Here is a 71,215-nt window from a genome sequence, read left to right on the forward strand (position 1 = left end):
GGTAAAAGTTTTATTGATTTTAACAACAAACAAAAACACAAAAAACATAACATAAGACATAACATAAAAACATCATCATCCTTCATAAATTTACAGACAGTGTATCGGTTGGTTCACCACTCCTTTTTGTGCATCCATTCATAGTCATCATAATAATTATATCACATAATAACTCATATTATCAATCAACAATTATATATCCTAATATCATTATTAAACAATCATTTGACTATAATTTTACTAATTCATACTTAAGCGAGATAACTATAATTTAGTTAATTTATTTTATAACAATTCATAAAATCATACCAAATTTATCTTAATAAAATATTCTAAAAATATTATCAAAACCAAGAAAAAGTGTATATTCATTATTTCCTAAATTTCTAAACATTCTATTATTATATTGTATTATCTAACCATTGATAAAAAAGATCCCAAACTTCATAAAATTGTTTATCTTCTTGTTCTCTAATTTCAAATGTCAATCTACTCATTTCAGCACATTCCAATATTTTTTTAATGATTTCTTCCTCTGCTGGTATTTTCTCACTCTTCCAATTTTTAGCAAATACAATCCTAGCCGCTGTTAACACATTTACAATCAAATACTTCAAATCCATAACTTCTGAGTTAAGTCGTTCCACTGAATAATTGGACATGTTCTCAATGTCAGGAAATGCCTCCTTAGTTCTAGGTTGGGTTTCTCCTTGATTAGTTTCCACCCATTGCTTCTTGTCCTGCCTTCAGGTGTTTTGGAGAATAGCTTGACTTCCCTTTTCTTTAATAACAAATAACAGAATAACAGAGTTGGAAGGGACCTTGGAGGTCTTCTAGTCCAACCCCCTGTTCAAGCAGGAGACCCTATACCAATGCAGGCAAATGATGGATAATTATAAGTTTGTGGCAGCTATCATGTCACCCCAATAGTCCTTCTTTTCATTCAACCAGACACCCCCAATTCCAGCAACCGTTCTTCATCCGTTTTAGCTTCCAGTCCCTCCCCGCCTCACAATCAGGAGGCTGTGAGTTCAAGTAGAGGCTACTATTTGGAATAGACTTTCTTGCTCGAGCAGGGGGAGTTGGACTAGAGTTGGACTAAGGCCCTTCCAACTCTGTTATTCTATGGAATAATCTTAAAGGCTGGCTCGTTCACCGGCTGCAGAAGAGGAGGCGAAGGCACCAGCGTGGCAGAAAGGCAGCCGGGCGGGCAGGTCGGAGCCCCGGCTAAGAGCCCGCGGCTGCCCCGAGGTTTGTCCCCTTCCCACGCGTGGCATCCTCCGCTGTCGCCTGGCGCTGCTCCCCGGGCGGGAGAAGGCCCCACCCCGCTGGTCAAAGGCAAGGGGAACTTTCAACCCTGCCCGGGGAGGGGGCCGCGGCGCTTCCCGGCCAGCCGAAGGGCGAGGCTGCCCTTGGAGAAGGAGGCGAGTGCGCCGGTCGGTTCCTCCGCCTCCTCCTCCTCCTCCCAGAGAAGCTTCGCCGGACGGGCTCCAGCGCTTCGGGGAGGCAGGAAGGGAGGGAGAGAGGGAGGGAGGGAGGAGGAAGCGACCGCGGTTGGAGGCAGGCAAGCAGGCAGGCAGGCGCCGGCAACCGGCTCGGCTCGGGGAGTCATGGAGCGCTGGAAGAACCGGGTGGCGCTGGTCACGGGCGCCTCGGCGGGCATCGGAGCGGCCGTTGCTCGGGCGCTGGTGCAGCACGGGTTGAAAGTGGTGGGCTGCGCCCGGAGCGTGGACAAGATCGAGGTAGGTTGGAAGGGAGGGAGGGAAGGAGGGAAGGAAGGAGGATAAAGAAGAAAAAGGAGGAGGAGGAAGGAAGGAAGGAAGGAAGGAAGGAAGATAAAGAAGAAAAAAGGAGGAGGAAGGAAGGAAGGAAGAGGATAAAGAAGAAAAAGGAGGAGGAAGGAAGGAAGGAAGGAAGGAAGGAAGGAAGGAGGATAAAGAAGAAAAAAGGAGGAGGAAGGAAGGAAGGAAGGAGGATAAAGAAGAAAAAAGGAGGAAGGAAGGAGGATAAAGAAAAAAGGAGAAGGAAGGAAGGAAGGAAGGAAGAGGGGGAAGGAAGGAACACAGGGGTGGAGATAAGGAAGGAGGGAGGGAGAAAGGAAGGAAAGAGGAAAAGAACGGAAGGAGGGAGGAAGAGGGGGTAAGGAAGGAACACGGGGGAGAGAAGGGAGGAAGGCAGAAGGGAAGGAGAAAGGAAGGAAGAGGGGGAGGGAAGATAGTGTGGGGAGGAAGGAAGGAAGGAAGGAAGGAAAGAAGAAAGAAAGAAAGAAAGAAAGAAAGAAAGAAAGAAGAAAGAAAGAAAGAAAGAAAGAAAGGTGCGGGAAGGGAGCATTTACAAAGAAAGGATGTGTAGAGACCGAGTGAGCGAAGGAATGAATGAGCGGAGCCATGGAGGGAGGGAGGAAGCACCGCGGGTGAAACAGGCAGAGAGAGAAAGAACAACAACAACAAAAAAAAAAAACAGAAAAGAAGGTGGATCCTTCTTTTTGGGTGGAGTCGGGGGGTCTTCTTCCTCTTTTCCGGTAAGACAGGAAGGCTTCAAGGGAGACTTCTGCCTTCCCTCCCTCCTCTCCCCATTAACCACATACTCCCCCCGCGCCCCCGCCAGGAGACGGCACGTGGCCTGGTGCAAAATAATAATAATAATAATCGGGGAAATCGGAGCTATCTGGTGGAGCATGTTAATGGGGGGTGGATGGGTGGGTGAAATGGAAGGAAACAGCACCATTGTTCGCGAGGGGCCGCCCCTCTTTGTTGGAGGGAGGGTGAATTTAGAAATCTGGGAAACAATGCCCCCCCCCTTTTTTGTAGGGTACTTTTAAAGAAGCCATTGTCTTTGGAAATAATTCGAGACACGGGGGAAAAAAGAAGAGAAGACAGGGTGGGGTTGGTGTTTTTTTGTGGGGAGGGGGTTTCATCTGGCAAGTGCCAGAGATCCACCAAAGCCTTTATTTGCACCCCCATTGTGCTGTCAGATCGCTCGTGTGACACATGCATTGTGTGTGTGTGTGTGTGTGTGTGTAAACAATTGCAAATCAAATCAAATAAAAAATCAAAGTTCCCAGGAAGCCCTGCCATCTCTTAAAGATTTCTTGCTGATCAAAGCATGACACTCACTTTTTTAGACAGTGCAGATTGACACCGCTTTTCAAAAACAAAGTGACACCTTTAGGAAGTGTTTTCCCCACACACACACACACACACCTCCACCCCCCTTGTAGTTCTTCAAATATTTGAAAATATGCTTTTCTTGGAAATCAGGGCCAAGCGTTTTTCTTACCCTCCGGGATAATTAAAACACAACCAAAAGGGGGAAAAAAAATATTTGGAGCATATAATTTTCTTGCCAGAGAGACCCAGCTCTTTTATTTCTTGCTTTAACTGCATTATGGGCACTCCTGGCATCCTTCAGACGTTTTGCAGAGGCAGTTTGGTCTAGTGTGGTTTAAGGCGCCCGACTAGGAGGCGGTGAGTTCTAGTCTCACCTTAGGCATGTAAAGGCAGCTTTCCCTTTTTTTACCTAAGCCAGTATTTCTCAACCCTGGCTGCTTGGAAGATGGGTGGACTTCAACTCCCAGAATTCCCCAGCCAGCATGCTTTTAAGAGGTATGAACTTCAATTCCCTTACTGGCTGGAGAATTCTGGGAGCTGAAGTCTAATCAATTTAAAGCAGAGTCTCTGGTGAATACTGGGAGTTGAAACCCATATATCTTAAAGCAAGGGTCTTCAAACTTGGCAAGTTTAAGACTTGTGAACTTCAACTCCCAGAATTCCTGAGCTAACATGACTGGAGGAGGAATTCTGGGAATTGAAGTCCACAAGTCTTAAAGCTGTCAAGTTTGAAGACCTCTGTCTTAAAGCATACTGGCTAGGGAATTCTGGGAGTTGGTCCACATATCTTAAAGGATACTGGCTAGGGAATTCTGGGAGTTGAAGTCTACCCATCTCCAAGCAGCCAGGGTCTAAGTTATTTATTTTATTTATTTATTTGATTTGTCAATCACTTACAAGATAATAGGTATAAGTATAAACATAGTTATGAATACATGAAATGGATACATATAAGAAAAATAAAAAGAAACAATAAGACAGGGATGGTAGGCACATTGGTACGCTTATGCACGCCCCCTACAGACCTCTTAGGAAAGGGGTGAGGTCAATAGTAGACAGTCTAAGGTTAAAGTTTTTGGGGTTTGGGGAAGAAACCACAGAGTCAAGTAGAGTATTCCAGACATTGACCACTTTTTTGCTGAAGTTGTATTTCCTGCATCATATGAATCATCCTCTGTAATCTTGTGGCTTGTATGTTATTTGTCTTCTGGTGCCGTCTTGGGCATTGAACAAGATTAAATCTGGCACCTTTTCCAATTGCAACTTGTCATCTCATCTCATCCCAACCCTATTTTGATTTGCATCTATTTAATTATTTCCTGCAATGCCTGTGTTCCTGCAATCCAGCTGACTCTTAAGAGACCAAATTCCACAAGGAAAAAGAGAAGCTGCTTTGCTTTACATTTTGTGGTCTTCCCAGTTTAACTTTAGTGAAAATGAACCGATCGAGTTTGCAGCTCCAGGGTGTGAATATGGCCTGTTTCGGCCTATTGGGGTTAACATTAACCACCGTTTAGTGGCTAAAATTATTGTAGAGGTAGTCCTCGATCTACAACCACAATTGAGCCCAAAATTTCTGTTGTTAACCAGTGAGACATATCAGGGCTCCAACAAATCCACCCCCATTCAAATCATAAGTCTCTAGCCCCATCTCTCAGAGTAAAGACTTATTATAGATTTATTAGGAGTGACCTTGTCGGCGTTAACTGGGTGCAGCCGACTCTAAGACACACCATTCATTTTCCCCTTGACCCTGGTCTTCCCCCCACCCCCTGGATGTATGTTCTCCAATGGGACACATCTATAGCCAAGAGTCATCAATCATGCTCTCCAGTAATAATCTTGCGCGCCAACAGCTTCGGCTGCCAAGGTGAGGCATTTAAGGAATGCACTGCTTTCCCCCACTCTCTTTCTGCTGGCAACTAAAAAGGAGTATTTTTTAGTTGACAAGACTAGTTAAGTGAGTTTTGCCCCATTTTACGTCTTTTCCTGCCACGGTTGTTAAGTGAGTAACTAAGTTGGTAACCTAGTTGTTAAGTGAATCTGGTTTCCCCATTGACTTTGCTTGTTAGAAGGTCGCAAAAGGGCATCACGTGACCCCGGGACACGGCAATGGTCATAAATATGAACCAGTTGCCAATCCTCTGAATTTAGATCACGTGACCATGGGGATGCTGCCAAGGTCATAATTATTAAAAATGACCATGTCAATTTTTTTTGCAGTGCTGTTGTAACTTTGAATGGTCACTAAACAAACTGTTGTAAGGTGAGGACCAACTGTACCACTGTTTTCTTTTTTGCATTTCATCTTTTCTCAACCCGCCATCCGATACTTTGCAAAGAAAAGCAAGGCAAAATTAAAGCAACCAGGGATATCAACACAAGATCTTGGAGAAATTATGTGCTGGATTAGTGTGTGAGAGAGTTGAGAGCTGTTTGGAAACTGAAACAGTATTTGCTGTGTGAGCAAGAAGGAGACAACAAGGAGCCTGGGCGTGGCTTAGCACAACTGTTCTGTACTAAAGCTGCTTGGTGCTGTGAAATTAAAACTGAATCTCCTCTCCTCTGCTTGTGTTTTGCATTTGGAACAGATTTCTTTTCAGGTGGGGAGGGGGAGTAGAACTCCTTCGCATCAGAGCGTGTTAATAATAACAATATAGGAAATACTGATAGCTCTGGTGGTCATTTCGAAAAATCCTTTCTTAGTGAGCCCCTAGAAGCCAAGAGGAACATACGTGCCAAATTTCAAGTTTGTCACGTCATAGTAGTGGTGCTTTTAAAGTTGTAGCAACGTTTCAGCAGAATCTCATCTGCCATCATCAGGCTTCTGTATTGTGTCCGTCTGTGAGTCAGACTTTTAGTATATATATATATAAAGTTATTATGGTAGAACCTTACTTTTTGGGCGGGGGGGATTTCGAAGTGATGTATATAAATGTTCCCACAGCTTATTTTCCAAACCGAAACAATCTTGTCAGGCAGGTTGGGTTGAAAGAGAGGGACTGGTCTCAAGTCACCTAGCCAGCTTTCATGCCTTAGGGAGGCCTTAAAATTCACAGGGTCCCAGTTTTTAACCCAGCTCCTTAACTACTACATCCAAAAGGCTCTTCAGTGGATCCTGCTCCAAACAGGGGGTTGGACTCGATGACCTCCATGGTCCCTTCCAACTCTATGATATTATGATTCTATCTAGAGCATCCAGCTGGGGAAAGCTACAAAAAAGAGATCTGTAGCGTCATCATATTGTTTTTAATGTTTTATACTTTAATTGGTTCTGTTTTATAGTTTCTGATATGATTTTATATTACATAATCTTTGATTGGAAGAGTTGACTGAAAGATGGACAGCTATCCAGGAAGTCCTCAACTTGCTAACACAATGGAGCTCAAACTTTTTGTTGCTAAATGAGATATTTATTAAGTGAGCTTTCCTCTGTTTTACGTCCTTTCTTGCCACAGTTGTTGTGAATCACAGCAGTTGTTAATTAAGTAACATGGTTGTTAAGTGAATCTGGCTTTTGATCATGTGACCTTGGGGGATGTTTTAATGGTCATAAGCATGAAAAATGGTCATAGGTCACTTTTTTCAGTGCTGTTATAACTTTGGTCGCTAAGCAAATTGTTGTAAGTTGAGGACTACCTGTATAAGTGCTATTTTTGAATAAATAAGATGCCTATTTTCTACATAGATGTAATACATTAATTCGGTCCTCCAGTCTCTAAAATTGGAAGAGCTGAATTGGTCATAAATGTGACTTCAATAGGATGCACAGATTAAGAAGAATTCTCTACAGCTTCTTGTGGCATAGCAAAGATGGTGTTAAAACAGTATGGGGGCAATTATAGATTAAGTTTTTGTTAAAAAATATACTTGGAATATTAGGAGAATAAGAATAGGAATAGGATAGAATAGAAGAGTTGGGAGGGTCTTCTAGTCCAACCCCCTGCTCAGGCAGGAAATGTTATGGTGAACCTATGGCACACATGCCACAGGTGGCACGCAGAGCCATTTGTGCAGGACACGCGAGCCCCAGAGCAAACTTACCTCACTGCGCATGTGCGTGCCTCCCAGCTGATTTTCGGCCTCACAGAGGCTCGAGGGAAGCCTCTGCAGCCTTTGTAGGCCGAAAACCGGGCCCATTTCGTCACTTCCTGTATTTCCAGAAATACCACAAGTGATGAAACGGGCCTATTTTTCGGCCTACAAAGGTTGCAGAGGTTTCCCTCCAGCCCCCGGGAGGGCGAAAATCAGCTGGGAGGCGCACACGTGCGCAGTGAGGTAAGTTTGCCTGGGGCTCGCGTGCCCGCACAAATGGCTCCCCAGACTCCAGGACTGGCCCATGTTCCTCCCCACGGTCCGACTCTGCTGCCGTCTCCGCAGGCGATGACAGACCACAACAGGAAGGCCCTCTTCTGTTAGGCCTTAACGTAGTCCCCAGAAACCTTGGCTCCAGCCTCGGGGGGGTGGGGGGGGTGGTGTTGCTTGGATATTTGTTGTTTGCTTATTCAATTTATGTAGCCCTTCTCTCGATAACACCACTCAGAGCGATGTAGGCAATTAAAAAAACAAAAGCTGCGGAAAATGAAATCTACAATACAATCAAACACGCTGCCCCAGAGGCAGTTCAAAGAACCGAAGGCCATAACTCACAACCGGCTGCCAATGAATTCTCATTTTAATGCCAGAGAACTATTAGATAGATGGGTAATTAGCCGCCTTGTGTTCATTTCCTTTCTGTGTCAAATGCAAATTAAATCACGTTTTGTTTTCCTCCTGACTCCCTTTCTTTCTTTCTTCCTCCTTGACGGATCTCCTTTTGAGGGGAATGCAACTCTAGGACTAGAATTTCTCCAAGGAGATGGGTGCCCCTTGCCACCCAAAAGTTTTACAGGTAGTCCCCGACTTACAACCACAATGGAGTCCCAGATTTCAGTGGCTAAGCGGGTCATTTGTTAAGCGAATTTTGTCCCAACAGTTGTTAAGTGAGTTTTGCTTCATTTTACATCCTTTCTTGCCACGGTTGTTATTTGAATCACCGCAGTTGTTAAGCTGGTAACAGGGTCGTTAAGTGAATCTGGCTTCTCCATTGACTTTGCTTGTCGGAAGGTCGCGAAAGGGAATCGCGTGATCCCAGCATACTGCAACAGTCGTAAATAGGAACCAGTTGTTAAGTGATTGAATTTTGATCATGTGATCATGGGGGATCACTGCCGTGGTCATAAGTGTGAAAAACTGTCCCTTTTTTTCCAGTGCTGTTGTAAAACTTCAAACAGTAATTAAATGAATGGTTGTTAGTAGAATAGAAAGAAATGAGCTGGAAGGGACCTTGGAGGTCTTCTAGTCCAGCCCCTCCTCAAGCAGGAGATCCTATACCATTTCAGACAAGTGACTGTCCAATCTTTTCTTTAAAAACCTTCCAGTGATGAAGCCCCCACAACCTCTGGTGGCAAACTGTTCCACTGGTTAATTGTCCTCACTGTTAGGAAGTTTCTCTTTAATTCCAGGTTGCTCCTCTCCTTGATTAGTTTCCATCCATTCTTTCTTGTGTTGTATTCTAGTGTTTTGGAAGATAAATTGACCCCCTCTTCTTTGTGGCAGCCCCTCAAGTGCTGGAATACTGCTATCATGTCCCCCCTAGTCCTTCTTTTCTCTAGACTAGCCAAATCTAAATCCGTTCTACGTGTTTTTGTCTCCTGGTCTTTAATCGTCTTATTTGCTCTTTGTGATGACCAGGAGTGTAACACAAATGTAACAAAATCCAAAACATAAATAAATGTTCTTTAATGCCTCCAACTTGGCCCCACTGTTCAGTAATTCTCAGTTGGAGATAAAACTTACTCAAAAATAGTCTTCAAAAGAAAGCAATACAGTCCGAACTCAATGAGCAGATAGAGGTGAAATAAAAAAACTGAACAAACTACAGTGAAGAAATTTCCACAATGGACCAGGATAAGTAATTACCAAATTCAAGGCACAGTCTGTTGGAAGGACGCCAACCAAGATAACTTCAGCCCAAAATAAAACACACTTTGCTTCTGGCAATGCTGTGTTTTAACCGTCTCTCTTATATACTATTCTCCCCAGCTGCAACCAATGAGGGGGATCATGGCCGCTTCCTCTCTCGTAAGCCAAGTTGTTTCCTTCTCTCTTCCTCCCTGCGTGCCCTAGGATGGAGAGGGGATGGGCCTGGTTCTTCCTCTGACTGCCCAGCCGGCCTCTGCCCTTCCCCAGCCTCCTCCTCCGGAGCCACACCTCCGGTTGTTCCTCCTATCCCTTAGAGTCCGACTCTACCAAGGGCATGACACTCTTCTTTGCACTTTTTCCAAAGTCTTAACATCCTTTTTGTAATGTGGTGACCAAAACTGGATGCAGTACCCCAGGTGTGGCCTTACTGAAGCTTTATAAATTGGTACTAATATTTTACATTGCCCTCTCCCCTCTATGGAAGAGCTTTATAGCTCCCGCTGCCTTAAGGAATTTCAAAACATCCTTAAAGATCCATCTCATCCTGGGCACCCCCTTTTTTTTTTAACTATTACCATCTGGCAGATGGCACAGGAAAATAAAAACAAGGACAAATAGGCTGAAAAACAGCTTCTCTCCAAGGGAGTAACTCTGTTGAATTCTACTGTATAGTGCAGTGTTGGTGTGGTGTTGGGGTTTTTCCAATTCAATATGAGGAGTGTGAAGGGTGTTTGTTTTCATGGTCATAGTGTGCACTGAAGATGGTGTTTGATTTCATTGTACAAGGTGCAATGACAATAAAGTAAAGCAGAAACGTGAGTTTGATTCGACACTTATGTTTATACAACCAATTATATTAGCTTTTTTGGTGGCCACCGCACACTGCTGGCTCATGTTTAAGTGATTGTCCACTAGGACTCCAAGGTCCCTCCCACTGTTACCGTTTTTGAGCCAGGTTTTACCTATGGACCTTGTGCCTTTGATGTCTCCTGCCTAAATGTAAAACTTTGCTTTTCTCCACATTAAAATTCATTTTGTTGGATAGGGCCCAGTGGTGGGATTCAATTTCTTTTACTACCGGTTCTGTGGGCGTGGCTTGGTGGGCATGGCAGGGGATGTATATACTGCAAAATCCCCATTCCCTCCCCACCCCACTAACCTGCTTTCCAGCTCCGTTCTCCTGTGCAGGGCAACCAAAGGAGACCCAGCCAATCAGCTGGGACTTCGGTGGCAGAGAAGAGATGGGGGCGGGGCCAGTCAGAGGCGGGATTTGCTGGTTCTCCGAACTACTCAAAATTTCCGCTACTGGTTCTCCAGAACTGGTCAGAACCTGCTGAATGCCACCTCTGATAGGGCCCATTGTTCAAGTTTGTCAAGTTCTTTTTTGGATCCTGAGCCTGTCTATCTGTATATTGGACTATCTGTATATTCACGGTTTCGATTGAGCTGTTCTCAGAATCTCGTGCACCTTGTTTCCCATCTGGTTTTCCAGGACTTGAAGGCGGATTAGGAACTTTATATTTGTGGGGTCTCACTTCTCCGGACCAGTTACAGATAGTCCTCAACTTAACAACAGTTTGTTTAGTGACTGTTCGAAGTTACAAGGCGCTGAAAATAGTGACTTAAGACCGTTTTTCACATGCCGGTTGTAGCATCCTCATGACCACATGATCAAAATTCAGGTGGTTCACAGTTATGACGGTTGCAGTGTCCCGGGGCCATGTGAATCCCCTTTTGGGCTCTTCTAGCAAGCCAAGTCAATGGGGAAGCCAGATTCCCTTAACAACCGTGTCATTAGCTTAATAAAACGACCAGGGTTCAATTCACAGGTGTGGCAAAAAAGGTTGCACAATGGAGCAAACCTCACTTAACAACTGTCTTGCTTAGCAACATACATTTTGGGCTGGTGGTAAATCAAGGACTACCTGCTATGGAAGAGGTGGTGGAGGGTGTTTCAGTTCAGGTTGGCAAAGGGGAATTTTTTTGTTTGGTTGTTGAGAAGCAAAGGCTATTCGAAATCTTTGGGCTTTATTCAGGTGAGCTGTAGGAAGAACTGGATAAGGTGAGACGCCTCCCTTATTAGAAGATAGGTAAAATGCTGTCTTTCTGCTCTCTTGCCTATCCCCTTAGGTTTCTCCTTCTTTTCCTGTTTCTCTTTGTTTTCTTCTTTTGGCAACCTTCTTTTCCTTCTCCTCCCCCACTTTTTCTTCCTTCTCCATCACTTCTCCTTCCTCTTCCCTTTCTCTTTTTCTATTCCTTCTCTTTGTCATCTTCCTTCTACATTTGTTCCCCTTCCCCTTCTTCATCTGCTTTCCTTGTCTTCTTCCTTCTCCTTCCCCTTCCCCTTTTCTTCCTTTATTCCTTCTCTTCTTCCTTCTCTTCTTCTTTCTCCATTCCTTTCCCTTGTTCTTCCTTCTTGATCCCCTTTCCTTCCTCTTTTCCTTCCCCCTTTCTATCCCTTCTCCATTCTTTCCCATTCCTCTTCCAATTTTTCCTGCTCCTCCTCCTCCTCCTCCTCCTCCTCCTCCTCCTCCTGCCAGTGAGGGTTGCAGACCCAGGAGGACAATAATTTCCCTTCTGGATTTGGAAATGACAACGGGTACCATTTTGCTACTGGCATTGAAGTGTTAAGTGGTTATGTGTAGCTGTTAATTTAACCAGGCCGTTAAGGAGAAATTGTCAACATTAAGTCATTTATTAATAACTTCTCCTGCTGGGTGGTAAGATTCTTCATAGGTTGCCAAGGGGGCCTAGAGAATTCTTAGCAGAGAGTTTCTTTTTTCCGTGCTTTGCCTCCCAAGCCGGCAAGCCAAAGGTGCATTGATCAACAAGAACCATTTTCATTTTGGACCATGGGATACAGCAAATTTAATGAAATTTAAAAGGAGAAAAATCATGCAGAATCTGATTTATATATGCTATGTAGTTTTAAAGGGATTATTAAGCTTAATGTTTTAGGTAATAATGTTAAATGTTTTAACGAGATTTAAAAGGGGTGAAAATAAATGAATTTATAACTTAGAGGTGGCGCACTTATATTGAGATTTCAGGAGGGAAACCAATTTATAGAAGAAGTGTCTTTTTTGTAATTAGAATTTAAGATGAAATATTACAAACGTGACAGTTAAAAGTACTAAAGTATAATGATTATGAAGTTATCATAAGTGAATTAAATAATGAGATAAATATTTGGAATAATACAATAAAATAGAAAATGTATAAAAGCACTGTTAAGATAAGGAATTGGATATAAAAATTTGAATATGGTCATATTTGTATGTATATGTGAAACCTGTAATCATGCTGTTCACTAAAAAGAGACGTTAAAATATGGAAAACTGAATAAAAGTTTTTTTTTTTTTTTAAAAGAAACAAAGTTCACCCAAGTCAGAATTTATTGAAGAAGTCATACTGGCACATCTGGGAAAACCCAAATATGAGAGTTCTGAGTTTTCCCTTCCCAATGGAAATTCACAAACCAATCCCCTGCACCCATCAATACATTACATGGCCCCATCGATCATCGTCCCAACTGAAGGCATTCCTCCAGACACTCCTTCCCAGGTGCAGGGTATCTTGTCCTTGACTTTATGAGAAGAATGTTGTTGAGCCTAACTTTCTACCACTCTATGCCATTCCCCCCTCCCAAATTCCCACGCACTAAAATGTGGCAGCTTTGAGCTTCTAAGTAAAACATGGCTTCCAAAGCTGACTGTGATGACCCGGAGCACGACACAAAAAATAACAAAGTCACAAAAGTAGAATAAATTCCCTTTAATGCCTCCAACTTGGTCCCAATGTCCAATTATCCTCGGCTGGATAACAAACTCTTCAAAAAAAAAACAGCCTATGAGAATGCAGTCCGAACCCAAAGTAAAGATAATTAGAAATTAAAAAAAACCCAACACAAACCACGCTGAAGGCCAGGATGATAAATTGCAGACTTCCAAAGGATAACGCAGCACCCATAGTTGGGATGACGCCAAAACCCAGATAAGCCTCGACCAAGATAATGCACGCTTTGCTTCCATCAAGGAGCCGTGTGCAAACGCCCCACTTATATCCTGTTCTCCCAGCTGCAACTAATGAAAGGGATCAGGGCCGCCTTCTCTCTCGTAAGCCACTTTGCTCCCTTCTCCGTTCCTCCCTACGTGCCCTAGGATGAAGAGGGGATGGCCCTGGGTCTTCCTCTGAATGCCCAGCCGGACTGTGCCCTTCCCCTGTTTCTTCCACAGCCACCGGATCCACACTCCCACTCCGTGTCAGCTGCTCAATCGCCCCCTCAGAATCAGACTCCAACAAGGGCATGACACGGACACTAACCTTCTGCTTAAATCCCTTTCCTGAATCTGTCTGCTCTACCACTAGAAGAATTCCTCTCACAGGTGGTCCTCAACTTATTTGTTTCTTGACCATCCAAAGATACGATTAGCACTGAAAAAAGTGACAACCGATCCTTGCACTTACTCACTTATTTACTTACTTTATCTTGGTTTGGTTTGGTTTTGCAATTTTTGTATAACTTGCAATCATTCACACCATTCTTCCTGCAAAACACCAACTGCCTTGGACTTTGCTACGTTCCTTTTACAATCTTTCCCCTTCGTTGCATCATACTGTCTATCATTCATTGTAGATCCTTGGGCCAGCCAACAGCATGACATTGTCTGATAAAAAGCACATGCACATTTAAGTTTTCTGCTCACACATCTCTGCTATCACCATAAACAATCCTTTTATTTTTAGTCACACTGGGGTATCAAATAATTAAAGGGACACCATCTTTACATCTTTACCACTCTGCTCAATGCTGAACTACACGTAACCCTCAACTTAACGACTACCGATGAGCTCAAAATTTTGGTTGCTAAGTGAGACACTTGTTAAATGAGATTTGCCCCATTTTAAGACCTTTCTTGCCATGAATCCTTGCAGCGGTTGAATTAGTAACTATCTGGCTTCCCCACTGACTTCGCTTGTCGCTAAAGGGGATCCCATGACCTTGGGACAGTGCAACCGTCGTAAATATGAGTCCATTGCCAAGCACCTGAATTTTGATCACGTGACCATGGGGATGCTGCAATGGTCGTAAGTGTGGAAAATGGTCCTAAGTCACTTTTTAGTGCTGTTGTAACTTTGAATGGTCACTAAATGAACTGTAGTAAGTTGAGTGTTCATTAGGCATTCCACGGACTCTCATTCATGCCCTGTTTTCATTATAAAGATATTCCTCAATTTACGACTTCAATTGAACCTGGAATTATGGTTGTGTGTCATTGCAATTGTAAGAAGGGGCATTATGTGGTTGCACCTGATGTTTTGACATTTTTCGTGGCAGTTAACTCAACATAGCAGTTGTTAAGGAAATGCCATGGTAATTGGAATAGAATAGAATAACAGAATAGAATAACAGAGTTGGAAGGGACCTTGGAGGTCTTCTAGCCCAACCCCCTGCCCAGACAGGAAACCCTTTACCATTTCAGGCAAATAGTTGTCCAATCTCTTCTTTAAAAACTTCCAGTGTTGGAGCATTCGCAACTTCTGGAGGCAAGTAGTTCCACTGATTAATTGGTTCTCACTGTCAGGAAATTTCTCCATAGTTCTAAGGTTGCTTCTCTCCTTGATTAGTTTCCACCCATCGCTTCTTGCCCTGCCCTCAGGTGCTTTGGAGAATAGCTTGACTTCCTTCTTCCTGGTGGCAGCCCCTTAGATATTGGAACACTGTTTAATTGAATCCGTTACCTAGTGGGCATTTTTGGCCAGAAACCGGAAGTAATTGGAATTATGATCGGAAGTCATTATCGTCATAAGTTTAGGTATTATGTGGCCAGATCTGATGGTTTGACGTTTTTGGCAGAAGTTAAGCTAAAAGTTGTTAAGCAAATGCTGCGGTCGTTTAGGAAATCCATTTTACCCAATGGGTGTTTTTGGGCAGAAAACAGAAGTAAACATCAGAAACTTGCAAAAAAAACCCAACCCATTGCAAATCCTGGTCATGTGAGTGCAGGATGCTGCAAACGGCCGTAAAATTGAGCTGGTTGGCAAGTGTCCAAAATATGATCAAGGGACCAGGGATGTTTGGGTAATCATTGTAACTTCAGTATCAGGTTGTAAAGTAGCCTTTTTTTGGCGGGGGGGGGGGGTGCATCATAACTTGGAACAATCACTAAGCGACAGGTCGTAAGTTGAGGACAATCTGTATCCTGCACCTGTCCAAGGACAGGAAGCAACAGATGGAAACTAATCAAGGAGAGACCCAACCTAGAACTAATTTCCTGAGAACAATTTCCTGGTTTTATTGTATTGCGAACAGTTAACTGCTGGGGTGCATCCACAGTTTCGTTGTACTTGTACAATGACAATAAAGTTCTTCTAATTCTAATTCTAACAATTAATCAGTGGAATGACTTGTCTCCAGAAGTTGTGAATGCTCCAGCACTGGAGGCTTTTAAGAAGAGATTGGACAACCGTTTGTCTGAAATGATTGTAGGGCAGTGGTGGCTAATCTTTTTGGGCTCCTGTGCCAAAAATTGTGCACATGAGGAAAGCTTCTGCAGGCTTTGCAAGCCGAAAAATGGGCCCATTTAGTCACTTCCGGTATTTCTGGAAATACAGGAAGTGACGAAACGGGCCTATTTTTCGGCCTGCAAAGGCTTTTCTCAAGCCTCTGGGAGGCCGAAAAAGGCCTCAAACAGGCTGAAAATCAGCTGTGAGGCACGCGCATGCGCAGTGAAGTAAGTTTGCCTGTGGCTTGTGTGCCAGCACAAATGGCTCTGCGTGCCACTTGTGGCACACATGCCATAGGTTCGCCATCACGGTTGTAGGGTTTCTTACCTGAGCAGGGGGTTGGACTACATGACCTCCAAGGTCCCTTCCAACTCTTCTATTCTATTCTATTCTATTCTATTCTATTCCATTCCACATTATTCCACTCTATACAGCAACCAACTTTCCACTTCATATTTGTGAAAAATTCTGAACCCCCACAGTTCAAATTTTACTCACTTTATCATATAATTTCTGCAAATCAAGTATCTTTCTCCCCTTACACATTTTTCAGTGACCTGCAAAAGAGTAAAAACCTGATTTTCACATCCTAAGTCTCATTGTTCTTTCTATCTTCCCTTCCACACGTTGCCTGTCTCAATCTTTCTTCAAGCAAAATTCTGCCCAGTTCTTCAATTTAACATATGAATATCCCTGTAATTTTTACCTTCACTTTGTTTTTATCTTTTCCTTTTTGTATAAAGTGACAGTAATACCATTCTTTTCAAACGTTAAGCACCCATCCTTACTGGGATTTCAAAAGGCCATGAAAACGTTAAAAATTCCCTTTTCTTCTTTTCCTTGTTTCCATCTAGGTTTGTTTTCCCTGCCATCTTTGTTCCTTTTGTGTGGGTTTTATGTTGTTTCCTTGTTTTTAAATGCATTTTAACAATTGGTAAACTGCTCAGGGTCTCTGGGAGTCAGATGGTATTTACAGTTAATAAATTATTATGTTTAATATTGTATAGTGCTGTAGCCACCAAACAAGCCAACGCAGTCCTATACTGTCTAAATAGAGGGATAGAATCAGGATCATGGGAAGTGTTAATACCACTTTATAATGCCCGGGTAAGGTCAGACGTGGAATGCTGCATCCAGTTTTGGTCGCCACGATGTAAAAAAAGAGGTTGAGACTCTAGAAAGAGTGCAGAGAAGAGCAACAAAGGTGATTAGGGGACTGGAGGTAAAACATGAAGAATGGTGGCAGGAATTGGATAGGAAAGGAAGGAAAAGGGGTGACATGATAGCAGTTATTCCAGTATCTGAGAGGCTGCCCCAAAGAAGAGGGAATCAAGCTATTCTCCAAAGTACCTGAAGGCAGGACAAGAAGCAACAGACAAAAACTAATCAAGGAGAGAAGCAACCTAGAGAACTAAGGAGAAATTTCCTGACAGTGAGAACAATTAATCAGTGGAACAACTTGCCTCTGGAAGTTGTGAATGCTCCATCATTGGAGGTTTTTAAGAAAAGATTGCACAGCCATTTTCCTGAAATGATACAGCGTCCCTTGCTTGAGCAGGGATTGGACAAGACCTCACAGGTCCCTTCCAACTCTATTATTCTATGTTCTATATACAAACTGTACTTATATTTTAGTTACCTCATTCACATCTGCAGCCTCACTGTATTTTCAACAAACTCACAGCATTTATAATTTCCTTCCCTTGTTTGTTTTTCCTTGGACACGGTTTCTTTCAGTTCTATTTATTTTTTTGTAATACTACAGTATTAATAACTATACTGTTGTTGTGGGGAAATCCAGTATTACCTATAAAGTCTAAAATGCTCCTTTCGGCATTCCTTTGCCTCGATATTTCATCTCAAATCATTTCATCATTTTTATTTTTTGTTCCCTACAGTTCACTGGAGACAGGCCTCAGCCTTGAAATTTCCCTCAAAAATTTTAGGATGGATATAGTTGGGGCCTTAAAATCAGAAATCTGATAGCATTTGTTCTGGCTAACAACTTCTAGAAAAAGGCATAATATGCATAGAACTGGTGAGGTGTAATGGTGAAGGTGCTGGCTTAGAAACCAGGAGACTGTGAGTTCTATTCCTGCCTTAGCCATGAAAGCCAACTGGGTGACTTTGGGCCAATCACTAGGAGACTGTGAGTTCTAGTCCCTCCTTAGGGATGAAAACCAACTGGGTGACTTTGGGCCAATCACTAGGAGACTGTGAGTTCTAGTCCCGCCTTAGCCATGAAAGCCAACTGGGTGACTTTGGGCCAATCACTAGGAGACTGTGAGTTCTAGTCCCACCTTAGGGATGAAAGCCAACTGGGTGACTTTGGGCCAATCACTAGGAGACTGTGAGTTCTAGTCCTACCATAGGGATGAAAGCCAACTGGGTGACATTGGGCCAGTCACTCCCTCTCCCTCTCAGCCCAACCCACCTCATAGGGTTGTTATTGTGGGGAAAACAAAAAGAGTGTCAGGGTTCCGGCATCCACCCCCATTTAAATCATGAGTCTCTAGCTGGAGTTTAAAACTTGAAGAAGATTTATTAGGAGTAAACATGCCGGTACTACCTAGGTGTAGCCAACTCTGAGACATATCATTCACTGTCACCCTTGACCCTGGTTTTCCCCCATGCCCTGGGTGTATCATAATTCATATTCTCCAATGGGACACATCCATAGCCAAGAGTCATCAATCATGCTCTCCAGTTAGAATTTTGCGCGGCAGCCTAGAAACTATCTTTGAAAACATTTATGGAATGCAGTTTTGGTTTTGCAAGCTGCTGCACTGCTCCCCCCTCCCTTTCTGTTGGTAACGCTAAAAGACCAGAGAAATATCTTATGAGTTGACATGGAGGAGGAAGGTGTGTGGGCTATGTTTGCCAGCTTGAGCAATTTGTAAAAACAATAAAAAAAATTAAAAATAAACAACTATTAAATACATAGGCTCTCTTGATGGAAGGATAGCAATTGTGTTGGTTCCTGGAAGCTATACTTTTATGCTTTCTGTGGTTAGGTCTTCTTGACTTTATGTTAACCTCGGTGTTGAGTTGTCTAATGTTGGTGCTAAATCGTTTGTTGTTGAGTTGTGGCATAGATTTAATCCTGACGCACACAGACTCCCGTATGGATCCATCACCGGCTTCAAAATATCTATCCAAACAGATTTCCCCGTAACCACAGCTTCACCCCTATTATCCCCTTTGGAATTTTTCTTTTCATGGAATGTGAAAATGTGCATCTAAAAATACCAGCACATTCCAGTTTTTCCATCTTTTTGCCTTTTTCTGTTCCCCTTTCAGAAGTTGGCAGCCGAGTGCGAGAGCGCCGGGTATCCGGGCGTCCTCATCCCATATAAGTGTGATCTCTCGGTGGAAGAAGAGATTCTATCCATGTTCTCCGCCATCAAGACTCTCCATCAGGGCGTTGATGTCTGCATCAACAACGCTGGCTTGGCGCGGCCAGAACCTTTGCTGTCTGGCAAGACCGAAGGTTGGAGAACCATGATAGATGTGAGTAGGGGGGGGGGAGGAATCTCCAGGGAACCTTCTCGACCCATCCGCAGAGGGTCAACTGATGCCAAAATGTTCAGCAGGCCAAGAAACTTCACGTTCCTCCACATGGGCTGATGCATCCTTGACATCTTCCACAGTCACATTTGTATTTGTACGTGGCTCTGTAGTTTTGGGTTTCCCAGCTCATCCAAATGATTGACAGCACCAACATAACTGGTTGATTTCTTGCTCCTTCTGCTCTATCTCAACCACCATCCCCTTCTTCCTCTTTCATATCATTTTTCTTTTCTTTCTCTTCCTCCTCACTCCTCTGTCCCTCTTCCTTCTGTTCTACCTCAACCACCTCCTCCTCTTCTTCTTTCTCTTCCTCTCATTATTTTTCTTCTGCTGCTCTACCCCAACCACCTCTTTTTCCATATACTTTTCCTCTTTTTTCTCATTGTTCTTCTCCATCTTCACTTTCTCTTTGTCCTTCTTTTTCCTCTCCTTCTTCACCATTTCAACCTCAACCTCCTTCTTGTACTTTCTCCTCCTACTACTTTGCTTTCTCCTTTGCCTCCATTTCAACTTCAACCTTGTGCTTTCTCTTCCTCTTCCTCCTTTCTTCTCCATCTCCATCTCAACCTTCTTCTTGTGCTTTCTCCTCCTCCTCCTCCTCCTCCACCCCCCCCTCCTCCCCCTCCTCCTCCTTTCTCCTCCATCTCCATCTTAACCTTCTTCTTGTGCTTTCTGATCCACCTTGTTGTCCACCGCAACTCCTCCTTCTGCCTTCTTCTCCATCTCCATCTCCATCTCAACCTTCTTCTTGTGCTTTCTCCTCCTCCTGCTCCTCCTTTCTCCTCCATCTCCATCTCAACCTTCTTCTTGTGCTTTCTCCTCCTCCTTGTTGTCCACTTCAACCTCCTTCTTCTGCCTTCTCCTTCTCCTTCCCTTTTTCCTCCATCTCAACCTCAACTTCCTTCTTGTGCTTCCTCCTCCTCCTCCTCCTCCTCCTCCTCCTCCTCCTCCTCCTCCTCCTCCTCCTCCATTTCAACCTCAACCTTCTTTCTTCTCTTCCTTCTCTTTCTCCTCTTCCTCCTCCTCCTCCTCCTCCTCTGCCTCTATCTCAACCTCAACCTCCTTGTGCTTCCTCCTCCCCCTCTTCCCTGGAAGGAGGCATACTAAAGCATTGTTTGTTCATTTGACCTTTAGTGTTTTGTTCAAATTATTTACCTCAGGGGTCAGTGAACTGTTCAGGTATTTCCTCAATTAAACAATGGCAAAAGCTTTCAAATGCTCCCACACCCCCAACATCTCAGAGCTTCACCAGGCTGCATGACATTTTGACCTCCTTTTAAAATCTTGCACGATCTTTGGATTTATTATTATTTTTTGCACCCACCTCTTTTGAGCATCCAGAGAAATATATCAGAATCTTGTAAGATTAGTTCTTCTCGCATATTTTCACCCATTTATTTAAACTCCGCATTTATTGTTATCAAATACAACCCAACCTTTTATTACAGTCATTAACCAGCCGAGAGCAAATATAATTGCGGGCCTAAGAGGAAAAGAAAAGCGGTAAAACAATTGAAAGCGTCTAAGCATAAGACCTTCATCTTCATTAAAAAGAAAATTTGATAGGACTGCATATGCGGAAGATCTCCTAGAGGCCCACAGAGGCTGTTGCGGGCAGCATGGAAAGTTAGTTACAGGGATGGTAATTGCTAATTTATTTAAATTCAAAGTCCCTGATTGATTTTCTCAAGGCTTCTTCTCTTCCTTGTTCTTCTCCCAGGTCAATATCTTAGCGGTCAGCATTTGCACGCGAGAGACTTACCAATCCATGAAGGAAAGAAACATTAACGATGGACACATCATCAACATTAACAGGTGGGGAAGTTGCACAAATGAACATTTATCATCTATCTATCTATCTATCTATCTATCTATCTATCTATCTATGTATCTCTCTCTCTCTCTCTATCTATCTATCTATCTATCTATCTATCTATCTATCTATCTATCTATCTATCTATCTCTCTCTCTCTGTCTGTCTGTCTGTCTGTCTATCTATCTATCTATCTATCTATCTATCTATCTATCTATCTATCTATCTATATCTATCTCTATATCTCTATCTCCTGTCTGTCTGTCTGTCTGTCTATCTATCTATCTATCTATCTATCTATCTATCTATCTATCATCTATCTATCTCTATCTCTATCTCTATCTCTATCTCTATCTCTATCTCTATCTCTTATCTATCTCTATCTAGCTATCTTTATCTCTTATCTATCTATCTGTCTGTCTATCTATCTATCTATCTATCTATCTATCTATCTATCTATCTATCTATCTATCTATCTATCTATCTATCTATCTATCCATCCATCCATCCATCCATCCATCCATCCATCCATCCATCCATCCATCTGTCTACTCACTTGCTTATTTATTTAACTTATTTATTTATTTTCTGCCTTTATTGTTTTGATAAATAGCTCAAAGAGGCTAACTCCTCCTATTTTCCGCACAACAACCCTGCAAGGACGGTTGGGCTGAGAGAGAAACAGTAACAGGTCCAAAGTCACCCAGCTGGCTTTCATGCCTAAGGTGGGACTAGAACTCTCAGTCTGCTAGTGATTGGTGCAGAATCACCCAGCTGGCTTTCAGGCCTAAGATGAGAATAGAACTCACGGTGTCTGTCTGTTTGTCTGTCTGTCTGTCTGTCTGTGCATCTATCTATTTATCTGTGTATATACATGCAGTGTGAGTGAGTGTGTGTGTGTGTGTGTGTGTGTGTATTTCACTTAATAATTGCAGTGATTCGGCAAAAAAGGTCGTAAACTGGGGCACCACTTATCAACTGCCTCGCTTAGCAACATAAAAGGTCGGCTCAACTGTGGTTGAGGACTACCGACACTGAATATTTTCCCCTTCTTTTGCCTTTCATTCCTCCTCCTGTGTGTCGTGTCCAGCATGAGTGGTCACAGGGTGGTCCCAGAGTCAGTCGAACACTTTTACAGCGCCACAAAGTATGCTGTCACGGCTTTAACCGAAGGGCTTCGGCAGGAACTAAGAGAAGCAAAGACACATATACGAGCCACGGTGAGTAACTCTGATTGGACACTCTGGCTTGTCTGAAGCCCAGGGTTCAATTCCCTGCATCTTTGCCAAGCTCTGTGAGTCAGAAAAGATTTCTCTTTTCCAAAAGGGACCAGATCAGAATATCCTCATCATCGGACCAGGTTTATGGACATTTATGGTGCTAGTCCTCTTTGTTTGCACCCAATGCATACAGCATCGTTGGCATCTTTCTGGTCAGGCTGTGTTCAGAGACAGTCTATAGTAGTGTTTCTCAACCGTGGCCACTTTAAGGGGGGTGGACTTCAACTCCCAGAATTCCCCAGCCAGCATTCTGGGAGTTGAAGTCCACCCCTCTTAAAGTGGTCATGGTTGAGAAATGCTGGTCTAGAATTTCAATCACTCCCAGTCAGTGATTTTATTTATATTCACTCCCAGTCCCCTATTTTATTTATAACTCTATTTATTCCATTTATTTATACATGGTTCCATGAATGTTTGGACATCAGCTCCAAAATGGGCTAGAGATTAAAGGCATGGCCAGATGATTTATGTGAAAGTGATTAAGATGTAGAATAGAATAGAATAGAATAGAATAGAATAGAATTAGAATAGAATAGAAATTAGAATAGAATAGAATAGAAATTAGAATAGAATATAAATTAGAATAGAATATAAATTAGAATAGAAATTAAGAATAGAAATTAGAATAGAAATTAGAATAGAAATTAGAATAGAATAGAAATTAGAATAGAATAGAGATTAGAATAGAATAGAAATTAGAATAGAAATTAGAATAAAATAGAATAGAACAGAACAGAATAGAACAGAACAGAATAACTGAGTTGGAAGGGACCTTGGAGGTCTTCTAGTCCAACCCCATGCTAAGGCAGGAAACCCTGTATTTATTTTTAACATCTGATTGGAGTTAACTTAGATTTCTATGGCGATCCTCAGTCATCCAGGTCATTGGGTTTTTTTTTTCCTGTGAAAACGTTCAGCTTCTCATATAACAAACTTCTTGGATGAGAAGTGAAACGTTTTCAGGGAAAAACCCAAGGAAGTCCAGTTGCCTTTTGGAAAAGCATCTTTGGGATTTACTTTTGATCTTTTATACATTCTTATAAATGTACACATATATATGTACAATAAGATGCTGTTTTTCTTTTTTCCTGTTTGTTAGTGTTTTGGGGATAAACCCCTAGCAGAGTATGCAGCAGCAGTCAAGCCAGGCAGCCAAATGAGAGAGGAAGGGTTTTAGAGTATACACACACTGAACACAAACACTGTTTGTAGTTTAAATAGTTTTTAATCCAGTTAGAGTTTAAGCATTGTCAATCAGTCCGTATGTCATTCACAATATATCCATTCAGTAAGACTCACTAACTCAGTCCAGATAATAGTCCTTACTATATCTTTATCAGCCGATAAAGATATCTTCTCCTCCTCCGATGCCTTTCTCCAGAGGATAACGCTGGATATTCAGTAGAACGATCAAACAGTAGACAGTCGCAGTAAAACAGTAGTAAACAGTTGTATCCAGCAGTAAACAGCAGTAAACAGCAAACGGTAAACAGTAAAACAGTAGTCAGTAGGCAATAGGCAGTAAGCAGTAGCAAGCTTTCTCCTGCTTCCTCTTATTGCAGTTTCTAACCGCACCCTTAATTGGCTAATTACATGCAGTATGGTGCTTAAAGTTACAAACACTTAAACTATGATACCTTAGTTTATATATTTATCCACCTAAACCTTGTTGGGTATCAATGTTATACCTAACACTGTTTTATTCTGAGTTGTTTTTTTTCTTCCTTAGTGTATTTCACCAGGTTTGGTCGAGACCGGATTCGCTTTTAAACTGCACGATAATGATCCGGAAAGAGCTGCGGCCACATATGAGAGTATTAGGGTAAGAAAAAAAATCCCAAAGAGCTATAGAGGGGTAATTTTGGTTAACAGAAATGTAAGATTGTTTGTATTTTGGGTTTAAGGATAGGCACTTTCAACTTCTGGGCAGGGCACCCCAAAATTGGATGGGTACTGGCGATGGCAGGAAAAAAATACCCCTACAATTCAATCTAAACTTATACAAATTTCATTGGGTTGATATAATGATAGGTAGTCCTTTTTTTTAGTGACTGTAATGGCACTGATGTTATCAGTTATTATGGCTGGTCCTCACACTTACGATGGCCACTGTTGGGCTCCGAGTTCACCCAGAGCCCGTCAGCTCCGAATATGCCTCGCAGCCAGTCAGCTGGCCATGTCACCTTATCTCTGCGGCTGCCGGATCTGTATTTCTGCATTTCTGCGTGTGTGCTGGCTGATGGCTTTGGAATGACTCAGCAGAGCTGAGGATGGATTCTGCAACAACTCTGGGGCTGCTGGAACTGGCTCTTTTCATGGATTGATGTGGTGCATATTGTTAAAGGGGGTTGGGGCATATATAGGTGGTAATTAAGACTTAGGTTAAAACATGGTGAAGGTGGCACCAGGCGGGGATCAGTTAGTGAGGGTCGGAATAGGGTAGGGATGTAGCCATGTTATAGGGTTAATAGCATGTAGGGATAATGGGTTAGGCGTGGCCAGGATTAGAACTGCGTATCGGCCTCGGTGTGGTGGGGTTTGTCTCATGATAATGGTGATAAAAGGAAAGGGAGCAAATTCAAATCCAACTCTAACCTTGTCTGGCTTTTAGCTATTCTTCCCTGATTAGAGTATTTGTTGTTTGATGATATATTGAATAAACCATCATTGTCCCAAAGAGGATCTGGAGTTTGGATTCATTTAAAGACAAATTTTCAATACCATCTCTACGGCCATGCAATCAAAATTAGGACGCTTTTGGCAACTGGCATGTATTTATAAAGGGTGCAGCATTCCTGGGATCACTTGATCAACATTATAGATCCTCCCAGCCGGCTTCCGACAAGCAAAGTCAATGGAGGAAGCAGGATTTGCATAATGACTGCATGATTCACTTAAAAACTGCAGAGAATTGGCAAAAAAAAGGTTGTAAAACCGGACATGACTCAAATTAACAACTGCCTCGCATAGGAACAGAAATTCTGCTCCTAATTGCGGTCGTAAGTTGAAACTACCTGTCCTGCAAAGGTTGTTGATAATTTCCCCCTTGAGACGTTTTAAGTTTTCATTTGATAGTAATTTTTGACATTTGGGGCTGGCATCTGGTCTTAGGAGAAGCCTCTCTGTGAAATGGTAATGTATTTGTTCTAGCCAAAGGCAAGTTTCTCAGATACAGGTAGTCCTCAACTTATTTTAGTTTAGTTTAGTTTACTTTATTTTATTGACATTGCACCTCGTACAATGAAATTAAATACCATCTTCAGTGTATATTATGACTATGAAAATAAAGACACACATACTTCACATTCTATACATTGAATTGAAAACCCTTGATACTGCATTATAACCAGGGGTGGGCTGCTGGGGGCTTGCAGAGGCTCAGGAGAGCCTCTAGCTAAGACTTTGTGGGGCTCTGAGAGCCCCCAATAACTTCAGAAAGACAAGCAGCAAGGGAAAGCTCTTAATAGGCTTAATTGAACTTCTGGGCATTCAGCCAAGAGCATTTCACACCTCATAAAAGTGTTGCAAGCTAGATAAACAATCCACTCAGTGCTTACCAGGGAGAGCCTTTGAGAAAATTAGATAACATCGCCACTAGCCTCCAAGGGGATTAATTCCCAAATAATAAGAATCACGTTGTCAACTCATAAAATATTTCTATGGTCTTTTTAGAGTTGCCAACAGAAAGGAGAGGGAAGCAGAACCAAAACTACATTCCATAAATGCAAAACCAAAACTGCATTCCATAAATGTTTTCAAAGATAATAACTAGGTGACTGAAGTTTCTGCCTTGCAAAATTCTAACTGGAGAGCATGATTGATGACTCTGGGCTACGGATGTGTCCCATTGGAGAATATGAATTATGATACACCCAGGGGGTGGGGGAGAACCAGGGTCAAGGGTGACAATGAATGATGTGCCTCAGAGTCAGCTGCACCCAGGAAGTGCTGGACTGTTTAACTCCCAATAAATCCTTTTGAAGTTTTGGAAGTTTGGCTAGAGACTCATGATTTAAATGCGGGGTAACTGCCAGAATCCTGATACACATAACTCACCAGAAACTCCACTAAGACTCTAAGATCCCTCTCACAGTCATTGCTATTAAGCCTGGTTTCACCCAGTCTTTTATTTAAGTTTTAAATGCATGAAATAATAAACAACTTTTTGGTGTATATCTTTTTGTTTTTAGGTAATTAGGGCAAAGAAGCGATGTCGAGTTGGCCACACCCAGCCAGTCACATGACCACCCAGCCACACCCACCTAGCCAGTCATTAGGGCAGAGAGCCCCCTTGCTAAAAAAATTGGAGCCCACCCCTGCTTATAACCATTTGTTTAGTGACTGTTCAAAGTTAGATCAGTGCTGAAAAAAGTGACATCACCTTTTTTCACAGTTACAACTGTTGTAGCATCCCAATGGTCAGGTGATCCAAATTTGGACGTTTGGCAACTGGCTCATAGTTATGACCGTTGCAGTCACGTGATCACCTTTGCGACCTTTTGACAAACAAGTCAATGGGGAAGCCAGATTCACTTAACTGTGTTGCTGTTCCGACCCAAACCCTTTTCCAATAAAACAAACAATAACCAAACCTTTTAATGAGTCTTACGAATCCCTGGTTAAAAGGCTGCTGCAAACTAATTAACTTTGATAAGCACAAACCTCGCCAAAACTGTGCCAAGAATAACAGATAAGAAATGTTTCACAACACAAGAGTCTTCAAATACCAACTTAAGATACTGCAATGTCCACGAGGCTGGAGTTTCAAAATGTCTTTGCTTCCTGCAAAGAACGTCCGATTCACAGCTGGCTTTTATCTTCTTGAAGGAGGGCATTACCTTGCACCCTCACTCCTGAGTTGCCCATGCTGCTGTAGCTGCTCTTTCCTACGAGCAGCCCTGCGCACACACGCACTTGACACAGGCTCCTTGGGAACCTCCTCATCGCTGCTGCCAGCCTCCACAATCTCTGAAGGCAGCAGTCCACTCCCTAATGGTCCTGGCCCCTCATCTGAATCCTTGCTCTCCTCAGCCGTCCGCACCTGCTGCTGGCTAATCACAACAGTTGCTGACTTAACATCCACAGTGATTCACTTAACAACTAGGGCAAGAAAGGTTGCACAATGGGGCAAAATTAACTTAACAACTGTCTTGCTGAGCACAGGAAATTTGGGGTGGTTGCAAGTTGAGGACTACCTGTAATTACCTACAAATTAGCTGCCCTTGTAACTTCACCGATAAGAATGAAAGATGGAATTGAAGACAAGAGAATTAGCAAGAGATAGAAATGGCTGCAGAGAAGGCTGGCTTTTTGAACTTCTTTTTTTGTAAAGTCTAAGCATGCTGGCTGAGGAATTGTGGGATTTGAAGTCCACAAGTTTTAAAGTTGTCAAGGTTGAGAAACACAGTGCTCCATAGCCCAGGTTAGAGGATCGACCAGTTTGAAGACCTCAAGGGAAGGAGAAGACGCCATTTCATAAGGCATCCTGGTTGACCACTTGTAGACTCAGGACATTCTTCCAAAGATTTAGCTTGAATTGGCTTCTTTATTTTAACCTTTTGGATTCATTCCTGCCCTGGGGAGGGTAGGGGAGGAGGTAACAGTGCTTAAGACCCTTCCTTCTTTTGTTTGAAAGAAATGCTAGTATTTCTCCCTTACTTATTTTTTTTCTCTGGCTAATCATATCCAAATTGTTTAGCGGTCCTTTCCCACCATATTGGTAGACTTGAATTTGCCACTGTCCCTTTGGAATGATGATGCTTCAAACTGGATATAGGTTTCCAAGTGCAGCCCGTCTGTCTTCTTCCTTCCCTTTCCCTTTTCTTTCTTCTCTATTCCTGCTCTTCTTCCTTTTCCATTCCTTTCCCTTGTTCTTCCTTCGTGATCCCTTCTCCTTCCTCTTTCCCTTCCTTCTTTCCATCCCTTCTCACTTTTTCTCCTCCCTCTTCCTATTTTTCCCTTCCTTTTCCTCCTCTTTCTCCTCCTCTTTCTCCTCCTTTTCTTCTCCTTCTCCTTCTCCCTCCTCCTGTTCTTCTCCTTCTCCTCCTCCTCCTTCCGTCTCCTCTTTTTGTGCTTTCTTTTTGCTCTTTCTTTTTCTCTTTCTTTTTTCCTTCTTTCTATCTTCTTTCTTTCTTTTCCTTTTTTTCCTTCCTTCCTTCTTCTTTCTTTCTCCCCCTCCTCTTTTTGCTCTTTCATTTTGATTTCTATTTCTTCTTTCTTTCTTTCTTTCTTTCTTTCTTTCTTTCTTTCTTTCTTTCTTTCTCTTCTTTCTTTCTTTCTTTCTTTCTTTCTTTCTTTCTTTCTTTCTTTCTTTCTCTTTCTTTCTTTCTTTCTTTCTTCTCTCTCTCTCTCTCTCTTCTCTTCCTTCCTTCCTTCCTTCCTTCCTTCCTTCCCTTCCTTCCTTCCTTCCTTCTTTCCTTCCTTTCTCCTCCTCCTCCTTCCCCCCTCCTTCTTCCACTTTTTCCTACCTTCTTTTTCTCCTCCTTCAAATAAAGGAGAATATTGGTAGCTCAGGATTGAAACATGGGGTCTCCTTGGTGCTCTCTGAGCTTGGTTGTTTTCTTGCAGTCATTTCATAACCCGACTAGGTAATACCATCAATCAGTGGATCCTTTGTCTCTTTCTTTTCTACTCTCCCCCTCTCCCCTCCTCTTTCCCCTTCCCCATTCCTTCTCCTCCCTTCTCTTCCCCCTCCTCTTTGTTATCCTTTTGGCTGTTTCTGGTTAGAAGGAGGGCATCATTGCACATACTCATTTTGTTTCTGTGGGAGAGAACAGTTGTATTTGAGAGAGATTATTGGCATATGTAGTAGATACGAGATTGATTTTATAAATGGGTTAGCCAAGACTTAACTTCAAGGTAATCTGCCAAGAAATCCATAATCTGAGTAGACCTTTGCACTTCCTGCCTGTTCCTTCCTTTTCAGCAACTTAGCAAGAACACCCTCTTCACTCATCAGTAATTTCAGGGAAAAACCAAAACCCTTTAGTTTTACTGTCAGTAAATTGGATACATGCAAAAGGGGAAATCAATTAATTTTGCAACCAATTTTATAGTCCTTTAGTTAGAAGTCATTCATTCAATTAATATAAATTTAGGATTTTGTCTTATCCTTTTTTGGTAACTGGCTTCTGGCTGATATTGTATACGCAGATACATACATGTCTTTGTTTCACACGTGTAAGTGTACCACACACTTGGGGTTGTGTTTGTTTACTTCATTTCTGTTCTACCTAGGATAATACCTTGGCAGGATAGAGTCAAGTTATTACACAATAGATTTACAAATAAAATACACCCTCAATCCACTTTAAAATAACTAAATGCAGGAAACCATTAAAAGAAATCAGCAAATATTATTTTCAGAAAGTTAAAGAAAAACCTTTGGAAAAATATAGTTTTAATGCCTTTGATAACGTTGAGTGGATTGCAAAGCTATTCTGCCTTGGAATGAATCCTGAGCCTTATTACTAACTTGGAAGCTTTGGCTAAACTACAGAGATCTTTCAACTATTTTGGCAAACAGACATGAATCAGGAGTAGTGTGGGGTTAGAATTGGGGGTCTTTCTAGACTTCTTGACTCCACCTTACCTCTAGCCCTGGATAGAAAGCTGATTGTGCTTCCACATTTCCTCAACTCTGGGGCATAGTTAGGTAATTTTGGACTCTGAACTGTGAGGTCATGCTAGTAGAGTGAGAGGGAAGGTTGATGGCACAGTGCAATGTTCCAAAAGCTTGGTGATTTAAAACTATGTGGACTTTGACTCCCAGAATCCCCCAGCCAGTGTGCTTAAAGTTGAGTGAACTATTAACTCCCAGAATCCACCTGCCAGGGCGTTTGAAGATGTGTGGGCTTCAATTCCCAGAACCCCCCCAGCCAGTGTGGTTAAAGTTGCATTAACTTTCACTCCCAGAATCCCCCAGCCTTCAAGTTTATGGAGATCCTCAGTCCTCCAGGTCATGGTTATCCCATAGGTGCTTTTTTCAGGAGGCAACTGGACTTTTCTTTTCTTTTTTTTTCTTTGAAGACGTTTCACTTCTTATCCAAGAAGCTTCTTCAGTTCTGACTGGGTGGTGGGGAATGGAAGGATTTATACCTCTTGCAGACAGCTGGTCATTTGCATCCTTTTAGAGAGTCCTTGAGGCCACTTGGAAGTTTATCTGTGTCCTGGGGGGAGGGGGGGGCAACTGAGTAGGGCAAATAGTTCCTGTAGTCTGCATTTTTCCCCCTGGAAATCCATTTATTCCCACACCTTCCATTCCTCACCATCCAGTCAGAGCTGAAGAAGCTTCTTGGAAGAGAAGTGAAATGTCTTAAAAGAAAAAACAGGAAAAGTCCAGTTGCCTCCTGAAAAAGCACTCTGTGGGACTCCAGCCTTGTCTAGTGAAGAGAAGGACCAGGGGAGACATGAGAGCAGTCTTCCAATATTTGAGAGGCTGCCACAGAGAGGAAGGGGTCAAGCTATTTTCCAAAGCACCCAAAGGCCAGACAAGGAACAATGAATGGAAAGTGATCAAGGAGAGATCCAACCTGGAAATAAGGAGAAACTTTCTGACAGTGAGAACAATCAACCCATGGAAGAGAAGTTGCCCTCGGAAGTTGTGAGGGCGCCATCACTTGAGACCTTCAAGAAGCCTGCGTGCTTTAAAAGATATGGGTATCAATTCCCAGAATCCCCCAGTTGGTGTGCTTGAAGTTGTGTGAACTTCAACTCTCAGAACCTCCCCCCAGCCAGCATCCTTGAAGATGTGGACTTCAGTTCCCAGAATCTCCCAACCAGTGCACTTGAAGCCATGTGGACTTCAACTCCCAGAATCCTGCTGGCTGAGGAATTCTGAGTGTTGAAGTCCTCACATCTTAAAGTTGCTAGTCTTGGAAAAAGATGGTAGCTAATGACACCAGTGTTTGAATCCTCTGCGTATCAGAAAGAGGAAGTTTCTGGATTGATTTTTATCAATTTTCTAAGTAACATTGAGGCCAGGGAATTGCTCTAGCTCTGTAGGACTGCTTGGACCCATCCACAAGCAGGAGCGTTCGAGAAGTCCCTGATAGACAAGCTAGAAATTAGTGTCAAACTTTCAGAAATGCAATGACTTCTGAAATCTCAGCTTGGCCATAGAGAAGGGGAGGATGGTGGAGAAGGGCTGGCTGGGGCAGGGGTGTCAAACTGTGGGATGTGTCAACTCATAAAATATTTCTGTGGTCTTTTTAGAGTTGCCAACAGAAAGGGAGGGGGGGGGAAAGGGGTTTGGAAAGAGCAGTGCAGCAGCTTGGAAATCGAAAGTGCATTCCATAAATGTTTTCAAAGATAGTAACTAGGCGACTGAAGTTTCTGCTACACAAAATTCTAACTGGAGAGCATGACTTGATGATTCTTGGCTATGGATGTGTCCCATTGGAAAATATGAATTATGATACACCCAGGGGGTGGAGGGAAAACCAGGGTCAAGGGTGACAATGAATGATGTGTCTCAGAGTTGGCTACACCCAGGCAGTGCCGGACAGTATAACTTCCAATAAATCCTTTTGAAGTTTTGAAAGTTTGGCTCGAAACTCATTATTTAATTGGGGGTCACTCCCGGTATCCTAACAGCATGCTTAGATGTGGCGCGTGGGGCCGCTGAGGGAACAGCAAAGGACTGGTGCCTGTGCCAGCGGAAATGGAGCTTGTAAGAGCAGTGATGGCCTCCCGAAACCCTCTATCAGTGAATATGGAGCTCCATTTTTGCTGGCGGAGGGCTAGCAAAACAAACTGTAAACAAAAGAAAAAGAGAAATGTTCCCCTCACTTTGTATTTGAGCATGCAAGAAGGGACAGGAAAGGAGAAAGGGAAAGAAGAAAGAAAAAAAAAGAAGGGAAGATGGGAAGCGAGCGAGGAAGGAAAAAGAAGGAAATAGAATAGAGTAGAATAGAAATAGGAATAGAATAGAATAGAATAGAATAGCATGGAATGGAATGGAATGGAATGGAATGGAATGGAATGGAATAGAATAGAATAGAATAGAATAGAATAGAATAGAATAGAATAGAATAGAATAGAATAGAATAGAATAGAATTCTTTATTGGCCAAGTGTGATTGACACACAAGGAATTTGTCTTGGTGCAAATGCTCTCAGTGTACATAAAGAAAAAATAAAATACATTCATCAAGAATCATAAGATACAACACTTAGTGATAGTCATAGGTTACTAATAAGCAATCAAATCATACTAGGAAACAATAAAAACAATACAAGTTGTAAAGATACAAACAACATGGATATAGCCATAAGTGGGAAGAAAGAGATACTTGTAAGTAAGGAAAGAGAAGAAGGAAGAAGTAAGGAGAATGAAGAGGGAAGGAAAAAGAAGGGAAGGAAGGGAGAATGAAGAGGGAAGGAGAAAGAAGGGAAGGAAAAAGAAGGGAAGGAAGGAAGGGAGAAAGAGAGAAAGGAAGAAGGAAGGAAAGAAAGGAAGGAGAAGGAAGAAGGAAGAAGAAAGGAAAAAGAAGGAAGGGAGGGAGGGTCTGAAAGAAGCTCTGCCTTAGCACTTGGTCACCACAGGTACCCCTGACACAAGAGATGTTGAGCTGGCCACGCCCATCTCCCATCCCCCTCCCCATCAAGCACAACCCTGATGCAACCCTCAATGAAATCGAGTTTGACTCCTCTGGGCTGGGGCAACCTTTCCAAAATCATCTGGAAGTTGCTTCCTATTTCATGATCCATTACGCATAAATCCATACTCCCACCCTGAAGTTTTTAAGAAGAGGCTGGACAACCCTTTGTCTGAAGTGGTTACAGGGGGTCCTGCCTGAGCAAGGGGGTTGGACTAGAAGACCTCCTAGGTCCCTTCCAATTCTGATATTCCATTAATCTTTTCTGCATTCTGTTTCTGTCTCTTTCTTAGTGTCTAAAAGCTGAAGATATGGCCAACGCTGTAATATATGTTCTCAGCACTCCACCTCATGTACAGGTAGGACTTTCTGACTATTTTTTTTTTTTTGTAAATGGGTGGGGTGGGGGAAAATTATTTCTATGATGGTCCCTGGGGGAGGAAATGGCATCCCCCACACATCCCCACAAGTGCTGTGCTGCAAAAATTATTCTGACTTTATGGAACCGCTAACGCAAGGATGCTATGATGTCACTAGTGCAATGACATCATCCTGTGCATAATGTTGGCGTGCTTCTATCAGGTTCCTATCATTACAGGCAGTCCTTGACTTACAACCATTTGTGTTCTGACCAAGGCTTTCGAGAGCGTAATTACACACAAACAATCCCTCGAGATAAGCACCCCACCTTTCTTTCCTGTGAAGTGCTGCCAATAACAGAAGTATCCAAGGAACTAGAAACAAAACCAACGGAAGTACAAAGAGCTTCAAAAATGAATCTGAACCGAACGAACAACTTTGCTTCCTGCAAAGGTTTCTTCACCTTTGCCTGTCCTTTATACCTTACGGGAGGGGCAATCACCTCCCAGCCTTACTTCCGAGTCGCCCCTTTTGTTTCAGCTGCTCTCGCCTTCCAGCAGCTCTGCACACACGCGCACTGGGAACAGGCTCCCCTAGTTCCTCTGCCTCGCTGCTGCCAGACTCCAGAGGCTCCGGAGTCAGTACCCCACTCCCAGATGGTCCTGGCCCCATCTCCGCATCATCCAAGTCCTCTCCAAACTCCCAGACTGATCCCTGTTCTTCCCCACTGTCCGATTCCATTGCCGTCGGCACAGGCTGCCGGCAAATCACAACAATTTGTTTTGGGACCATTCGAAGTTAGAACACCAGTGAAAAAAAGGCGATGCGTGACTGTTTTTCACACTTACGACCATTGCAGCATCTGCATGATCAAAATTAGGACGCTGGGCCACTGACTCATATTTATGACGGTTGCACTGTCCTGGGGGGGGTCATATGATCCCCTTTTGTGACATTCTGACCCACAAAACCAATGGGGAAGCCAGATTCACTGAACAGCTGTGTTAGTAAATTAACAACTGCAGCGATTCACTTAACAAACGTGGCAAGAAAAGTTGTAAAATGGGGAAAAAACTTACTTAACTGCCTTGCCTAGCAACAGACATTTTGGGCTCAATTATAGTTGTGAGGCCATCCCGTATTTCCCCCGTTGCTGTTATCCTCCTTATTAATTTACATTTCTAAGCCACCGCTTTAAATTTGCCTTTTTTTAGATTCACTGACTTGCTAGAGCAGGGTGTCAGCGTTCCAGCAAACCTCCAATCCGCCCAATAACTCCAAGACAGGAATCTTCTCAAAAGGTCCTTTTATTTGGATAGTAACTGGCACAACTGGGGAATCCCGAATCTGAAAGTTCCTGTTCTGACCCATGTCCTCTCCCGACAAATCAAACCCACAAATTCAAAAGGAACAAAAACCTTGTTAATGCTTTTACAAAATAATTAGCTGTGATACGCACAAGCCTTGCCAAACTGTGCAAGACTTGCCAAAAGATAACAGAAAAAGAAATAATTTACAATACAAACTCAAGATACTGTAATGTCCACGAGGCTGCAGTTTCAAAAGGTTTGTTTCACAGCTGGCTTTTATCTTCTTGAGCCATTACCTTGCAGCCTTACTCCCGAGTCGCCCGTGCTGTTGTAACTGCTCAATTGTGGCAGCATGGGATCTCAATATGGCTTCCAAAGCTGACACAGAGGTCCCAAAACTGTGGGCCGCAGTCCACTAACAGGCGGCACCCTATTTGCAACTGGGCCGCGTGAGAGACCTGCTGGTGTGTGTGCACGTGCGTGCAATTTTCACACTTTCGATCATTGCAGCATTCCCCATGATCATGTGATTTACATCGGGATGCTTGACAATGGACTCATGTTTACGACGGTTGCTGTGTCTTGGAATCACCCGACCGCCCCCTTTGGCGATCTTCTGACAAAGTCGATGGGGAAACTGGATTCGCTGAACAACCATGGGGCTAATTTAAGAATTGCAGTGATTCGTTTAACGAAGGCAGCGGAAGAAGTCGTAAAAATGGGGTAGAACTCACTTGTAACAAATTTCCCACCCAGCCATGTCAATTTGGGGGTCCGTTGTGGTCGTAAGCAGGGGTGGGATTCAAAAATCCCAACAACCAGTTCTCTGCCCGGTTACTGGGTGGGTGTGGCCTATCGGAACTTCCTAGAGGACCGTTTTTTCCCTTCCCCAGAGTCTGGAGGCTTCCCTCGGGCTTCTGGGAGGGCGAAAATGGCCTCTCCCGGGCTCCAGAGGCCCTCTGGAAGTGGGAAACAGGCCCATTTCTGGACTTCTGGAACTTCTGGGAGGCCCGATTTCTCCCTTCCCAGAGCCTCCGTGTGGACCCTGCACTGCATCCAAAACGGGCCATGTGGAGACCCCTGAGAGGGGAGGGGAGGGCAAGGCCAGCCGGTCGGTTCAACTATCGGTTCGGCGAATCAGATGTAAATTTAACATCCGGTTCGGTTGAACCAGTCCAAACCGGCTGAATCCCACCCCTGGTCTTAAGTTGAGGACAACCCTCAACTTAATCCTAATCCTACGTAGCTTTTAACCTAATCCTACGTAGCTTTTTCTCTGGTAATATCACACTACTAACCAGAGCATACAAAACATTTGCTAGACCAATACTCGAATACAGTTCATCAGTCTGGAACCCACATTACATATCTGATATTAGCACAATTGAGAAAGTCCAGAAATATTTCACAAGAAGAGTTCTCCACTCCTCTACTCGTTGCAGAATACCTTAGGCCACCAGACTTGAAATTCTAGACCTAGAAAACCTTGAATTACGCCGTCTTCGGTCTGATTTAAGCATGGTATATAAAATCATACATTGCAATGTCCTACCTGTCAATGAATACTTCAGCTTCAACCATAACAACACAAGAGCACACAATAGATACAAACTCAAAGTTAACCGCACCAAACTTGATTGCAGGAAATACAACTTCAGCAACAGAGTGGTCAATGGCTGGAATACTCTACCCGACTCTGTAGTTTCTTCCCCAAACCCCAAAAACTTTAACCTTAGACTGTCTACTATTGACCTCACCCCTTTCCTAAGAGGTCTGTAGGGGGCGTGCATAAGCGCACCAACATGCCTACCGTCCCTGTCCTATTGTTTCTCTTATTCTTCTTTTATTTTTCTTATATGTACCCATTTCATGTATTCACAACTATGTATACACTTATACTTATTATCTTGTAAACAATTGGCAAATCAAATAAATAAATAAATAAATAAAATAAATAAACAACCCGCATTCTGCTCCATTTCACCTGGTGTCGGTGACCAAACTCTCTTTGTGTCTTCCAGATCGGCGATATTCAGATGAGACCCACCGAACAAATGTCATAGCTGAGGAAGGAGAGGATGGCACAGCCTTTCTCAAAACAGGGTTTTCTTCAGATGATCCAGTGACTTTCTAAGGGCCTCCTAGCGGAAGGCCCTGACCCACAGCCCCTTTGGCCATCTCGGTCTCCTCAGCTGAGCTGACCTCAGTGGAAACTGACAGGAACAAAAATCCAGTCCTCGCCATAATTCCTCCACTCATCCTTGGTTCTGTCCACCATGGTTAATTTGTAAGCCACCATTCCCAGTGCACCACGTCCATGTCACCGGATTCTGATTTTTTTGGGAGAAAGGGACCAACAGCGGATCCAGATGGCGAACGTTTCATGAGCCGATTCCTTCAGCTTCCCTTTGTGACTTGCAACCAATGTACGGTTTCCTGGAAATGCATTGAAACCGAAACGCTACCTGTTTTTTTTCTTCCTAGGTCTGTGATGGTGAACCAGATGGTGCACGCAGGGCCATCTCTCTCCGGGCACGCCAGCTGTTGTGACGTCGCCCAATGCTCTTCCAGGTTCCAGCACTCGCTGGTCAGCTGGTCTTTGCGCACGCATGCACGCTGGCCAGCTGGTCTTTGCGCGCGTGGGAGTGCCGGAAACTAGAAGAGCATCTCCCAGTGAGCAGCATGCACACCAGACACCTGGTCTTCCAGGTTTTTAAGGTGCATGTGTGTACGAAGACTAGCTGGCCAGCGCGCATGCGTGTTAAAAGCTGGCCGGCCAGCTGGTTTTCCGCCTTCTAACGTGCACACATACGCGTTAGAAGCCGGAAGACCAGGTGGCCGGTGCCAAAACGATGCCAAACCACTGTCCTAGGTGGTCGTACCGCAAAACAGAATATTTTCCCTCTTCTGGGCACTGAGGAGTGGCCTTCAGACCCATTAAAGGAGAATGAAACGAAATCCAGCTAGCTTAGAAGCGATTTCCATTCACTTAGAGCAGAGGTGGGCTGGGATCGCGGGTTCAAATCTTCACAGCTTTTTGGTTGATCGACAGGCAGTCCTCGACTCACAACAGTTCATTTAGTGACCAAAGTTACCACGGCACTGGAAAATGCGACTTGTGACCGTTTTTTAAACAGTTATGACCGTTGGAGTATCCTCCTGATCGTGGGATCGAAAGTCAGATGCTTGGCCATTGACTCACATTTGTGATGGTTGCTGTGTCCCAAGGTCATGTGATCTATCCCCTTTTGCGACCTGACAAGCGAAGTTAACGGGGGAAGCCCAATTCACTTAACAACCGGGTGACTCACTTTAACAACTGCGGTGATTCACTTTACAGCTGTGGCAAGAAGAATTGTAAAGTGGGGGCAAAACTCACTCGATACTTGTTTCACTTAGCAACAGAAGTTTTGGGCTTAATTGTGGTCGTAAGCCGAAGACTAGCTGTCTGTGTGTGTGTGTCGATATATATATATATATATATATATAGATAGATAGATAGAGAGAGAGAGACAGACACACACACACACACACACACACACACACACAAAATCTTGAGTTCTGGAGCTGCAGAGGAAGGCAATACAGGTGGTCCTTGACTTACAACCATTCCTTTAGTGACCGAAGTGACAACGGCACTGAAAAAAGGGACTTATGATTGGTCCTCACACTTACGACCATTGTAGCATTTCCCGTGGTCACGTGATCAGGGCACTTACTAACTGGCATGTATTTATGATGGCTGCACCGTCCCTGGGACCTTTGGCGACCTTCCCAGCTGCCTTTTGACAAGCAAAGTCCACGGGGAAAGTCAGATTCACTTAACGATGGGAGCGATTCGCTTAACTGTGGCAAAAACGGTTGTAAAATGGGGCATGACTCACTTAACAATGGCTTCACTCAGCAAATGTTGAGCTTGATTTTGGTGGTAAGCTGAGGACTAGATCTATAGATCTGCGTAGATCTACTAGTTGTAGATCTATAAATCTACTCGTTGGGTAGGGGTGCCTGTAAGGCAGGGGTGGGCAACTATGGCCCTTTTATGAATTATGGACTTCAACTCCCAGAATTCCTGAGCAAGCATGGCTTGCTCAGGAATTCTGGGAGTTGAAGTCCATAATTCATAAAAGGGCCATAGTTGCCCACCCCTGCTGTAAGGGAATCGGAAAAATTCATGGTGGCTGCAACTATACAATCCAAACCTTGGCCCTTTTATGCATGTAACAAGGGGGGGGGGGCTCTGATTGTACAGGTAGTCCTCAATCTATGACCATAATTGAGCCCAGAATTACAGGTAGTCCTCGACTTAATAACAGTTCATTTAGTTCAAAGTTACAACAGCACTTTAAAAAGTGACTCATGATCGTTCTTCGCAGTTACAACCTTTGCCATATCCCCATGATCATCTGATCAAAATTTGGATGCTTGACAATTGACTCATACTTATAACGGTTGCGGTGTCCCCGGATCACGTGATCTACTTTTGCGACCTCCTGACAAAATTCTGGGCTCAGTTGTGGTCATAAGTGGAAGGACAGCCTGTATGTACTGTCGTAAGTAGTTGCGGTCATCAGGCAAGACATCGCCCAATCAGATTCGAAGTTATGAACAGTATTTATGGTGCTCATTGAGCACAGCAGTTGTTAAGCGAATCCAGCGGCCGTTAAGTGAATATGGCAGTCATTAAGAGAAACCCTTTTTCCCAACGAGAAAAGTCTTGCCAGAAACGAGAAGTAAATCCAACACCAACAACTAGAATAGAACAGAACAGAACAGAACAGAATAGAATAGAATAGAACAGAATAGAATAGTTGGAAGGGACCTTGGAGGTCTTCTAGTCTAACCCCCTGCTTAGGCAGGAAATCCTATACCATTTCAGACAAAGGATTATCCAATCTCTTCTTAAAAACCTTCATACCTGGAGCATTTACAACTTCTGGAGGCAAGTACTGATTAATTGTTCTGTCAGGAAAATCCTCCTTAGTTCTAAGTTGCTTCTTTCCAGGGGTGGGATTCAAATTTTTTAACAACCGGTTCTGTGGGCGTGGCTTAGGTGGTGGGCGTGGCTTGGTGGTCATGTTATTGGCTGGGCGTGGCCAACTCAACATCACTCACATCGAGGCACGCATCTCCTCGCCTGGCCTCTCATGACTGTGGGGATGCTGCAACAGTCGTAAGTGTGAAAAAGGGTCATAAGTCACTTTTTTCAGTGCCATTGTAACTTTGAATGGTCACTCCACACAAGCAAAGTGCCAGCAAATGAGGGGGGAAACTCCAGAGAAGTTCCAGAGACAGGAAGTCTAGTCCTGCCAAGAATGTAATAAGGGTCAAAGGAGAGGCAGTTTCTGTAAGCAACTCCAGAATGTTTCCTTCCTGCCTTCCTTACAGGATTAGCCCAGTAATTTCTTCTAACAACTGGTTCTCCGAACTGCTTAGAATGTTAACAACCGGTTCTAGCGAATAGATGCGAATTGGTAGAATTCCACCCCTGCTTCTCTCCTTGATGAGTTTCCACCTGTTGCTTCTTGTCCTGCCTTTGGGTTCTTTGGAGAACAGCTTGACCCCCTCTTCTTAATTATAATAATAATAATACTCAAGCTGCAATAGCCATAAAAGTGAGCTGGTTGCCAAGCCCCCAAAATGCCATCCCATGATCATGTGTGTGGCTGGGGCCACCGTAATTTTGAAAATGAGTTGGCTGTAAGCTCTGGGAGATCTGTTGTAATTTCGAATGGTCTTTAAAGTTAAGCGACTGGTCATAAAGTCAAAGGCTACCTGTACAATTGTGACTGCCATCTTGTCCTTTTAAAGCAAGCCTTACTTTTCCTCGGCAGCCAATTCCCAACTTTGTGAAGGAGCAAGGACATCGTTCCAAGGGTCAATGACGTTGTGTGCCCTGGTCATTTTCACAAAAACATCACAAATGCATAACTTCTACCCCTCCTTCCAAACTTTGGGACACCTATGGGCAATAATTATTATTCTTTGTGTGTGTTGTGTTGGGAAGTGTGCAAGCATCTGCCCCTTTGTATTATTTTAAACAGAATAATAACTCTATCATAGGATTTTAATATGTTTTATTCTGATGTTTTATTTATTACTTTGTATTCCGCCTTTTATATGTATATTACAAATATATATATTATATTTTAATATATATATTTACAAATAGCTCCAGGCACTGAACATACTCATTACAGGTAGTCCTCAACTTATGACCACGATGGAACCCAAAATTTATGTCGCTAAGTGAGACATTTATCCCATTTTAGAATTCCTTGCCACAGTTGTTAAGTGAATCATTGCAGTTGTTAAATTAGTAATCTGGTTGTTAAATGAATCTGGCTTCCCCATTGACTTTGCTTGTCAGAAAGTCAGAAAAGTTGATCGTATGACCCCGGGACACTGCAGCCGTCATAAATAAGAACCAGTTGTCAAGCATCTGAATGTAAATCACGTGACCATGGGGATGCTGCAACGGTCATAAGTCTGAAAAATGGTCATCAGTAACTTTGGACGATCACTTGGTGAACCGTTGTAAGTCATGAACTATCTGTATACCTTCCTCCTCCTATTTTCCCCACAACAACCACTGTCTGAGGTGAGTTGGGCTGAGTGAGTGATTGGCCCCAAAGTCACCCAGTTGGCTTTCATGCCTAAAGTGGGATTAGAACTCAGCATCTCCTGGCAATTGGCCCAAAGTCAGCCAGTCAGTTTTCATGCCTAAAGTGGGATTAGAACTCAGCATCTCCTGGTGATTGGCCCAAAGTCAGCCAGCCAGTTTTCATGCCTAAGGCAGGATTAGAACTCAGTATCTCCTGGTGATTGGCCCAAAATCAGCCAATAGGTTTTCATGCCTAAAGTGGGATTAGAACTCAGCATCTCCTGGTGATTGGCCCAAAGTCAGCCAGTCGTTTTTCACCCCTAAAACGGGATTAGAACTCAGTATCTCCTGGTGATTGGCCCAGTCAGCCATGTCTAAGGCAGGATTAGAACATGTAAGATGTCGCCAAACAGCTGCTCTGTTTGGGTAGTTTTGAAGTACAAAGATGATGGTAGCTTCCCTTATCTCATTAGACAACCGGATGGCTTGCTGACTGGGGAATTCTGGGAGTTGAAGCCATATATATCTTTTAAGTTGCTAAGGTTGAAAAATACTGGCTTGTAAAGATCAAGTTGATGCTTGATGGCCAAAAATTCTTTTTAAAAAAATCATATGACACCTGCAAAACAGGGGCAGGATTTGGATTGCCCAATCAGGTTTGCTGTTTTGTCCTTTTTTGACACCTGCCCACTCCCATGGACATCCCTATAAACGGAAGCACACGTACACACAAACAAAGGCATACTTTAATACCCAGCTCCATCATTCCATACTTTTCCTCATTAGGAGTTGTGAAATACTAACATGGGAAGATTTTTTTTTTGTTTTTGTTTTTTTAAACTGGCATGAACTGAACAAACATTTTGACAAACGAACAGACATCGAGTTAATATTTCGTAAAAGACTTAATGTCCCATCCTGCCACATGTTTACCAAGAAATAAGGCTCACTTTCAGCCTGGCGCCTGTAAATTCAGCCAAAATGGGTCAGTTTTTTATTTTTTATTTATTTTCTGGTTGTATTCAGAGCAGAGCTGAAGCTGGGGGAAAAAACTTGGTGGGTTGCCTAAGGTGAATGGAGATTTTCTAGCCAAGGCCAGCCTCGGAACCAGCTTTCCTAATTTAATCTCGGCTGCCACGCTTGCCTGCTTCTGTTTTAGCGTCGAAAACATGTCCCTTTGGCAAATTCAGGGGACTGTTTCTAAAGCATCACACTGGACTTAGGACCGAGTAGGATGCAGTTAATGATTTAAAACTTCTGCTGCTAAAGATTTGTTAAAAATTAAACTCTGCAGGAAATAGGACAAAAACCCACCAAAAAAACTCCCCAAACAAATTCAGAAATATTTAATTTATGACCCGTGTTTTCTCCCAGCATATGTCTTCCCTCTCTACTTTTCCACACAACAACCCTGTGAGGTAAACTACACTGGGTGGGGCTGGAGCAAAGTGAGACCATGACAGTCCATGACTGAGGTGGGGAAGCTCCAAGCGGAGATGGCAGCAGAATCGGACAGTGGGGAAGAACATGGGCCAGTCCGGGAGTCTGGGGAGGATTTGGACGATGGTCCTGCGTCCGATACAGAGATTGGGGCCAGGGCCATCTGGGAGTTATGTGCTGACTCCGGAGCCTCCAGAATCTGACAGCAGCGAGGCAGAGGAACAAGGGGAGCCTGTTCCCAGTGCGTGTGTGCGCAGAGCTGCCAGAAGGCAAGAGCAGTTAACACAAAAGGGGCAACTCGGGAGTAAGGCTTGGAGGTGATTGCCCCTCCCATAAGATATAAAGGAAGTGCAAAGGGACAGGAACCTTTGCAGGAAGCAACGTTGTTCGCTCTGGTCAGTTTGGAACCTGAAAGTTCTGTGGTGAATTTGTGCTCCGTTTGGTTTTGAAAGACGAATTGGTACTTCAGTCGTTGGCAGCACTTCAAGTAAGATAAAGGTGTGTTCTTATCAGACTTCTCCCGAAGGACTTTGGCAGACTTCCATGGGACTATTACAAACTGTTTGAGAGTCATTGCGGACTCTGAATGACGATAATTCACAGCCGTTGAACTAAAATAAAAGGGTTTTGGATTTAACGTGTGTTTGTTGGTGTCTCAGGAAGCCTTGGTCAGAACAGGTGCTAGGGGAGAACTTTAATCCTGATACCACCCAAAGAGGGCAGTCCTCGACTTACGACCACAGTTAAGCCCAAAATTTTGGTTGCTAAGCAAGACAGTTAAGTGTGTTTTGCCTCCTTTTATAACCTTTCTTGCCACTGTTGTTAGGTGAATCACTGCAGTTAAGTTAGTCACCCGGTTGTTAAGTGAATCTGATTTCCCTGCTGGTTTTGCTCGTCAGAAGGTTGCAAAATGGAATCACGTGTCCCTGGGCACTGCAACTGTCATAAATATGAGTCGGTCGCCAAGCATCTGAATTTTGATCACGTGGTATACTGCAACTGTCTGGAAGTCTTGTTGGAAGAAAAAAACCCAGTCTGGTTTCAAGCCAGGAGTCAAGATGCAGGAGTCAAGATGCAGGAAAGGAGAATGAATTTGCAGGCAAGATGCAGGAAAGGAGGTCTCCATTTATTTAGGAAACAGAAGTGAAGTGACTCCGCATCAGTTGGGGGACAGCTGACAGCCTGGGTAGAGCGATTTTCATACCCTTTGTGGCTTTTGAGATTGTGATGTCTGGTGGGGTTATTTGAGTAGATTAGATTAAATGAGATGATTAGATTAGATTAGATTAGAAGAGAAGGACCAGGGAGACATGATAGCAGTGTTCCAATATTTGGGGGGCTGTAATACAGAGGAAGGGGGTCAACTTGTTTTCCAAAGCACCTGAAAATGGATGGAAAGTGATCAAGGAGAGATTCAACCTGGAAATAAGGAGACATTTTCTGGCAGAGAGAACCATCAACCCATGGAACAGGAGTTGCCTTTGGAAGTTGTGGGAGCTTCATCACTGGAGGCTTTCAAGAAGAGACTGGACGGCCATCTGTCACAAATTATGTAGGCACTGTAATGTCTCCCGCTTGGGTGGGGGGGTTGGACTAGATGACCTACAAGGTCCCTCCCAACTCTTGTCATTCTGTTATCTGATTCTGTATTGTAATGGTCCCTGGGTGGTGGTCAGGGGTCAAGGCTAACCTTGGAGAAAGGTGGAGAATGGAAATCCTGTGTGGCTTTGTGTTTTTTGACTTAATCCTTAATCCTGTCAATCCAGGCTCTCTCAATCTTGTAACTAGGGTTACTTGAGGCCAATCTGGCTGGCAGGCAGGGATTGCTTTAGTTTTCTATGTGTCTCAAAGGTGCCTTTTTTTCAAGAGATAGCTGGACTTTCTGGTTTTCTTTGAAGACATTTCGCTTCTCATCCAAGAAGCTTCTTCAACTTCTATGGATGGGTTTTTTTTGGCCTTCTCTGGGGGCATGAAAATAACGAGGGATGTGTGTGTGTCTTACAATACTTCCTATGATATGAAAAATGATCATCGTCTTCTCTTTCCTTCCATCTTTCTTACCAACATTACAGCCTTTTCCAGAAAGCTGAGCCTTTGGGACGAAGCGTCCAAAGTAGCATAATTCGAGCCTGCTCATTTGTACCTAGATTGAGGATTCTGGATTGATTTGTTCAATGATCCATTTCTTGGCTCTTCAATGACATTTTCATACATTTCCTCTGATCCCAAAATTAATTTCCTTGCTCTTCACCATCAACAGTCCTCAATTTACAACAATTCATTCAGGGATTGATGTTGCAACGGCAGCGAAAAAAGCGACTGTTGACCATTTTTCACTCTTACGACTGTTGCAGAATCTCCAAGGTCACGTGATCCAAAATTCGGCTGCTTGACAACTGACTCGCAGTTATGACGGTTGCAGTGTTCTGGAGTCATGTCCCTTTTGCAACCTTCTGACATGCAAAGTCAATGGGGAAGTTAGATTGACTTAACAACTGCGATAGAATAGAATAGAATGGAATAGAATGGATCTACTGAGAATTGAATAGAATAGAAATAGAATCGAACAGAAAATATGGAATGAAATAAAGTAGAATAGAATAGAAATAATAGAACAGAACAAAACAAAACAAAACAGAAGGATTGGAATGGAATAGAATAGAAATATGGAATGGAATAAAGAATATAATAGAAATAGAAATAATAAAATAGAACAGAATCTTTACTGAGAATAGAATAGAAATAGAACAGAACAGAGCTGGAAGGGACCTTGGAGGTCTTCTAGTCCAGCCCCCTGCTCAAGCTGGAGACCCTATACCATTTCAGATAAGTGACTGTCTATTCTCTTCTTTAAAACCTCCACTAACTTAACCACTGCAGTGATTCACTTTACAACTGTGGCAAGAACAATAATAAATAATAAAGTGAGACAAAACTCGCTTAAGAACTGTCTCGCTTATTAACAGAAATTTTGATCTCGATTGTGGTCGTAGGTCTAGGACTACTGTGACGACTTTTCCACAGTCATGTACACTCACCCACAAAATTCTCTTTATCGACCCAGCCTTCCCACCCAACCGACTACCCTCCCGCAGCTACCACTGTGATCCTTTAAAAAAAGCTCTATTCTGATTGATATTGATAATCAAGGAGAGAAGCAACCTAGAACTAAAGAGAAATTTCCTGACAGTTAGAACAATTAATCAGTGGAACGACCTCCCTACAGAAGTTGTGGATGCCTCCAACACTGGAAGTTTTAAAGAAGAGATTGGACAACCATTGGTCTCAAATGGTATAAGGTTTCCTGCCTAGCAGGGCGTTGGATTAGAAGATCTCTGAGGTCCCTTCCAACTATGTTTATTCTATTCTATTCTATTCTATTCTATTCTATTCTATTCTGTTCTATTCTATTCTATTCTATTCTATTCTATTCTATTCTATTCTATTCTATTCCATATCTCTATTCCATTCCATTCCATTCTACTCTATTCCTATTCTATTCCTATTCCTATTTATTCCTATTCTATTCTATTCGATATCTCTATTCTGTTCTATTCTGTTCTGTTCTATTCCTATTCCTATTCCTATTCCTATTCCTATCCTATCCTATCCTATCCTATCCTATCCTATTCCATTCCACTCCACTCCACTCCACTCCATTCCACTCCATTCCATTCCATTCCATTCTATTCTATTCTACTCTATTCCTATTCTATTCTATTCTATTCTATTCTATCATATCTCTATTCCATTCCATTCCATTCCATTCTACTCTATTCCTATTCTATTCCTATTCTATTCCTATTCCTATTCTATTCTATTCTATTCTATTCGATATCTCTATTCTGTTCTATTCTGTTCTATTCCTATCCTATCCTATCCTATCCTATCCTATCCCATTCCATTCCATTCCATTCTACTCTATTCCTATTCTATTCCCATCATCCCCAGCCACTCAATCAGTCGCAAGGTTTCTACAAAGACCGACCCAGCCCGTTGAGCATCCAGCCGCTTAATCCTCCACCAAACCAAACAACAAAGTCCTCCTTCCGGTCGCCGCTCTATGATTTCTGTGAGAACTCTGTGATCGGGAAGAGCGTTCCTTCCTGAACCCGGAAGTTAACCCAACCCACGTGGCGCCGAGGTCGGTAGAAGTTGCCGTAAAACCCTAAAATCTCTGGCTTGGCGAAAAGAGCAGGTAAATGGCGAACGCATATTGAGGACTTTGCAAAATGAATAAGACAAAAATGCCAGAAAAAGCGTTCATAGGATAAGTACCTGCGTTGCCGGTCGTAGAGTCCATGCTGGCTTGGGATTCTGGGAGTTGAAGTCCATGCATCTTAAAGGGGCCGAGCCTGAAAAAGGCTGATTATAAACCACATTTTATTTTTCCTTCCCCCAAACCCTTTTGGGTGCATCTTGAAATTTTCCCCCTGCTTATGACTGAGGCCCACGCAGCCTGATGCCCTCTATATGGCTCAGACTCCAGGATGCATCATTCCCCATATGTTGGCTGGGAAGCATAGGCTTTGGCACTCCTGGCTGTGTTTGTATGCACACAAGCTTACTCTAATGTCCTCATGTCACGGGGAAACAATAACAATTTAATAGGGAAAATATTTTGGCTGAAGGGCCAGGATGGAGGAGGTTTCAGTATGAGTGCATTGGTGGTTCAGTGGTAGAATTCTCGCCTGCCACGCGGGAGGCCCGGGTTCGATTCCCGGCCAATGCATATTTTTTTTTTTAAATTCATCTTTTCCATTCAGCCTATTCCTTTTCATCTGCTGTCCCAAAAGTGTTTTTTTTTCCAAAGAGCAAATGGACTTTCTATTTTTTTCCCCTTTGAAAACGTTCCTCTTTTCATCCCAGAAGTTTCTTTGCTTCTGAACTGAACTGTGGAAGAACTGAAAAAAGAAGCGAAGAAGCAGCTTTTTGGATGAGAAGCAAATTGTTTTCAATGGAAAAACAAACAAACAAACTCCAGTTGTCTTTTGTAAAAAGCACCTTTGAGGCAACCATGACGTGGATGTTTGGAAAGCAGAGAAGCACATTTTTAAAAATGATTTTTTTTAAAAAAATGTTTTTTTTTTAAAGAAAAACTTTATTAATTTTGCCATTAAAAACAACACATCTACAAATTATATACAGAAAAAAAAAGCAAACAGGCCTTGACAGAGGCCAAGAGGGAAAGAGAGGAGGGCAAGTGGGGGAAGAGAGGGAAGGGTAGGGGAAAGGGGGGGTAGCATGGGGAAAACAGTTAAAATAAAACCATATTTTTGTGACTGTCTGTAAGATCCTTTCTTCTTCAAGTATATCGTCAGTGGTACTTTTCAATATCTCTACTTAGGTAGCCCTTGGCTACAATTTTTCTCGAAATGGTCTATCTTTGATTTAGCCAATTATACCAAGGATTCCAATTGTTATAATAGGTTGAGGATTCTTTATTTTTTAATGATTGGGTTAGTTTGTCCATTTCGACGCATTCTAAAATTTTCTGGATGATCATTTGTTCAGTGGGGATAGAAGGTAATTTCCAGCACTGAGCGAACGTCAGTCTGGCCGCGGTTAGGATATGAATTGTAATATACATTGATTTTTTTGGATATTTGTTTATCAAAAATTCCTAGAAGGAAGGACTCTGGTTTGTACTCAGTTTGTTCCTTAGTTATCTCCTCTAGCCAATGCCTAATTTTTTGCCAATATTTCTGAGTTCCCTTGCATGACCACCACATATGGAAGAAGGTACCTTCTATGTTTTGACATTTCCAACATTTGGGACTCATGTTGGGGTGCATTTTCGCCAATCTCGAAGGGGACAGGTGCCATCTATAAAACATTTTGTATGAGTTTTCTTTATAGGCTGCTGATGTCGTGATGTTAATGTTCCTATTCCAGATTCTTTCCCATTCTACTAGGGTGATGCTCTGTCCCATGTTTCTGCTCCATGCAATCATATTTCCTTTGACAATCTCTTGTTCTAGTTCCATATGAGTGCATTGGTGGTTCAGTGGTAGAATTCTCGCCTGCCACGCGGGAGGCCCGGGTTCGATTCCCGGCCAATGCAAAGCAATTTTTTTTTAAATTCATCTTTTCCATTCAGCCTATTCCTTTTCATCTGCTGTCCCAAAAGTGTTTTTTTTCCAAAGAGCAAATGGACTTTCTATTTTTTTCCCCTTTGAAAACGTTCCTCTTTTCATCCCAGAAGCTTCTTCGCTTCTGAACTGAACTGTGGAAGAACCGAAAAAAGAAGCGAAGAAGCAGCTTTTTGGATGAGAAGCGAATTGTTTTCAATGGAAAAACAAACAAACAAACTCCAGTTGTCTTTTGTAAAAAGCACCTTTGAGGCAACCATGACGTGGATGATTGAGAATCTCCATAGATAACACCCCATCCTGTTTGGAAAGCAGAGAAGCACATTTTTAAAAATGATTTTTTTAAAAAAAAAAATTGTTCAATTTAGGGCATGGCATTTTTGTCTACTTTGTTGTCAATTTGAACTTTTAGTGCCTTGAGTTTTAATGCTTCTAACCTTTCAATTGTGTTATATTGTCATTTATGATATTTTAAAGCCACCCAGAATTGCATAATAGAGGGATATGGCCGACATGTAAATTAAAAAAATAAAATAAAATAACTAACTAACTAACTAACTAACTAACTAGCAGTCTTTCCTTCCACTTTGACTTGCAGAAATCCTATTGGCAACCCCTTGAATTCTTTTAATGATATTTTTTTTCTCGTGTCGCTTATTATGACATTAGAGACAGAGCAGCGACCATTATTTTTATTATTTCATTTTATTATTTTTGGGATACCTTTAAATCAGTTTTGACACATGGCAACTCCTGGATTGGTCCTCGCAATATTCTTGCCAATGTTTTTTTCACCCCCGAAGTGGTAGGCCTTGCCTCTTTCTTTGGGCTGAGGGAGAATGACTGGCTCCAGGTCCAGTCAAGGGCTGTGCTGGTTGAGGAATTCTGGCAACTGAAGTTTGGAAATGGTTGGGAAACATGGTAACTTTAGGACTTGTGGACTTTATTTTATTTTATTTATCTGATTTGTCAATCGCTTACAAGACAATAGGTATAAGGATAATCATGAGTATGAATACAGGAAATAGGTATGAATAAATGGGGACAATAGGACAGAGACGGTAGGCACGATTGTGCATTTATGCACGCTTCTTACAGACCTCTTAGGAATGGGGTGAGGTCAATAGTGGATAGTTTAAGATTAAAGGATTTGAGGCTGTAACGACAGAGTCAGGTAGTACATTCCAGGCATTGATCACTCTGTGCTGAGGTCGTACTTTCTGCAATCAAGTTTGGAGCAGTTTACATTGAGTTTGTATCTGTTGTGTGCTCTTGTATTGTTGTGGTTGAAGCTGAAGTAGTTGTTGACTGGTAGGACGTTGTAGCAGATAATTTTGTGTACTACGCTTAGGTCCAACCATAGGCGGCGTAGTTCTAGGTTGTGCAAGCCCGAAATTTCAAACCTGGTGCTGTAAGGCAGGGGTCCCCAACCGCCGGTCCGCGGACCGGTACCGGTCCGCATGAACAAGTCTTACCGGGCCGCTGGTTGCTGGGCGCCGCCATCTTTTTGGTAAAAGTGCTTCCGGTGAGCTTTTCCGGTAGAAAGCTCACCGGAAGCACTTTTTCATCAAAAAGAGAGGCGGTAGCGCTCCGGTGAGCTTTTCTGGGTAGAAAGCCATTTCTACCCGAAAAAGCTCACGGGCTACGCCGCCATTTTTTGACGAAAAGTGCTTCCGGTGAGGTCACCGGAAGCACTTTTTCGTCAAAAAAAGATGGCGGCGCCCAGTTGATGCCAGTACCGGGCCGCGGCGCCCAGCTGATGCCGGTACCGGGCCGCGGCGTCAAAAAGGTTGGGGATCACTGCTGTAAGGTATTCTGTTGCGAGCAGAGGAATGTAGTATTCTTCTCGTGAAATACTTCTGGACTCGCTCAATTGTATTAATGTCTGATATGCAGTGTGGATTCCAGACAGCTGAGCTGTATTCAAGTATTGGTCTAGCAAAGTTTTGGTATGCCCTAGTTAGCAATTCAATATTTCCAGAGGAGAAGCTTTGTAAGATTAGATTTACAACTCTTAATGCTTTTTTGACAATGTTGTTACAGTGAGCTCTGGCGCTTAGGTTGTTTGATATGAGTACTCCTAGGTCCTTGACAGAGTGAGGGTCGTCAGCGAGGTCATATCCGCCTAGCTTGTATTTGGTGTACTGATTTTTTTTTACCAATGTGTAGGACAAAGCATTTACTGGTTGAGATTTCAACCCAGTTGGCTGGGGAATTCTGGAAGTTGAAGTCTTAAAGTTGCCACATTTGGAGATCTCTGTGTCAACTCATAAAATATTTCTATGGTCTTTTTAGAGTTGAGAACAGAAAGGGAGAGGGGAGCAGTGCAGCAGCTTGCAAAACCGAAACTGCATTCCACAAATGTTTTCAAAGATAGTAACTAGGTGACTGAAGTTTCTGCCTTGCAAAATTCTAACTGGAGAGCATGATTGATGACTCTTGGCTATGGATGGGTCCCATTGGAGAATACGAATTAAGATACACCCAGGGGGTGGGGGGAAACCAGGGTCAAGGGTGACAAGGAATGATGTGTCTCAGAGTCGGCTATACCCAGACAGTGCTGGACATTTTAACTCTCAATAAATCCTTTTTAAGTTTTGGAAGTTTGGCTCAAGACTCATGATTTAAATCTGGGTAACTTCCAGAACCCTGACACCCTGATCTAGGAAATCATAGCATTGCATATAATATTCCGCTTCTTTTCTTAAGGTTACCCATGAAGAAGTAGACTTAGAATGGTCCCTCTCCGTCCCTTTAACGCTGCCTTCCGAAAAGCGGCAAAGTTGCCCTTTGTTAGTTGTCTTGCCGCTCCTTTTAAGAGCGTCCGCTACTTCTCCACGCAGAAAAAACCGCCATTGTTGGAAGATCAGCCTCTCAAGGAAGTCAGCAACGAAGAAACTGCAGCTTTGCAGCCTGGCCGTTCCCCAGAAACGTCGAAACGTCAGGAAACTCGCCGGTTGAACTCCACACCGCATCCCCGTGGGAAAAACAACCGCCAGGGGGATGTTCCTGAGAATAAACCCTTCCCAAAATTCCGCACCAAAGCTCTGCCATCCACCATTAAGGAAGAATTCCGGAACCTGAGAAATGACGATTTTGTCTCCAAGCAGAAAAAGCCGCAGAGACATCTTTGTCTCCCGGAAAGGAATCAAGGCTCGGAGATCTTGTTTGGGACAGCCCCCTGCTCCTTGGCCCTTGGAGGGTCCAAGAGGAGGTTTTTCCAGCTCTTCCTCAAAGCGAGTCGAGATGGAACATCTCCCGGGGCAGAAAAATTCTCCCAGTATGCCGAGGAACGTGGCATCCCGGTGAAAAGGGTGCAGAAGAAGGTCTTGGATGCTCTTTGTAAAGGGGGAGTCCATCAGGGGGTGTGTTTGGAAGCCTCCCCTCTCCGCCCCCTGGCATGGCAGGAAGGGCCACTCCACCGAGCCCCGGTTGGCAAGGGGTCGCAGCGCATCTGGCTGGTTTTGGAAGGGATACACGATCCCATGAATTTGGGGGCGGTCCTGCGGACGGCGCACTTCCTAGGGGTGGACGGGATGGTGATGAGTCAAAGGAACAGGTGAGCTGGTCTTTCTTGGTCAGAGAAAAGCAAAATTGGTTGAACAATAGTCAACAAAGTGTTGAATAATGGAGAGTCAGTTTGGTGAAGTGGTTAAGGTGCTGGCCTGGAAACCAGGAGACAGTGAGTTCTATTCCCATCTTAGCCATGAAAGCCAGCTGGGTGATTTTGGGCCAATCACCAGGAGACAGTGAGTTCTAGTCCCGTCTTAGGCATGAAAGCCAGCTGGCTGACTTTGCACCAATCACTAGAAGTGAGTTCTAGTCCCACCTGTAAATACCACTCCCCCTTTGCTCCTCTTTATTCCCTATGGGAGGGGCCATTCACCGTCCACCTGTGCCTATACTCCCGAGTCGACCCTTGTTCCTTAACTGTTCCCTTCTCCTGGCAGCTCTGCGCATGTGCACACTGGAAACAGGCTCCAGCTGTTCTTCTGCCCCACTGATCTCAGACTCCGAAGGCAGCCGATAACTGTCGGATGGCCCTGGCCCCACCTCTGCCTCTGATGCAGAGCCCTTGTGAGAGCCTTCCCCAGACTCCAGGACTGGCCCATGTTCCTCCCCAACCTCCTCACTGTCCAAATCTGCTGCAAGGGGCCGCTGGCCACTGGTGGGCCACCATACCTTGTCAACTCACTGCTACTTAAGGTGCATCTTTGAGTTGAGTCAGTTTGGGAGGGTAGCTAGCTCTGAGAGTCAGCAAAGGAGCCTCCATCTCCAGTAATAGTGTACCACTGGAAAGACAATTGCAATTTTGTGTGTGTGTATGTGTGTGTGTGTGTGTGAGAGAGAGAGAGAGAGAGAGAGAGAGAAAGAAAGAAACTGGATCGCATGCCTTGCAGCTGCTGTGAGGTCTCCCATTTCTCTGAACCTGTAACAACTGGATTAGGGTTGGGATTTTGTTCTGCTGAAGTATGTCTTTTTTTAAAAAAAACGTGTGGCTTTTGAGATAATTGTGAAGTTTTGCCATCCTTTTCGAGGGGTTCTTTTCTAAACCGTAGCTTTTCTATTTGCAGCTGCTCCCTGACGCCCGTGGTTAGCAAAGCCAGCTCTGGCGTCATGGAGGTTTTCGATGTATTTAGCACCGATGATGTTCAAGAACTTCTTAAGGTAAACGCCTCCTGTCTTTAATAATTTGCAACCGCACCCAGTTGGAGTTATTTATCTGCAGTGCCGAATGATGGCTAAAAAATAACGGAACAAAAAAAAAATCACTTAACACACCTTTCACTTAGCAACAGAAATGTTGGGCTTAATTTTGGTCATAATAAGTCAAGGACTGCTCGAGTACCAGGTGCTTTTAATACAACAAATGGCCATGAGATGGTAGCATTGGGCAACAATTGGAATCTCTCTCTCTCTCTCTCTCTCTCTCTCCCTTTTTCTTGCTCTCTCTCTCTCTTTCTCCATCCCTTTCTTTTCGTATCTCTCTTCACCCTCTCTCTTTTTCTCCTTTTCTCCCTTCCTCTCTCTTTCACTCCTGTCTTTCACTCCTATTCTCCCTCCCCCTTTTTCTTTCTTTCTCTTTTCCCTCTCTCTATTTTTCTCTCTTCCTCTCTTCCTCTCTTTCTCTTTTCCTCTCTTTTCCTCTCTCTCTTCCCTCTCTCTCTATTTCTCTCTCTCTCACACACACACAGACACAGACACACATTGGAAACCATAGTACAAATTCCTTTTGTTTTTTAACTGGTTCTCAAAATCTCAGTTTTTCCCTAGGCATAAATTCAACCGGGTGGGTTGGAAGACTTGTAGTTTCTGGGAAAGAATCAGGTAGAAAGCCAAATTCACAAATGGCTGGGGGTTTCTGGGAATAGAAACCCACCCAGCTTCAAGAATGCTGGCTGGAAGATTCTGGGAGTTTATGCATTCATTCATTTATTAAATCTTTGAGCCGCTCAACTCTGAGTGGTTGGGGAATCCTGGGAGTTGTAGTCCACCCACCTTTTAAGTTGCTATATTTAAGAAACATTGGATTAGTCAATTCAAACTATTTTTATTTATTTATTTATTTGTTTGTTTCCTAGATGAATAGCTTTTTTTTTATAGGGCAGCATGCCTAGCGACTTAACCAAAAACCAACCAGGATAATTTTTTCCCTATTCCTTCCAGGAAACAAAAGGATTGAGCTTTGTGTAAAAAAAGGAAAATGTTGCACAGATCTGAGTAGAATAGAATAGAATAGAATAGAATAGAATAGAATAGAATAGAATAGAATAGAATAGAATAGAATAGAATAGAATAGAATAGAATAGAATAGAATAGAATAGAATAGCAGAGTTGGAGGGGACCTTGGAAGTCTTCTAGTCCAACCCCCTGCTTAGGTAGGAAACCCTATGCCATTTCAGACAAATTTCAGACTAATCTCTTCTTAAAAACTTCCAGTGATGAAGCACCCACAAATTCTGAAGGCAAACTGTTCCACTGGTTAATTGTTCTCACTGTCAAGAAATTTCTTCTTAGTTCTAGGTTGGTTCTCTCCTTGATTAGTTTCCATCCATTGCTTCTTGTCCTGCCTTCAGGTGCTTTGGAGAATAGCTTGACTCCCTCTTCTTTGGGGCATCCCCTGAGATATTGGAACACTGCTATCCTGTCTCCCCTAGTCCTCCTTTTCATCAAACTAGACATACCCAGTTTCAGCAACCGACATGATATCTGTTTCAATCTCCAGTCCCCTTAATCGTCTTTGTTGCTTTTCTCTGCACTCTTTCTAGAGTCTCAAAATCTTTTTTTTACATTGTGGTGACCAAAATTGGATGCGGGATTCCAAGTGTGGCCTTACCAAGAAAAGGAGTATTAACACTTCACGTGAACTTGATTCTATGCCTTTGAAACTTGAGTGACTTTTCCCCCCCCTCCTTCTCTCTCCTCTCCCAAGACAAAATCCGAAGAAGGCTGGGAAATTCTCGGGACGGTTGGCCACGGAAAGATTCCGGAAGACATTCCGGTGGCTTCTTGCTCAGACTTTCGCTGGATTGAACCCACCGTACTGTTACTCGGTAGGTAAATTTTTCCATGGAGTAGAGTTGGGGGGGGGGGGATGGGACGGGACAAGGAGAGACCATCCTTCACACACACACACACACACACACACACACGCACACACACACACACACACACCGGTGTGGGAAATTCTTTTTTGGCCCGTTCAAATAGATTGAGAAAAGACTGCAGTAAGGAAAAAGAGATTGTTCCTGTTGAAGAACTTGAGAACAGCAGCTTAGGAGGGAGATTGTGAGACACATCAGGAATCTCTGACCGTGTTTTTATTGTAGTCAGTCTGTAAGGTGAAACTTAAAAAGAGCCGCCAATTAGATCCTGAATCCTGAATGAATGGGAAACAGCGTAGAGGAATATTTTTCAATTCTTCTCTCCTCTCCTCTATTCTTCTCTCTCCTCTCTTTCTCTTTCTCTTTCTCCTCCTCTCATCTTTCTTTTCATCTCTCTTTCCTTTCACCTCTCCTTTCTCTTCTCTCCTTCTTTCCCCCTTTTCTCCTCTTTCTCGTCTTTGTTTTTGTTTTTCTTCTTTGTTTCCCCTTCTCACCTCATTCCTTTCTCCTTTCCTTCACTTTCACTCCATTCTTTCATCCTCTCTCCTTTTCTTTCTTTCTTTCTTTCTTTCTTTCTTTCTTTCTTTCTTTCTTTCTTTCTTTCTTTCTTTCTTTCTTTCTTTCTTTCTTCTTCTTTCTTTCTTTCTTTCTTTCTTTCTTTCTTTCTTTCTCTTTCTTTCTTTCTTTCTTTCTTTCTTTCTTTCTTTCTTTCTTTCTTTCTTTCTTTTTCTCTCCCTCTTCTCCCTTTCTCTTCTTCTCCTTCCTTCCTTCTTCCCCATCTCCTTTTGAGCTTTTCCTTCTCTCTATCTCCTGTCCGTCTCTTCTCCTTTTTCTTCATATTATTATTATTATCTTACCTTTCTTATCTATACAGCTCAAAGCGGCAAACATACTAATTCTCCTGCCTCCTGTTTTCCCCGCAACAACATCCCTGTGAGGTGGTTTGGGCCAGGAAGTTGATCTTTCAGCACTACCATCAATGTTTCTAGAGCCATTTTCTTTGTAACAAAAAAAAATAAAATCCCAATCCCCTTTTCCCTTGCAATTAGGTTTGAAGTGATTGCTTCAGAAAGACGATTTTATGTATTTATACATATAATTTTGTTTTGGTGCATTTGCTTTTGCACATTCTTTTTAAATGTCCCTTCTACCTGCATCCTTGGGTCATCTAAATTCGTAAGAAATCCTTCCTCTGAGCTGAGAGTGAAGACAGAGGTCTGAACTGGAGCATCTGCTCTTGTTTCGCTGGGGTGGCAGTTTAATTGCTAATCAATCGAAAGCTCTAATTAAACTTTCACTTGTCATGTTGGCCTAGTAACTCTGCTGAAGCAGGGAAAGGAAGAGAGTTTCTGGTTTCAGTGTCTGCCGTGATGGCGAGCGTTCTTGGGACAGATGTATGGAAACTCTGTAATTCTTTCATATACTTTATAAAAATAACATCATTTAAATCGGGGGTCTCCAACCTTGGCCACTTTAAGCCTTGGAGGACTTCAACTCCCAGAATTCCCCAGCCAGCTTGGCTCCAATTCTGGGAGTTGAAGTCCGCAAGGCTTAAAGTGGCTTTGATGACCCAAAGGGGCGTGGCACAAAGGCAACACAGTCACATAAGTAAGAAGAGTCCCTTTATTATCTCCAACTTTGCCCCCAATGTCCAGGTTACCTGCGGCTGGAGAAAATAACTCTCCCAAGAACAGTCTTTAAGTGGAGGAAATTCAGTTCGAAAACAAAGTACATACAAACTGTAAATAAAAATACACACAAACCACGCTGCAGTAAATTAACTGGACAGGGCAGGAGAAGGAATTGCAGACTTGAAAGCACAGCAAAACACACACAGTTGGGAAGAAGCCAGGAACACAGATAAGCCTCGATAGTACCAGATAAATTCATGATTTGCTCCCAACAGCTTGCTGCGTTCAGCTTCCCTTTTTAAATACTGTGTTCCCAGCTGCAGTTAATGAAAGGAATCAGGGCCCTTTCCTCCCCTGTAAGCCATGCAACTCACGTTGCTCCCTTCTCCGTTCCTCCCTGCATGCCTTAGGATGAAGAGGGGGGTAGGCCTGGGTCTTCCTCTGAATTCCCTCTGCCTTGTTCTACCTCTTCCCTGCTCTGCCCAGCCGGACTTTGCCTTTCCCCAGTTTCTTCCACAGCCAACGGAGCCACACTCCCACTCCCTGTTAGCCTGTTCAGCCTCCCCCTCCAAATCAGATTCCGACAGGGGCATGACAGTGGCCAAGGTTGGACACCCCTGATTTAAATGATTCTCATAGCCATCTTCAAGCGGGAGCCATTTTGTGAGTAGATCATAAATACGAGTCAGTTGCCAAGCATCCCAATTTTGATCACGTGTCCACGGGGAAGGCTGCAACGGTCACGAGGAAAACAATTGTAAGCCCCTTGTTTCAGCACCAACCTAAGTTTGAATGGTCACTGAATGAATGTCGTAAGTCCGAGGACTGCTTGTCCCTGTAGACTTGGGCTGGAAGAAGCCTCAAGGCCCACAGCCTAGATTTCTCTGCCCCACATCTCCAGGACTCTCTCCCACTGGCTCTCAAGCAGAAAGAGATCAAAGTAAGATGTACGTGCTGGAAAAATAAATCAATCAATCCCTGTTTTGAAACTCTAGATTTAAACTGCAAGTCTTTCTCCTTTTGACACACGCCTACAGGAAATGAAGGTTACGGCCTACGTCCAGAGACACAAATGCTATGCCACAGGATGTTGACCATCACTCCAGGAAGGGATTTGGAATTTGGGGTGGAGTCCTTAAACGTGTCAGTGGCAGCTGGTAAGAGAGTTTGCCTTCTCTCTAGAGTGTTTTGCTTCTCAGAGAAAAGTAAAATAAAAGAGTTTGGAAACAGCTAATATATTTCCATATTTCCTTCCTTCCTTCCTCTCTCCCGTCCTCTTTATCCATCTTCTTTCCTTCTATCCACCTTTCTTCTTTCCTCCCTCCCTCTCCCTTCTTTCTCTCTGTCTACTTTCTTTCCTTCTCCTTCTTTCCTCTCTCCCTCCCTTCTTTATCTATCTTCTTTCCTTCTCCCTCTAATCTTTTTTTCTATCCACCTCCTTCCTTCCATCTTTTTCCTTCTCTCTTCCACCCATCTTTTTTCTATCCACTTCCTTCCTTCTTTCCTTCCTCCCTCCCTCCCTCCCTCCCTCCCTCTTCATCCACCTTCTTCTCTCTATTCACCTTCCTTCTTTCCTCCCTCCCTCTCTCCCTTCTTTCTCTTTGTCCACCTTCTTTCCTTCTCCCCTCCTCCTCCTCCCTACCATCTTTTATTCTATCCACCTCCATCCCTTTATCCACCACCTTCTTTCTTTCTCTCTCTCTTTTTCCTTCCATACCACCTCCCTCTTTCTTAAAAAAAAAAAAAAACCTTTTCAGGCATTCTTTTGCATGCCATATGCAACCAGAGAAATACATCTGAAATACACCCCAGAGTTACTGCATCTGAAGGCGAAGGAGCAGAGTCTACGGCTGCAACAGACTGCAACCAGAAGAACGAGCCAACAAACATCCTGGCCTAGAAGAATTCTGCGCCATAGAGAGGAACCCATAAAATGGAGGCAGCCAGCAAGGCGGCCAGGATCTATTTTCACTGCATGTTGTTTGTCCTTTATCTGCACTTTGGAATTTTAGGGGTACTTGGCATCCTCCTTTGCAAAATTTGAAGAGCATCTTGTCCTACCTGAAAACAATAAACACCTTCCTGGTATCCAAATGCCTAAAGTTTTATCAAAGTAATCCACCCGTTTATATCAAAGCCCCAGCTGCCAAGTCAGAACGAAGTCACCACTTCCTAGTTTTTATAACTCTGATCCTTTTGCACAGGGGTCCCCAAACTTGGCAACTTTAAGACTTGTGGACTTCAACTCCCAGAATTCTCCAGCCAGCATAGGAGTTGAAGTCAGGGGTGGGATTCTACCAGTTCGCACCTATTTGCTAGAACCGGTTGTTAGCATTCTAATCAGTTCGGAGAACCGGTTGTTAGAAGAAATTACTGGCCTAATCCTGTAAGGAAAGCAGGAAGGAAACGTTCTGGTGTTACTTACAGAAACTGCCTCTCCGTTAACCCTTATTACATTCTTGGCAGGACTAGACTTCCTCTCTCTGGAACCTCTCTGTGGTTTCCCCCCCCCCCTCCTTTGCTGGTACTTTGCTTGTGTGGAGTGTCCATTCAAAGTTACAATGGCACTGAAAAAAGTGACTGACCCTTTTTCACACTTACGACTGTTGCAGCATCCCCACAGTCATGAGAGGCCAGGCGAGGAGATACGTGCCTCCATGTAAGTGATATTGAGTTGGCCACACCCAGCCAATAACATGACCACCAAGCCATGTCCACCCAGTCACATGACCACCAAGCCACGCCCACAGAACCGGTTGTTAAACATTTTGAATCCCACCCCTGGTTAAAGTCCACAAGTCTTAGAAGTTGCCAGGTTTGGAGACCTCTGCTTTTGCAGGTCAGAAATTGAGGTTGAGAACCCCTGAACGGTGGTGGAAAGGAAGTTTGTTTTGGGGCACACCTCCCCTACACTAAAAAGGAATTCTTTAACCATCTGGTTGCTTTTAAATTTTTTATATTTTTCATCTGTAACCTCCAGGATCTGTTGGCATTTTAAAACCCGCATTATTAAAAAAATGCAGCCTCTTGGTTCCTTCCTCGATTTTTTTTGGCAGGATGAGTGGAAGGATCCATGATGTGTCCACTAGATGGTGGTGTGGTTGTGTGTTCATTAATTTCTCTTGGGGGGGGGGGAAGAGTAGACTAGGTTGTCGCAAAGCCTCAGAGCATTTATTCTCCTTGGCACGAAGAGATGAGAAGGAAGCTTCATTTCTTTCTCTGTGGCATCCTGATCTGACATATATACACTGCTCAAAAAAAATAAAGGGAACACAAAAATAAGACATCCTAGATCTGAACGAATGAAATATTCTTATTAAATACTTCGTTCATTACATAGTTGAACGTGCTGACAACAAAATCACACAAAAATTAACAATGGAAATCAAATTTAGCAACCCATGGAGGCCTGGATTTGGAGTTACACTCAAAAAAAACACTACAGGCTGATCCAACTTTGATGTAACGTCCTTAAAACAAGTCAAAATGAGGCTCAGTAGTGTGTGTGGGCTCCACATGCCTATATGACCCCCCTACAATGCCTGGGCATGCTCCTGATGAGGTGGCGGATGGTCTCCTGAGGGATCTCCTCCAACACCTGGACTAAAGCATCCCCCAACTCCTGGACAGTCTGTGGTGCAACGTGGCGTTGGTGGATGGAGCGAGACATGATGTCCCAGATGTGCTCAATTGGATTCAGGTCTGGAGAACAGGTGGGCCAGTCCATAGCATCAATGCCTTTGTCTTGCAGGAACTGCTGACACACTCCAGCCACATGAGGTCTAGCATTGTCGTGCATTAGGAGGAACCCAGGGCCAACCGCACCAGCATATGGTCTCACAAGGGGTCTGAGGATCTCATCTCGGTACCTAATGGCAGTCAGGCTACCTCTGGCGAGCACATGGAGGGCTGTGCGGCCCCCTAAAGAAATGCCACCCCACACCATTACTGACCCACTGCCAAACCGGTCATGCTGGAGGATGTTGCAGGCAGCAGAACATTCTCCACGGCGTCTCCAGACCCTGTCACGTCTGTCACATGTGCTCAGTGTGAACCTGCTTTTATCTGTGAAGAGCACAGGGTGCCAGTGGCGAATTTGCCAATCTTGGTGTTCTCTGGCAAATGCCAAACGTCCTGCACGGTGTTGGGCTGTAAGCACAACCCCCACCTGTGGACGTCGGGCCCTCATACCACCCTCATGGGGTCTGTTTCTGACCGTTTGAACAGCCACATGCACATTTGTGGCCCGCTGGAGGTCATTTTGCAGGGCTCTGGTAGTGCTCCTCCTGCCCTTCCTTGCACAAAGGTGGAGGTAGAGGTCCTGATGCTGGGTCGTTGCCCTCCTACGGCCTCCTCCACGTCTCCTGATGCACTGGCCTGTCTCCTGGTAGCGCCTCCATGCTCTGGACACGACACTGACAGACACAGCAAACCTTCTTGCCACAGCTCGCATTGATGTGCCATCCTGGATGATCTGCACTACCTGAGCCACTTGTGTGGGTTGTAGACTCTGTCTCATGCTACCACTAGAGTGAAAGCACCGCCAGCATTCAAAGGTGACCAAACCATCAGCCAGAAAACATAGGACCCGAGAAGTGGTCTGTGGTCACCACCTGCAGAACCACTCCTTTATTGGGATGTCTTGCTAACTGCCTATGCTTTTCACCTGTTGTCTATTCCATTTGCACAACAGCATGTGAAATTGATTGTCAATCAGTGTTGCTACAGAAGTGTGATTGACTTGGAGATTTTGATTTCACAGAAGTGTGATTGATTTGCTGAAACGTTGTGAACTTTAAAGCACAACTATAATGACATGGAAAATACCTGAACAAAGCGAATACCATACATGTAAGCACCCGCGAAAACTTAAGGAAACATATGCACCCCATTACAAGCCAATCCTATGGATAAAAAAAAAAACCAAGAGCAAACTATATCAAACTATATTTTGCAATTAAAAGTTGCATCTTGCAACTGGCTCTTTTTTTAAAAATTTTTTTTATTTATTTTGACAACAAACATAAACAAACACAGACATAAAACAGTAAATAAAACCATCTTTCAATTGTACAGTGTGTTGGTTGGTACATATCTCTTGTGCAGAATATCAGCAGTCATTCCATCGAAAACTTTGATTAAAATTCATATTGTAAAAAAACTCTCCGTATCATGCTATCTTACTGTTAAATCATCATTAAACTTTATTTACTTCATCCTTTTTGAGCGAATTATAATTCTTTCCATAGTAATCGGTTATAATACATAATTTCATTGTATTATTTTTACTATTACGTTATATTTATATTATGATATGCTTCATTTCTCTATTTTATCTTGCAACTGGCTCTTAACCGTGATTAAGAACCGGAGTGTTCAGGCAGGCCGTTTCCCACCTCCTCCCACCACCAGGGCTGGGACTCAAATTTTGCAACACCTGGTTCTACGATGGGCGTGGCTAGGTGGGCATGGCCATATGACTGGGTGGGCATGGCTTCTTTTTTCTTTTTCTTGAAGCACCCCCCCTCCATTTTGGGGCCTTCTGGGCCTCAGGGAAGCCTCCTGCGGGTGGCGTTTTCCTCTCAGAAGACTTTCCTGAGGCCAAGGAAGGCAAAAAGTGGAGGGGGTGAGGGTGCTGCATCCTCCATTTTTGGGGCCTTCTGGGCCTCAGGGAGCCTCCTGCGGGGGCGTTTTTCCTCTCAGAAGACTTTCCTGAGGCCAAGGAAGGCAAAAAGTGGAGGGGTGGGGGTGCTGCATCCTCCATTAAGGGGCCTTCTGGGCCTCAGGGAAGCCTCCTGGGCAAAGCAGTTAGCAAGCTAGGGGAATCCCAGCAGAGCTGATTGTCGGGAGGGAGAAAAAAATGCCTTAAGGAGTGACTGGGCAGGCAATAACGCAGTCAGCAATGTCGGGCATGCAGGCAACGTTGTGCATGCACGATAAGGACTGACTGGGTGGGGGAGGGGAGGGGAGGGGCCAGCCAGGGGCACGATTAGCTGGTTCTCTGAACTGCACAGAATCATAACAACCGGTTCTGTAGAACCGGTCCAAACCGGTGGAATTCCATCCCTGCCGCCCCCCCACTCCCTTTCTGCAAAATAGAGGCCGATCAGTTTCCTCCTTGTATCGGACACTGTGGTGCAGCACAATGCAATCACATGACTGTGTGTGTGTGTGTGAGTGAGAGAGAGAGAGACGGACTGAACATTGGAACTTTGAATCTGGATGTCCCAAAGGTGCTTTTTTTCAAGAGGTAACTGGACTCTTGTTTTTCTTCGAAGACGTTTTGCTTCTCATCCAAGAAGCTTCTTCTACTCTGACCAGATGGTGGGGAAGGGAAGGATTTATATTCCTTGCAGACAGCTGGTCGTTTGCATCCTTTTACAATCATTGAGGCCACTTGGAGTCCCAAAGGTACTTTTTTTTTCAAGAGGCAACTGGACTTTCTGGTTTTTCTTGGAAGACATTTCCCTTCTCATCCAAGAAGCTTCTTCAGCTCTGACTGGATGTGGGGAACAGAAGGATTTATACTCTTTGCAGACAGATGGACATTTGCATCCTTTTAGAGGCTCGTCGAAGCACTTGGGGTCACCTGAGTGCTTTGAATCTGGGTCATAAGTACCTTTTTGGAGGCCTGTCATAACTTGGAATGGTCGCTAAGTGACCGTTCATAAGTCGAGGACTGCCTGTATTTCCAGCCCTTGCTTGGTCGCGTACCCAATTTAAGAGGCTTGGAGCAATTTTAAAATTGCCATTCCTCCTTTGGTTTTCTTACGTTCTTTGCAGGAACACAAAGGAACCTTCTGCCTCAAAGATGCCCACAGTTTAAAATTCAATCTCACACAGGAGATCTGTTTAGGATTTTTGAGCATTGGTGGGGGCACAGTGAAACAAATGCGGGCAAAGATTTACGAGGTGAAATTTAAATTTGACTTTGAATTGGGTTCTGGACCTAATTACACTCCAAACCATCATTTGCCTTAACATTTGTAGCTGAGGCATCTGCAGGAGTGGACCAAAAAATTAAAGATGATGGCTTAGGAACCAAGGTGGCGCAGCGGTTAGCTTGCAGTATTGCAGGCTACTTCTGCTGACTGCCAGCTGCCTGCAATTTGGCAATTCAAATCTCACCAGGCTCAAGGTTGACTCAGCTGTCCAAGGTCAGTAAAATGAGGACCCAAATTCTGGGGGGCAATATGCTGATTCTGTAAACCATTTAGAGAGGGCTGTAAAACACTGTAAAGCGATATATAAGTCCAGTAGTATCAGATGAGAAATTGAGTGATCCGTTCTAAAGAAGATTTAACTCTGCCAATCCTTAGCCCAGGAACCAACTAGGTTTTTATCTTCCTGTTCAACAAATATGCTCTATTAAGTAGATCATTGTTTCTCTTCCAAGCCATTTCCTGAGTATTTTTAAATGTGAAAATCTTTCACATTCACATTCTTTCCCATTTTTAGATTTGCCCTTAAAGCCTAAATATTATGGTCTTTGTGATGTAACTTTATATGTGATATAAAAATCACTTAGCTCCATGTTGTAAAAAAAATACTGTCTTTTTTTTGGGGGGGGAAGTGCAAGATCAGAAATATGTTTTCTTGTTGCCAATGTTTAGTATGCGGTTCTTGTTCTTAATACCAATGAAAATACAGTGATTTTGTTGGTTGTTGGTTGTTTTTATTTTTCCCTTATCCCAGTTGTTTCTTCACAGATTATTTGCAAGGATTTTTACAGAACACGACAGCAAATGTACAGATAACAGATAATTAACAGAGTTGGAAGGGATCTTGTAGGTTATCTAGTCCAAGACCCCACCCAAGTGGGAGACCCTACACCATTTCTGACAGGTGGCAGTCCAATCTCTTCTTGAAAGTCTCAAGTGATGACGCTCCCACAACTTCCGAAGGCAACTTCTGTTCCATTGATTGATTGTTCTCACTGTCAGAAAGTTTCTCCTTATTTCCAGGTTAAATCTCTCCTTGATCAGTTTCCATCTATTATTTCTTTTCTGGCCTTCGGGTGCTTTACAAAATAGCTTGACCCCTTCCTCTCTGTGGCAGCCCCTCAAATATTGGAAGACTGCTATCTCCCCTGGTCCTTCTCTTCCCTAGACTAGCCATGCCCAGTTCCTGTAACCATTCTTCATATGTTTTAGTCTCCAGTCCCCTAATCATCCTGGTTGCTCTTCTCTGTACTTTTTCTAGAGTCTTTTTTATAGTGTGGTGATCGAAACTGGATGCAGTATTCTAGGTGTGGTCTTACTAAGGCTTTATAGAGTGGTATTAGTACCTTACTTGATCTCGATTATATCTCTCTGTTAATGCAATTTAGGATTGCATTAGCTTTTTTGGTTGCTGTTGCACACTGCTGGCTCATATTTAGCTGGTTGTCCACTAAGACTCCAAGATCCCTCTCCCAGTTACTGCTATTGAGCCTGGTTTCACCCAATCTATGTGTGTACTTTTGGTTTTTCTTGCCTAAGTGCATGCGGCCCCCTTGAGCCGCATTTTCTCTGGCAGAAGGCTGCAGGAGGCCGTCCCAGCTGAAAATGGGGTCCACGCGCTCCATTTTCACTGATAGAGGGCCATGCCCACTTGTCCCAGCCACAACCCTGATGCGGCCCTCCATGAAATTGAGTTGGACACCCCTGATCTCGGATGTTGGCTATTCCTGCAGGGGTGGTATTCTACCAGTTCAGACTAGTCGGACAAACCGGATGTTAAAGTTACAATACATCTGGTTCACCAAACCGGTATTTCAACTGACCGGCTGGTCCCACCCACCCATCCTAGGAGTCTCCACATGGCCCATTTTCGATGGAGTTAAGTGCAGGGTCCGTGTGGAGGCTCTGCAAGGGGGAAACATGGCCCTACCAGACGTCCAGAAACAGGCCTGTTTCTGGCTTCCGGTGGGCCTCCAGAGCTCAGGGGAGGCTGTTTTCACCCTTCCAGAGGCCCAGGGAAGGCCTCCAGACCCTTGGGAGCATGAAACGACCTCCCCCGGGCTCTGGAGGCCCACCGGAAGCTGGAAACAGGAAGTTCTGGTAGGCCATGCCCACCATGGCCATGCCCAACTAGCACCTGGGCAGTGAACCGGTTGCTGGGATTTTTGAATCCCACCCCTGGTATCATTCGCAAATTTGGTAAATTTCCCTTCTATTCCTTCACCTAGGTTCATGTGGCAACCCATTCCACGGGCTAACAGTGGAGGAATCTCCATTTCCTAAAGCTTCCACTCCCCCCAATTCTGTCCTGCCTTGAATTTCCGACCCCTTGGGGGATTTTGTGGAATCTACACACACACACACACACACACACACACACACACACACACACCTGGCCAGGCTCTAATTGGCGTCTGCAAATGCAATCCACCTCGAGGTCTCATTCCCTTCCCAGGTGCAATTAATGGCACCATCTGCTTGCCAAACCGCGATTAACGATGTTTACAAATACGCTACAACGTGTTAAAAAAAAATAACAACAACAACCATCGTATTCATCAGCCTCCTTGTTGCAGATGGACTCCCTCTCCTTTTTCAAACGCCTCTCTTGCTGTTGTGTTGGCAGGCTGCGATGGGCGTCTTTGTGTGTGTGTGTGTGTGTGTGTGTGTGTGTAATTGTGGTGTGTGTGTGTAGGTTGGGTGCTTAAGGGGAGGCGGAGCTGTGGGGAGGCCCTCTGGTGTCCTCATTTCACCAGGCTGAGAAAGCGTGAAGCATCTGGCTGGGCAGGTGGGATTTTGCACAGCGAGGAAGGGTGTGTGTGTGTGTGTGTGTGTGTAGAATCCATCATTGCCATGGCAGGGAGATGCCAACTGTGCCCTGGAGGAGGAGGAGGAGGAGGAGGAGGAGGAGGAGGAGAAGGAAGAGTCGGGGGGGGGGAAACGGCAGCATATGGGCCCTTTGAAAAGGGCAGACTTTGCTTTTTAATTTTTTTTTAAAGAACATTCATGGGGGGCGGGTTGTCCTTATAAATGCTGCTCCCCTCTCCAGGTGCTATATAGGTCAAGTCCGGATATTTAATGCCCTGGAAAAAGAATTTATTTATAATATGTATTTGTTTGTGTACAGGTAGTCCTCGACTTACAACAGTTCACTTAGTGACAAAGTATCTAGCGTATAGCAGGCCAACTAATGAAAAGGACTAGGGGTGACATGATAGCAGTCTTCCCAATATCTCAGGGGCTGCCCCAAAGAAGAGGGAGTCGAGCTATTTCCCCCAAAGCCCCTGAAGGCAGGACAAGAAGCAACGGATGGAAACTAATCAAGAAGAGAAGCAATTTAGAACTAAGAAGAAATTTCCTGACAGAACAATTAATCAGTGGAACAATTTGCCTCCAATAATTGGGAATGCTCCAACACTGGAAGTTTTTAAGAAGAGACTGGATAACCGCTTATCTGAAATGGTATAGGGTTTCCTGCCTGAGCAGGAAGAGATTCTCAGATTCTCTCTTTTGGGGATTCTCAGTCATTCCAGGTCAGGGTTGTCCCAAAGGTGCTTTTTCAAGAGGCAACTGGACTTTCCTTTTTTTTCTTTGAAGATATTCCACTTGTCCTGCAAGAACCTTCTTCAGCTCTGACTGGATGGTGTGGAAATGGAAGGATTTATATTCCTTGCAGACAGCTGGTCATTTGCATCCTTTTAGAGTCGTCAAGGCAACTTGGAGTCCCACAGGTGCTTTTTCCAAGAGGCAACTGGACCTTCTGTTTTTTTCTTTGAAGACGTTTTTGCTTCTCATCCAAGAAGCTTCTTCAGCTCTGACTGGATGGTGGGGAATGGAAGGATTTATATTCCTTGCAGACAGCTGGTTATTTGCATCCTTTTAGAGAGCCGTTGAGGCCACTTGGAGGTCTGTCTGTGTCCTCAGGTTCACCTGAGTAGTGCAAATGAGTGTGGAGCCTTCTCGGAACTGCTGAAAGGACCGTGTGTTGTGGAGCTGTGCTTTCTGCAGGATGTTTTTCTCTGCCTTGTGTCCCTTCCCTGTTGAAGGCAGGCGCCGGCTGTTGGGGATGAGCCTGTGTTGTCTGCATCTCAAACTGAAGCCACAAATGGTTCCTGTAGTCTGCAATTTCCCTCCCCCCCCCCGAAATCCGATCATCCTCCCGCCCCATTTGAAGGACATTCATCCCAAAATGAATAGCTAAAAGTCTATGGAGATTCTCAGTCATCCAGGCCATGGTTGTCCCAAAGGTGCCTTTAAAGAGGCAACTGGACTTTCTTATTTTTCTTTGGAGACAACACCCTGTGAATATCTGTGGCTTGGGTTAGGGTGAAGGTTCGTCCTTCGAGCTTGTGGGTTTGGTTTCTGAACATTATATTACCACGCTAGGTAGCATTCTCAGCGTAATTTAGAGAAAGCCAGTGTTGATGTTCTCCTGCTTATAAGGGCATTGTATGGTCAGTGGGTCTTGTGATAGAGCAGTCACATCTGGTGAGGGTCTTTGGATGGGTCAGGTGTGGGTCACATCCAGTGAGGGATCTTGTGAGGAGGCAGGGGTGGTCTGTTGGGGGTTCACAGGGGTTCGGGAGAGCCCCTAGTGTTCTGATCCAAATCTTTGTCCAATAAAACAAACACAAATCAAAGGGAACAGAAACCTTTTAATGATTCTTACGAATCCCCGGTTAAAAGGCTGCTGCAAACTAATTAACTTTGATAAGCACGAGCCTCGCCAAAACTGTGTGAGTTTGCCAAAAATAACAGATAAGCTTACTTAGAAATATTTTACAACACAAGAGTCTTCAAATACCAACTAAGATACTGCAATGTCCACGAGGCTCGAGTTTCAAAACGTTTTTGCTTCCTGCAAAGAACGTCCGATTCACAGCTGGCTTTTATCTTCTTGAAGGAAGGGCCATTACCTTGCAGCCTTACTCCTGAGTCGTCCATACTGCTGCAGCTGCTCTTTCGAATGAGCAACCCTGCACGCACACGCACTTGGCACAGGCCCCTCGGGAACCTCCTCATCACTGCTGCCATCCCCCACAATCTCTGAAGGCAGCAGTCCACTCCCTAATGGTCCTGGCCCCTCATCTGAGTCCTCACTCTCCTCAGTCGTCCACACCTGCTGCCGGCTAACAACACCTAGCTAAGATTCTGCACAGTTCGGAGAACCCCCAAATCCCACTCCTAGATGGCCCCTCCCCTCCCAGGGTCTCCATGTGGCCCGTTTTGGATGCAGGTAAGTGCAGGGCCTACGTGGAGGCTCAGGGATGGTGAAAAATGGGCCTCCTGGAAGTTCAGGAAGAACTTCCAGGGTCAAGGGTGACAGTGAATTATGTATCTCAGAGTCGGCTCGCTGTCAGGGCTCCGGCAGTTACCCCCAATTAAATCATGAGTCTTGAGCCAAACTTCCAAAACTTCAAAAAGGATTTATTGGGAGTTAACATGCCGGCACTGCCTGGGTGTAGCCGACTCTGAGGCACATCATTCATTGTCACCCTTGACCCTGGTTCTCCTCCCACCCCCTGGGTGTATCATAATTCATATTCTCCAATGGGACCCATCCATAGCCAAGAGTCATCAATCATGCTCTCCAGTTAGATTTTTGCATGGCAGAAACTTCACTCAACTAGTTACTATCTGTGCTGTACAGACAGTTTAGAGTTAATGGGGTTTGGATAGTTAGGTAGCAATTGTGAGCTGTCCCCTTAAGGGAAGGCATCATGGTTAATGTAGTTAAGGTATCCTGGGAAATGTAGTCCATATCACGTGACCACATCTGTAATCCTGATTGGTCACTAAATTGACCCTCGATGGGTAGGAGGAGTTTTCCTCACTCTTGGCTGAACTCATGGACTCGTGGTAACTGTTCTACTTCTATCATTGCAAGATTGGAGAAAAAGGATAGGAGATAAACCATCTTTTTACCTACAAGACAGATATACAAAGGATTGGTCATTAAAGAAGAACTTCATCACAAATGTGAGTTATGAGGATACCTGATGAACCAATAAATGTACTTTGTTATGGACGTCTTGTTGAGTTTATCTATCTGCATCTGTACAGCTTACAAATCCACCACTGTACAGAATACAGAACACTGTCTCTGAAATACTATGTGTGGAATGCACTTTCGATTTCCAAGCTGCCGCACTGCTCTTTCAAACCCCCTTTCTTCCTCCCTTTCTGTTGGCAACTATAAAATGGCCATATATTTTATGAGTTGACAGGGAAATGGGCCTGTTTTTGGCTTCCAGGGGGCCTCTGTAGCCTGGGGAGGGCAAAAATGCCCCTCCCCCCGCTGTGGTCCAGGAGGCTGACTAGGCCATGCCCACATGGCCATGCCCACCCAGCAACTGGGCAGAGAACCCATTGCTAAAATTTTTGAAGCCCACCCCTGTGTGTGGGTCATGTCAGATGGATACTTGACAAGACCCACACCTGACCCCATCACCAGACCAATCACAAGACCCCCCTCCGGATGTGACTCCCACAAGACCCATCATTGCAAGACCCTCACTTGATGTGACTCTTACCTTGCCCGATAGCGAAAGCCACAAGCTTGGAGAATACACCTCTACCCTCACAATATTTTCAGTTTCATTTAGCAGCCAGAATAGGGGAAAATTTGTTTATAATTAAAGCCCTTTAAAACATGTGTCTATTAGAGATAGATGCCTCCCAAATATCTCCGTAGGTATTTCCATTACTGGAGTCTAAAAAAAGCTTATTATGTAAATCATTTTTTTTCATTCTATCCAAAAATCATTATAATACTCAATTTCAGGAAGTAGCCTCCACCAGCTGCTGCTTTTATACATCTGTGAGATAGGGGTGTGCATGCGCACACCCACCCTTACACACACACAGACGTACAGACACACACACACACACACACACACTTTAGCGTTCAGGATGAATCTCAGTGAAATGTATTAGCTGTGTCCATATATTTCCACCTAAATTCCTCTGGTAGATAGAAATATTTGATAATGATAAAGACTGGAATTTAAACCATCACCTATCTCTCAGGCAGAAGGAAGGAAGAATTAAAGGTCGGAATAGGAATAGGAATGTGGAATGGTATGGAATAGAATAAAATAGAAAATAGAATAGAAGAATAGAATAGAATAGAATAGAATAGAATAGAATAGAATAGAATAGAATAGAATAGAATAGAATAGAATAGAATACGAAAAGATGGAATGGAACAGAATAGAATTTTTGTATTGTTCCAATTTTAGTATATGTGCTGCCGGTGAGCACTTGTGCAGGGGCCATGCTAATCTTCTCTGGGAATAGAATAGAATTTTTATTGAGAATAGAATAGAATCTTTATTGAGAATACAGTAAAAAAGAATAGAATAATAGAAATTTTATTGAGAGTAGAATAG

At 43.6% G+C, this 71,215-nt stretch overlaps 2 protein-coding genes and 2 non-coding genes across 4 annotated transcripts; all 4 read left to right on the forward strand.

Annotated features, from left to right (window-relative positions):
- The first annotated feature begins 1,262 nt into the window (after nucleotides 1-1,262).
- On the forward strand, nucleotides 1,263-37,469 carry DHRS11 (dehydrogenase/reductase 11). Its single transcript, XM_026682740.2, has 7 exons — nucleotides 1,263-1,742; nucleotides 18,882-19,091; nucleotides 20,872-20,966; nucleotides 22,055-22,184; nucleotides 23,974-24,066; nucleotides 33,135-33,200; nucleotides 36,533-37,469. The coding sequence occupies exons 1-7, from the start codon at nucleotides 1,611-1,613 to the stop codon at nucleotides 36,572-36,574; spliced, it is 768 nt and encodes a 255-aa protein (XP_026538525.1). The 5' UTR covers nucleotides 1,263-1,610; the 3' UTR covers nucleotides 36,575-37,469.
- A 9,178-nt stretch (nucleotides 37,470-46,647) lies between these two features.
- MRM1 (mitochondrial rRNA methyltransferase 1) lies at nucleotides 46,648-58,977 on the forward strand. Its single transcript, XM_026682730.2, has 6 exons — nucleotides 46,648-46,753; nucleotides 51,357-52,206; nucleotides 53,222-53,315; nucleotides 55,081-55,201; nucleotides 57,921-58,040; nucleotides 58,641-58,977. Exons 2-6 carry the CDS (start codon nucleotides 51,383-51,385, stop codon nucleotides 58,781-58,783), a joined length of 1,302 nt encoding a protein of 433 aa, XP_026538515.2. The 5' UTR covers nucleotides 46,648-46,753; nucleotides 51,357-51,382; the 3' UTR covers nucleotides 58,784-58,977.
- TRNAG-GCC (transfer RNA glycine (anticodon GCC)) lies at nucleotides 47,217-47,287 on the forward strand. Its single transcript has one exon. It is a non-coding gene; the product is annotated as a tRNA-Gly (tRNA).
- TRNAG-GCC (transfer RNA glycine (anticodon GCC)) lies at nucleotides 48,549-48,619 on the forward strand. The gene has a single exon. It is a non-coding gene; the product is annotated as a tRNA-Gly (tRNA).
- Nucleotides 58,978-71,215: the final 12,238 nt, after the last annotated feature.

The sequence above is a fragment of the Notechis scutatus genome, chromosome 1, assembly GCF_049901735.1.
Source record: "Notechis scutatus isolate UNSWTSFEM ecotype Mainland chromosome 1, rNotScu1.2, whole genome shotgun sequence".
NCBI lineage: Eukaryota > Metazoa > Chordata > Lepidosauria > Squamata > Elapidae > Notechis > Notechis scutatus.

Coding starts and splice junctions, on each gene's coding strand:
- DHRS11 (XM_026682740.2), top strand. CDS start 1,611: ATGGAGCGCTGGAAGAACCGGGTGGCGCTGGTCACGGGCGCCTCGGCG. Junction 1,743..18,881: donor GGAGCGTGGACAAGATCGAG/GTAGGTTGGAAG, acceptor TTCCCCTTTCAG/AAGTTGGCAGCCGAGTGCGA. Junction 24,067..33,134: donor CCACATATGAGAGTATTAGG/GTAAGAAAAAAA, acceptor TCTCTTTCTTAG/TGTCTAAAAGCTGAAGATAT.
- MRM1 (XM_026682730.2), top strand. CDS start 51,383: ATGGTCCCTCTCCGTCCCTTTAACGCTGCCTTCCGAAAAGCGGCAAAG. Junction 52,207..53,221: donor GTGATGAGTCAAAGGAACAG/GTGAGCTGGTCT, acceptor TTCTATTTGCAG/CTGCTCCCTGACGCCCGTGG. Junction 53,316..55,080: donor ATGTTCAAGAACTTCTTAAG/GTAAACGCCTCC, acceptor TCCTCTCCCAAG/ACAAAATCCGAAGAAGGCTG.